Below are 72089 nucleotides of genomic sequence, written 5' to 3'. Positions count from 1 at the left end.
CGCTGCCTTTACTCAAAGGCAGCAAAACAGGGCTGGAAGACAACCAAAAATAGAGACGCCCAATTAGAACTGCTCCCAAAGCTTTGATGGAATTAGCAGTAAAAGGGGGCTTGCATAACCCACCCTCTCAGAAAACGACAAAATGTGCAGACAAAATGTGCAGACAGCATATGCAACGCTTGTCCTATTTTACTGGAAATGAGTCTTGGGTCAATGTTCTGGTGCCGTGAAAAACAAAAAAAATCCAAACATAAACAAGGTGTGCAGAAGGTAACTTTCTCTCTTTTTTCCCCAATTTTTGTAGCACAGCTTTTTGCCTAAAGTGGCATTAAATGTGGCCCTGTGAGAAATGGTCCAAAGGTTGGTGCGTAGCCTCCAGATATATGCATGCTGGCGTGTATCCTCCACATCAGCAGCAGCCGGCCTGCTTCCGGCTATACAGCCTCACTCTGCAGAAAGGGAAGCTTTGAATGTGTCTGCCAAACACTGGCATGCAATTGAATAAAAAAGGAACTGACCCTACTATGTCTTATTCCTCCATGCCATAAAAAAATAATAAAATACATAATGTTCCTTCATTATGATTAACATGGGCGCTGCAGCTTATTTGCAGTCCATTCCAAATACACCATCTGAATGTAAAAACTCTTTTTAAAATACTGCACTACGTGTGTGTTAATCCACGGTTAGAAGTCGTCCACAACAAATTAATTCAGACAGGTTTAATTGCAAGTCTTACAGAATCATCTGATAACACACATACATTACTTTTGATATTTTTATTTTTAATAAAAAAGACAATAAAAAAAAAGTGTTCAGACAAATTCCTTCAAGAGACTTTCGTATTTATTTATTAATTGTACCTATATTTAACCAGATATATCGGTCTTACCCCCTCAAGCTGTGATTGGCCACCGTGAGGTAAAGACTGGACAGGCCCAGCAGGCAAAGGCCTGAGCCAGAGACTGTAGCAGTTCATGGGTTAAGTCTCAGGAGCAACTCCCCTCCTGCTCCCTACCCAGCAGAGAGAGAGAGGCTTCCTCCTCCTCCTCCTCCTCCTCCTCCTCTCACTAAGTAAGGAGTCGGATAGGGGCGCAGAAGGTGGAGGGTGGAGGGGGTTGTGTGTGTGGTGTGGGGGGGGGCGAAGAGTGCCACCGAGCGTGCCTAATCGAACAGGGCAGTTCCCGCTTATTATAGAACCAAGCACGGATAATAAAATCTGAATCAAACTGCCAGCTGAGAGCCACGAGGGAACCTCCTCCTCTTCAATTTTTAAAGTTATGGAAGCGCTTGACACTGAGGTGGATCAAATATCACCCGTTTGCATGCAAATACTTACTTAGCGAGCCCGCGCGGCCCAAATCTGCCCAGGTGAGCTGCACTGCCCCCCCCCTCACACACACACACACACACACACACACACACACACACATACACACACACTCACACACACACACACCACTCCACTCCCACGCCCCACCAACTCACCAACTGTCATAATGACCCCCTCGAGTGGGCACAGTTCATTTCTTTCTATTAGTTTTCATGGGAGCACTGAGCGCAATGACAAATTCATGTTTTGGCTGCCAAGGAGTGGCAGCAATCAGGGAAACACTAAAACACCCAAACATACAGGAGAGAGAGAGAGAAGGGGGGGGGAGGCTGGCTTCTCAGAGTGCGCTGCAGGCCAACCTTTATCTCTCACAAATTACCCTCATATGCAGCTGATTTGCATTAGAAAAATGCATTTGGGGGAAAATAAAGTGCTGCCTGGATTAAGTTTTTTCTTCTGCATATCAGGCACAATGTTAATACTGAATATATCTGCCATATTGTCAGTGCCAACGTTTTTAGAAAAATTGTTTGTGCCAATTTAAGTAGGTTAAGGTGTTTTCAAGTTATGTTCAAGTTGGTTCAATAAAAGAAGTCAGTGCCATATTTCTACCAAATAGACCGGAGCACATGGTAGCACACGACTGCCAGTCAACATGGCCGCCACTTCATTGGTTTCCTTCAGTTTCTTGAAGTTAAATTGTTAGCCCATGGTCGTCAGTCTAGAAGGGCACGACTATAACCTGAATACACCCCCCGAAAAAAACTCTTTGCTGACTTGGAGTACTTTTATTTCTCACTTTGCTGCATTGATGTACAACATCTTTTTTTGGTGTGGCTAGAGGTGCAACAAAGAACCCTTCTGACGATCACTGATGCTTGTCAGAGGTGAGGCAGACTTCCAACCACAGCATGTGAGTTAACAATGCTTCTCCCTCTGGTGTTAAGTCACTCTGTATATGTATGCAGCATTCCTGTTATATTTCCTGTCAAATTGTCAGTGCATCATTTTGTATCCTTACACCACCAACTCAGGTCATGTACATGAACGTGACTTGAATGCAGCATTAGCACGTTAAATATATGATTATTTCCACCATTTCAGTTAAAATACGATCACTGGTCAATAAGTGTGTGAAGAAGGGAGTGTACATTAGTGCTTGCTAAATAATAAATAAAACTCAATTGATCTTTAGAAATGATTGTAGCCATTGGTTTATAATGGAAACAGGCAGTACTCTGAATCCCTGATATCTCTGAAATGTTCATGTTTTCAAAATGAATGCTCGAATCATTAATTTGTGTGCACAGAGCACTTTATCTAACAATGACATGGAGAGGCCTCCATAGGCTTCAAACACCCTGCATTTGACCGTGAACATGTTCATCTGTACCATATGTTTGGTCACCGCTCTGTTTCTTTGGTACTCATCTGTGCCCACTGACTTTACTGCTTGTCAACTGGTGTATGTCTGATGCCTGTAGAAAACCAGAAAGCATATAACCGTTATTTATTTTGAGTAATTCCACATTGAGCCAGACGCTCTGTTGTGGGGACTGGGCTGTTCACATTGACGGAGCACATGATTTAAGCAGAGGAGACGTTCCTACCTCAGTGACTTGTAGTCCAGGTACGTGAGGTCTTTCTGTCAATTTTATATTCAACAACACATAACTGAGTAATTCATCAGTATATTAATAAGTCTCTGGAGGACAGGAGCATCCAGAAATGACGTTCCCCGGAGGACAGGAACATTTTTATTGGTGAACACACTTTTGTATTTCATGTCATCGAGCATAAATTGTTTGATGGTTTCCCTGATAATCTTACAAAAAAACAGAACGCAAGGTTATCATTTGTTCATGGATGCAATCTTAAATCTGAGCGCTCAGAGGGTTTTAATTAAAGCTATGATATTAGTTCATTGTTTATTTGGATCCCCGGTAGTTGTCACCAACTGCTGAGTACCACAGATATTTTCTCAGTCACATGACCACCACTTTTCTGTGTTTGCTCTCATACTTCAAAAGCCGTTTGTCCACGGTCACATTGCTGTAAAGACCATAATGCAAGCCAGTTGTTATCATGTGCCCCTGTCCAAGCCCAGGGTTTTGTAGGATTCACATCCACACAGCTGTGCTGTGTTTTGAAAAGTTCCTCATCGGGAGGATAGGAGGAGCAAAGACTAACTGTATGGTGTCATTCGGTTTGTGATGTTTGTGATACTGATGCATTTAGAATGCACTCATCCCTTTGGGGACTCCTCCCTTTTATGGTTCCTTGCAAAGGTCCAGATCTGCTACTCCAGCAACTAGATGGATATGATGAAGGATATGGAGTGCTCATGAAAGAGATGATTATTCCTTAAAAATGTGTGTGTGTGTGTGTGTGTGTGTGACAGAGAGAGAGGGAGCGCCTGGCCATTTATATTGACTCATTCTCTGCATGTCCATTGACGTTAACATGTCTGTCTAACACTTCATTATGAAAGACTTGGACTCAAATTGCTTGCATTTCAATTTGAAATATTATCAAGCAAAACCATGAATCAAATTTTAAATATACAGAGAGAGAGAGAGCTGGTCCAAGTTCTGAAGAATTTTAATGAGATGAGTGTTTCAACGTTATTTAGTGGACGTTTTTAAAGGTCTGATTTAAAGTCTCCATATGAGGGAAAACGTGTCGATGAATACTGAATGAATAATTGATTTGTGAAAACATCCATCCAAAGCATTTTAAAGCAAGTTATATCAAAAATAAAAAATAAAATGGCAAGATGATAGAATGACACGGGATGAGATATTTAGCAAATGTTGTGAAGTGATTTGACAACTTGAGACAAAATAGAATCTGAAAAGAATATTTAAGTAATATAGTCGAGGAACCTAAAGATGTAAAAGATTCCATCTAAAGAGACGAGGTGAAATAAGGACAATGTTCTGCTATTGCTTTGCTTGAAATTTGTTTGGAGAATAAAACATGATGAAACAGCAACAAGATGACATTTTCTATTGAGATGGAGGCCTGGTCTTTGTTTCCCTCTGACAGTTTACAAATAAAATAGGATTTGAGGACAAGAGGGGTCAAAAAACAAATTCAAGTGAACAGAAAATGAGACAAGATGAGAGGATACAACTTGAGACCTGGTGGAGCAGCAAAAGGACGTGTTCACTTTCAGACTCTCACAGGTTCACCGACCCCTCTCGGTAAATGAGATGAGATCAGACAAACCAAAGAGACGAAATGAGAAATGACAAACAAATTAAACAAGATTACCTAAGGTGTGATAAAAAGAGGCAGATAACACAGCAAGAAGAAGACGCCGCGTGGAGACCGAGTCTTTTCGGTTTCCTAATAACCGAACAGAGCCTCCATGAAGCCCACAGATCCTTATCGGCACGCCGCGTCCTGTGCCCCTAATCACTGCAGATGTGATTACTGAATTATCCGTCTCCTCTGATCTTTCCATCTGATAGAAAAACTACACTTCCTCCTCTCCGGGGCACAATTCAACTGCAGTGAACTGCCACCATTTCCCAGCCTCGCATCTGCACCCCGGCTCTGATCATATCTGTGCAGTTCAGCAGGAGGAACAGGGGAGATCACACAGAGTCAATTGCCTGTCATGATATATCGGTGGAGAGCCGGCCTTGGAGAGCCGGCCTTGGAGAGCCGGCCTTGGAGACCGGCGATTGGAGTGTATGTCATGGCTCATAAGCGGCACACATTTGAATCGCAGCGTCGTCGGGCTAAGTGGTCAGAGGAGATCTAAGCAGGCGTAAACATTATTTGCAGGTCTTTAAAGATCATTCATGTAAGGTTAGTACTTGAATGAATGAAAATAACCACAAATAATGTATACACATTTAGCATTTAGTATGGCAAACAATCGGAGATTTCCAGGATGAGGGGAACAAATGTACAAGAAAAAATACAATACTTTGACCCACACAACTATCAGTCCTCATCTCACGATATTCAGAAATGTTCTCTCTTCGCTTGGTTGTTAGTTCTATTTCCTCCAAGCAACGCAAATATTCTATAGACTTATAGAACTACAGTAAACCTCTGAAGCTGATCTTTACAGCACCATGAAGAAGTGTACATCTATACAGCCTTTCAACACACTGAGACTTGCTGACCTGCTTTGAGGTCCAAAAGTTTGTTTTATTGAATGTTATTCAGCTCAGCTTGATAAAAAATGCCACTGTTGTGTTTCAGGAAAATTGATTATTGCCACATCGCCCTCTACCTTTCTCATTCTGTGCAAAAGAAAGATACAAAATGATAACGGATAGCCAGCTAATGAAGCCTGGATGATTAAAGAGCCCCGCAGGGAGAGATTGTCAAACACTGCAGACAGTAAACCTTTTCTTTATTTGTGTCATCCTCTGTTCCCTTTGAGCTGGGGGGCAGGAGACACGCAAAGAGAAGAAAAGAAAAGGAGAGAGATGTTGTGCCACGAGGGTGAACTTGAAGGAGACCAGAAAAATTAGCAAGCAATAAAGAAATAAGGAGAATAAGACACTGGATAAAAGAGAGGGTCATCTCACCGTGAAAGAGCAAAGTATGAGGTTTGGAGCAGAATTATTAATTGCACGGACATATTTAAAATACCCTGACAAGTGACCTGCTCTAATATGAAATCAGAATAGCATGAAAACCAAAACATTATAAACTTCTCAGTTTAATGCGGGCCATTAGACCGACACATTAAACCCCTACACTCACATAACCCCACCGCACACCTCAGACACTTACAGTGACTCAGCTTTGCAACCCTACAACTTTTCTTTTTAATTATGTCACTCCCTGCGACCCTCCATCTCTTCCTCCTTCCTTTGATCAGCAACCCTCAGTAAACAGAGGCAGCATTTACATCAGTGGAGGCGAGCTGCTGTCATCACTTTGCTGTGCCAAAGCTTTTTTTTTTTCATCAGGGCATTTCAGGCGCCCGACATGGAAGAGAATTACATCAGCTCTTAGGGCGCAGCGTTTCTGTCAGCGAAACTGTGACTGTGTCTCAGAGCTAGAAAATAATCCCTAAGTGCTCCTTATTTGACCTCAGATTGATTCGTTGGAAGTAAATCTCGTTGCTGTGTGCACGAAAAGGAAAGCGCTCTAATGAAAGTGTGAAAACACTCTGTTGTAGCTTAGTAATTTAGTTTGAGTCAACCAATCAAACATTAAGAAAACAATAAATCACTAAAACCTGCTTTGTTAATGGTGTTTAGAAATTAATGCAATCCCCCTGTGATATGGAGATTTTCAAATAGTAGCATTCTTTTCTCATGCTGTAGATCAAGCTGTTTTTACATTATTACATTATGTGGCTGTAATTTAAAGCCTCTTTAATTTCCTCACTATATATGATCTTATTCGCTTTGAAAAATCATCAAATATCCAGTTTACAGTCGTTTACAGCTTGTTTATCTGCTTTGGAAAAATGCTTCTCGTGTATTACTGAAGTGATTTCACCTTTTATCCGATTGCGTAAGGCTTAATACATAATAATAATAATGTGCAGACACACATTTACCCAGACAAAAATAAATGAATTCGAACACCACACACGTGCTATGGCTTGTGTTTGTAAAATTAAAGGGAAAGTTCACTGAGAGTTAGATGAGGAGGTTGAAAACACGCTAAAAAAATAAATAAAGCTACATACAGGCTCCTCCATCTCACTTAAAGCTCAGCTAGAAACAGAGTAAGCAGGTAGCCTGGATCTGTCCAAAGGTAACTAATCCTATCAGGATGTGCACAGTAAATAACAATTTGCTTCATTTAAGATGGCAAATTCAAATAAACAAGAGTCTGCCGAGAGGGTGGAAATGTGCAGGAATACTTACAGATTAAAAATATCTTCCGTTACAGTTTGTGTGTGAAAGTGACACTTTTCATTTCCAAACCGGTCCTTGTCACCCAATCAGCAAACACCTCCAGTATGTTATCTTGATCATATTTTTGGATTTTTGGCTACTCATCTGCGTTGCTAATCCAAGCGCCTCTAACACAGATGTGCCCCATTAATGTACAACGTTTAAACAGACTTTCACATAATGGGGGTCTCCTAATATAAATACTGTAAGTGAACTTCCAGTGCTATATAAAGAATGATCAGAATGTGTGCTAAGCAGAGCAGATGGTTGCAATTCTGCCAGCGCTAACTAGCACCGAGCGATTATGTGTGATGATAAATTGCTTCTCAGTTGAAAGCCTATCATTAGCGCTTTAATTAAAGCAGTAGCCAGAGCGGGTGATACTGCCACAGATTCCTTGTACCCATGGGGTTGGGGGGGGGTCATCTCACACTCATTCTCTTTCTGTCAGAGCCACGTGGCTCACATGTGTGTGCCACATGAATCTCTTGTTCCTTTCGTGTAAGTGGCTTGGTATACACAGATTCAGCAGCACGCACGCACATGGCCGCGTCTTAGACTCGGGCCAACCAGTGTCGCCTTGTGTGGTCGAGCGTCTAGACTCAGTGGATGCCCAATGGCATTTGGAAAGAGGATGGCAATGAAGAGTCTCATGAATTAAAGTGGCCTTTCCCTGTTGTTGGGACACAATAGCCTGTCAAACTTGCCCATTACTGTTCAAAACTGCAAGTGCATCGTCCTGTTGATAGAAATCACATTTTGTGCAGTCCATTCTCTGCTGCTCAGTGTCCCCCTGAGAGGCAGCTCTCATTACAAAAATGACATAAGCACTGCTCTGTGCATTTGACCCGAGTATAAAAACACAAAAAAACAAAAACAATAATGCCATCTGTACAAAGGACAAGTGGATAGTCTGTGACTGGCCTAGTTTTTTGAGGATGCAGATGAATTAATAAAACATGGCTGGGAATAGATGCTGTGCCCCAGACCCGCTTGGAGAGTCAGACGAGGACAAAGTCTCCTTTCAACACTTTTAATGTTTCGGCTCAAGAACCCACACCATCCAGTGTAAACACATATTGCTCTAGAGTGATTATCATCATTTAATAAAGTACTTCTTCAAATATCTAATCCATATTGTAGGTGTGCCAAGCACAGTATTATTCACATGAAAAAATAACTATTGCTGATGACCAAACTTAAGGCAAAAGGTCCCTGAACAAGCAACAAGTAGACCATGTGTTTCGAGGACATTATCAATTGCAAGTCAAGTCATCTATTTCAATTTGTTCTGATATGTATATAACACCATCAAAATAAAGCTGGCAGTAAGCACTTTAACCTTAAAGCCATTGTTTCATTACATATATAATGCCAGGGAGCTCAGGGCCAAATTATAAAATGTGTCTCAGTCCGATCAGAGCATCAAGCCAAGTGAAATAAAGACACTATCTTAAAATAATTGCCTTAGAGAAAGCACATCACTTAATTCTAACCTTCTCTGTGTGTCCCTCCCTTTCTCCGCATCCTACTGTCTCTTAAAGAGCACTTTGAAAGCCACAGGCATCTGGCAGCCCCCTTATTAAAAGAATATACAGTTAAATTGAATGCCATCAATATCACTGCAGAAGCTGTATAAAATGTCAATCAGCGTCCTTGAGAGGCCGGCCATCGACTGCTGCTGAAACAAGCTGCTTTGAATGCTCCTTCACTTTGTTAGTGTCTCAGAATTTATGGAGGCAGGAAGGACAGTGGACTTTATTTCAGACAAATTGAATTGAAAAAAATAGCAGTTCATCTCTTTTTCCAAAAAAGTGTCTATTTAAAAGTGTTCTTTTTATTAGAACATCCAGTGCAGATGGACGGTGGTGGTGCAGGTGATACTTTCGCTCAATACCCTCCAGCAGAATATGTTATTTGTGTCTGAGCTTGCTAATGCAGACTGCAAAATCACTCAAAACATTATAGATAATGTATTTACAGTTTATGTATACGCTGCTGTTCTATGAGTAATACTAAATCAAATATTTTGGTTTGTCAGTACATTTGTAAATAGTGTAAGCTTAAAATAAATGTATAGAAACCAATTTCCCTCATTTGCTGGTGTTGCTAAGGGTATTTGACTGATGCTTTTATGGTTTCTCTGGATATCTGGAGTCATTCCTGAAAAGCCTGTTTCCATATTGTGTATAGCTGAAAGAATGTGATCCCAGAGAGTTCAATTACGGTATGTGGCAACATAAAGTTAACCTGATCCTTTATTGAAACAAAGTTTGACTGATGGATGTCATTTCAGACCGTTTGGGTCTGTTTATAGGCCATTGCAGCAAGCTATCCAAACAGCTGTTTGAATGAATGCTGCACAGCACAGTAACCACCAGGAGAAAATGAAAATGGATCACACATCACCTCATGCAGCCTCAACCCATAATCCAGTGTCATCGCCTGAACTCAATACGAGCACAATCCCATTCAAGTCCATGTTAGAATTTAGGTTTGAATGTTTCAACATTCAATGCACATGTAAAGCTTTTTGTGCCCCAAAGCCAGAGGAAAGACTTTACTTCTTGACATCTCGGGGAAGTAAACAAAATATCTCATATGTTTTAAATCCAATTGCATGTAATGCGGTCATGATCATCATCTCTGCCATTACCGCTGCTGCCCCCGAAAATGAAATCCCAGAGTAATCTCATTCCCTATTAACTGGGCATTACATTACAGTTTAGGGAATGTCGAGGGCAACATGTGTAGACTCGTTATGCTCTCCTTCTCGACACGCAGAATTAATTCATGGCAATAGCTGCAAAGTTGCAATATCCTGTAATTTACCAGGAAGAGACATTCTGCTTAGGACTCTGTATGGAGAAGACAGCCTTTACCTGTTCTGCCTCTTTCATTAATTGTCCATATTTTCCTCTGTTACTTTCCCTGTGACCCTCACTAGAGGCAGTCCAAACAATTACTGGCTCAAGCCTGATGATATGAAGCCCAGAGAAGTTCCACTAACTGTGATCCTGTTCTCCAAATTGCTGCGATATTGCTGTGCTTTTTTTTTTTTTTTTTACAGCTTTTTTATGGACACCGTCTTTTCTGTTACAAACAGGAGACTTATAATCTATGTCTCTATAGCTGAATCTTCACATTTTCCCTTGTAGCTCCGCACACAAGGATTAAACTAAATAATTCATACGCTACATTTGTACTGAAGGTGTATCATCCCATGAAAAAGTTGGTTTGTTCTCTAAACTGGCTAAACTTGTGTTGTCAGCACAGCCACATTGGACCAAAAGTGCTTACGTCTGCTTACTGTATACGGCTTCACCCGACTGTGAGCCCCCCTCTTGCACACTCCCCCATGTGTCCGTTCATCATCACAAATACCTCTCCGTCACAGGAATGGGAAGCACTTCACGGGCATCTTGAGTTATGACCCCGTCTGTGAATACAGAGAAGAAGTGTGTGTCCGGCAATGGATATTCAGTGGATAGAAATAATAATAAGACGGAGGCTGTTTTGCTGACACATCTGCAGCGGGGAACTACGCTGCCAACTGGCAGCTATGACGATGATGACATATTGACAGAGACGCCACAGGGACACTCCCAACTCTGTGGCTTTACTGGGCTGGGGGCAAGAGATTTCTGCATTGGGGCTTCGTCTGGGGAAATCTAGATGGGGTTGATGACGCCTGCGGGCCTCTTGGATGAGGATGGATGAGGACATTGGCTGTCAGCAGTGAAGAGGCCTATCTGGCTCTGTCAGTAGCCCCCAAGGGAATGAGAAGACACTTGGGGCCTGGTCTCTGTAGCCTTCCCCACATGCATTCCTCATCATCCTCATATTTCATTGGCTTCGATTTGTGGTATTTTGTGTTTCTGTGTTGCTTTCTAATACCAGTAAGTCTTTATTTTCAGAGAAATTAATCTCTCTTCAGTCAGTGATTGGTTCAGTGCAGAAGGTGCTTGTGGTCCCTCCCTGAACTGTAGTGTCTTTAACGAATCATGTTATTATTTCCAGTGGAGGTGGGTGGAAGTAGGTGCCAAGGGAGCCACTTTAGATGATTTGGAAGAACGTACTAGAGCCCTGTGTGAGACAGTCATTGATTTTGCTGTCTTTTTCTGCCTGTCTGTGTTGTTCAGGGCCTTCGGGGCAGCAGTCTGGTATCCCACAACAAACACACAATGGGTGGGGAGCAATCCACAGCCCAATCCACAGGGTTCTTTATCAATCAATACGACCTTCTGCTCGAGCAGTGATTCTTCCATTCGTCTTTGCCTTCACCCTCCAGCCTCTGTAGCCCCACAGCCTACACTGCACTCTGGGTAACGTAGAGGCTTTCAGCACCCACAGAGCTGAGGCAATGTCATTATCTGGATATCCTTTAAAAAAAGATAGCAGTGGGTTAACATACTGATGTGAGGTACTTGTCATGGGATTCCACGCAGCCAGGAGTATAGGATATTTGCAGCCCACTGGTATTTGAATTGGTGAGTCACTCCTTGGTGGACCATTAAAATCAGTCCTAGAAAATCTCAGGAAGAGGGTGAAATAAGAAATGGATTAAATAAACGACCACGGACGTCTTGGGAATTTGAGTCCGGAATGTTTTCGTTTTCTCCGACTGAGGACTGGTTCACTAATTGGGTAACGTGGGCTCAGTGAGGAAGTTGTCAAGCTTCAGGGGGTTTTATTTGTGCCTGGCCGTCAAATCACAGCGCAGGGTTGTGACCCTCAGGCAATGCCCCCATGAGGCCCTTTAAGGTACAGCTGTCTGATGAGTCAGTCCAGAAGCCCCACTTTCCCAGAAAATCCCAGGTTCTGAGGTGATAGGGTGACAGAAGGCAAGAGGCCACACAGCTTTGTATTATGGGAGGGTTTTACTGCCCCTTAGGTCGGCTTAAAAGGCTGCTGAGTAGGAGTAGCAGCTTCACTCAGTACGTCTAAAGGACAAAAAAAAAAGAAGCTGCTGATAATACTGTGGATGATGCACTCTGTGGGCATCAGTGTGTCCAGAAACACACACACACCTACACCTGCATGCAGCCACATGTTTTGAAACTGTACTGTAATGTATTATCCTGGATCAAGTGCTTGTGGTCCTGTGATAAATATTGAAATTGCTTGATATTTTTGGCGACGCAGTCAGCTTCCTGTTGCTCATTAGGGACAGCTTTCCTCTCACCGGTATTGTCACTATGCTGCTGCACTTTAGCTGATTATGCTACATTTGCTGTGAGGAAAGTGTTTGCATTTGAGCTCGAACATTTTTACGAGAGAAAGGTAATAATATGGTGTGACATTGATTTTTCCTGGCAATTTTGAGCAAAGTTTGTAGCACTGCCATAATTACTAGGCCACCCTGCCGGCCCAGATGTTGGGAGTTTACCAGATGTGGTCCACCTGCTGGGTTGAGGACTATGACTTGTGACCAGCAGGTGAAAACAACTTTCTTCTTGTGCCCTGTCTCACACAGAGATCAGCCGACGGACGGCAGACACAGCTACTAATTGCAGACAGACAGGTGACCCAGAGGGTCTGCCTGCATCTGATCACAGGAAACTGGCAACATGAAACTAATGATATGTCAACATATATGTTCATATCTTGATTCTCTTGCACAGACTCCGACAAAGTGCACGTTTGACCAGAAAATCCCATTGTATGCTAATTATATAAGTTCTAATTAATGGTTAATAATCTAGTATTAATTGAAAATTATACATTAAAAAAGATTTAAGATGACGGATATGGAGTATATTTAAAACACTGCTCAATCAAACTTTCCCACCGACCCAAATTTTGAACCATAATTGCAGTATCACGTGGGTGTGCCAATTAAGGAGAACACGCTGAGATGAAGAAATCCTTTTTAAAGAATGTTTAATATTTCACACCATATGTGAAATGCACGGTTGTGTCCATACAAATATGCGTTTACGCCTGTCCATGCATATGTGCGGGAGTGTGTGTGCGTGTGTGTGTAAAGGCAGCTACGGTGGTGATGGCTTCCTGGGGAATTAAAATTAATGAGTGTAATCAGAAGCAAACAGCGAGCCAGGCAAGGGCAATTAATACAAGCAAGGCGAGCAGAGATGCTGGTTTGCTCGGCCGGGCATGGTTGCAGTGGAAGAGATGGAGGATTAAGATGCAACCACAGACAATCTGCACAGCTTTTCCACACAGAGCAGATGTCCACGGAGGGATGGCGCTGGGAGCCTGGCATCGACACGCATCCGCCAACCGGCCACTCGGTCAGACCGGCCCAATACAAGCTGACAACCTCCTGGCAGCATTCTGATAACACCATCTTCTCTGTTTAGCTCGAGAGCCAAGGGAAGGCCCTCGTCGGGGCTCCTGCACTGCATACGAAAGGGATTCAGTGCAACGCTAAACAGTGGAGCCACTATGTATGAGAGAGGACGAGAGACAGAGGAGCATAAAGAGATAAAAAGAGAGATGAAGGGGGTCCTTGTGTGCAGGCTCAACTCAAGTGCATCTCAATGTGAGGGACATGTTTGTTAGCCCTGTGTTCTCTTCATGTTTTTCTGATTGAAACATCCTTGGCCGCATGCATTGCTTCAAACATGCATATTTGCTTCAGTATAAATAAACACATTGGACCCAGCTGCCTTGAGAAAGGGCTCTGCTTGTTGTTTTCTTTAATTGACGCTAAACGAGAGTGTCACCGCCCAGGATCTTTTCACTCAGTCCCTCGCTTTGTTGCCTTGAATGGCGTTCGTTCCCCCGGCGGTCTCGCATTTCCACTGTTTACGTGAGATAATGATGCATGTGTAAGGATACACCGCCAGGCCAAGAGAGGGGCTGATATGAACTGTGACGGCCGCCTCGACGGTCCAAACCAATTTGTGTTGAAACGGAACAATGATGTCAGCTCAGACATCGGGGAGTGTAATGAAGAGTGATGCTCTGTGATGCACATAGAAAGTAAAGGCTCAGGCGCACTCCCAACAAGGGCTTAAAGGTCACGTAAGGTCAAACAAACATGAGGCCCAACCTGATTCTACGGATGCCACAATGTTGTCTCATTCGCTCTTTGTGTAATGTACTACTTTGCTTGCATCTGGAGTCTAAGTAGACCAATCCAGGAAATGACCACTACTTTGTGGAAGTGAAGCGACAACTTGTGATGTGTTTGTTGTGCGCAATGTCTTTCTCTTTGGGTATTCATATGATAGATATGGGCACACTTAAAACAGCAATACTGTTGTTAAGACAACATTCAAATGCAACAGGCCTCCATAACTCAAACAAAAAGTGAAATCGGAACCCTTCCTCAGCTAACAATATTAGGTGGGAGAATTATGGATTGTGACCTCATCCCCTCCTCCTAGAGTTATGCAAGTGTTTCTGTGAAGTTTTCGGGTACTGGTTTATGAAACACTGCTGGGTTGGAGGGCAAGTCCAACAAAATGACAAAACAACTCTGTCAAACTTTGATTGAATTTTCCTCCAACATGTTTTGTCAGCAGGAGAAATATTATCGCCTATTGATTGAGTCCCTTCCTATTCATAAATCATGTTCTTTATTGTCCAGAGAGAAAGCAGACTGCAAAGAGCATTGTGTTAAAATTGTCTCTAAAACCTTCACAGGTATCGATAAATTACTGACACTTCAATAACTTGTGAAATACTTGCTCTTGTGCCTATGAAAGGCAACAGTTTACCATGTCCCTCTTTTAGAAGCCCATTACTTTAATGGAGGACAATTCAAACTCAAAGAATTTACAGTTTCCCCCATGGCGGTGGCCAGCAAGAAATTGCCTGGTAACGTCAGCTCACTCAGATTGCTCTGAGGAATTAATGAGTTTCCTCACGTAATGGTGCTAAATGGATTTTTACCCCCCACTCTTCTCCTGGCCAGGGATCAAAGTATTTCTTCTCTCTGCTGTGGCTTGTCTGCCCTCTTCTGGCCTCAAGTTGTCATGAGGTCAAGTCATATTGCCGCAACATTGTATATGAATATGTGTCATTTCAAATCAAACAAACCCATATGGGGTTATTTATATAGTTTCAAGCTTGAAATATGTATAAATCTAGCCATTCTTGCAGTCTATTTGGGATCATTTCTATAAAATTAATAAATACTGTAAAGATGAGACTTATTACTCATTTTGCATAAAACCACTTCAAGGACTCCTTGAACTCCCCGAGAAAAGCCTGGGTGCCCCTGGGCCCCACTTTAAGAATTACTGCTGGAGACATAAAAAAGAAGAGAAAAAAAACACTCTAGCATTAATGGATCATTAAAGCCATCAGATTGTCAGAGAGAGAGATAAATGGCTGTAGCATGAAGTGTTTAATAAAGTAATCTTTGATAACTAATGAGGCTGTTTCTAAGATCAGTCCAAACATCCAATCAATCACAAAAAAAAAAAGTATAAAGTGGAAAAGAAATGAATTAACAATCAAGGCAGCAGACTCCATGGTTCACCACCCATAAGCTATTTCTAAGATCTGGATCTGAGTTTTAGCATGATCTTTATGACAAACATACTTCCCTATTAGAGGACAGAAAATAAAAAAAAGAGGAAAAGTAAAAAGCTCTCGGAGTTGAAACCATCACCAGACGCCACTGCAGCGGTATTTTTTAACCCGTGCCTAGGAGCTGCGCCCGTTGCTAAACCACTTATTAAAACTCAGCAAAGCCAAGTGCTATAAAGACAGAAGGCGAGCAGCTTGTTATTATTCTTTCTGAGAGGTGAACAGGCTGAGATCAATGGCTGCAGTGGTTTCCCCTCACCACAACTATGTCACAGTAAAGCACAAAGGGCCACGAGGCTCCAAACCATACAGTCACAGATATTAAATATTGCAGGGGCCTTTGAAAACAGCTGCCAAGAATAATTTCCCACATGTAACATTTCCCACCAAAGCCAAAGAGTCATAGTGGCCATATTCTGTGCCCCACCAAACCCTAAATGGGCTTCGACTACTATGACAGAGTATCAATGGAAAATCAGATCCAATTTATGAATAAGGAGTCCATTTGAAGCTTGTGAAACGTATTGCAGATTAGTCATTTAGTTTTGTACGACTAATGGGGCACGACCCATATAGCAAGTGAAATGCGGCTAAAAATACCAGTGAATGAGAAAGGAAAAGCTGCTATGGGGATAAACATCTGTTTTTGTTAAAGTGGGTGGAGTCTGTTGAGGCCCCCCCATCAGTTGTTGCTTATCTGTTTTATAGCACACTGAGGTACCGTGTTAATGATGAAGAGGCTGAATCCTCTCCAGCCTCCTCATCACCCCGATCTCTCTGATATGTGTACTGCTCTCCAAGCAGTGAGGAGGACCGACCAGTCCTGCTGTTGTTTCCACTTCAGACGGCTAAATGCAGAATTTTAGTGCCGGACAGATACAGCTGCATGTCAGATGGCATTTTAGCACAGTAAAGAATACAATGAAGGTTTATTTCCTGAGCACAGTTAGTGAAATGTTGTATCATTCACGTGCGGTGTGGGGAAGCTTTCAGTCGGTAATGACACCTGCAGTACACAATGTACACACACTTGCCCTCTGCTGAGTGGTGAAAGTCACAACGATTAAACATACGTGGGGACACAAAATGCATTCCAGTCATACATTCTCACTATGAACATTAAAGAAAAACGTGTCTCTTTTTATGAAAACACCAGGAAGAACATGGAGCGTCACATCTGTGAGAAAAGCAGGGATCTGTTCATCTTGAGAATACTTTGGTGAATGATGTGATTACACCAATTTTCTTGGCCATTCAATACAGCATCAGCTCTGAGCCACGGGACTGCACTGCATCTGGCCTCCTTATGATCAAGTGAAGTAATTCAATGCAATTCTCGTTCTGTTTTGGTTGAGGCCAAATGAGACTCACATCCATCACGCAAATTATGTGCAAAATGACTCTACGCCCCGGGATAAATAGAACACACAGGAAACAAATACGCACTTAACAACTGGGCTGTCATCCTCCCCCACAGCTGTGCTATCAAACTGTGAACTGTTATGATAATGATACTGAGCCAGCTATTCTACACTACATCTGTGAATCACGAATAACTCACATTTATGTCACAACATGTTGCCAACAATAATGGCAGTGCCACAACAAAAGTAATTCAGAAATGGCCATCATCAAGGAAGCGTCACAAAATTGTCAATTTACCTGAAAAGATGACAGAAATGGCAAATTAAACTGTAGAAACATGGCGGTGGACTCTGAAGAGGACCCGCTTCCCATGTAGCTATGAAGGGCCCATGTTAAGCGGACCAAAACAAAACGATTCTTAGTTTCAGCTGATTATACGCTAATGAAAAAATAGATGTGAATATCAAATTACATACTGTATCTGTCAATAGGTTGAAATGCTACACACTGGCTCTTTAAGCCCCGGTATTTAAATGTATGAGAACTACAGGTAGATTCTTGTATAAAATGTCAATGAGAGAAAGAACTCAAACTTAAAATGCTGATGTATAGAAAGTATATCACATGAGATATGCTTTAATATTATTTGTTGCACCTACAGCCAGGGTTGCAAAATTCCAGGAATATTCAAAGTTGGAAACTTTCCACGGGAATTAACGGGAATATACGGGAATTAACAGGAATACATTGTCAATGTTTGCATGCATGTCATAAGCAGACATGCATGCAAAGATTTATAAAACAACTTTTAAAAATGACATTTTTGACATTTTGTGAGTAGAACTTTATTCTTTCATCGAACAACAAAAACATGAACGTTGAATAAAAAAAGGTGTATTCCCTATGATCACCACCCCCAAACCCAGTGTGTTTTTCCCTGAATCCTTTCAGGTCTAAATGCTTTCTTCCTGGACCTCATCAACGTCCTCCTCACTGCTGTAAAAAGTTAGTCTACTGTATACAAATAAACTTGGTATTAAAATGAACATGGCTTCAGTTTACCAAGTAATCAATATGCTATATGACAAACAGTGTTGGGAAAGTTCACTTTCTACATGAACTAGTTCAGTTCATAGTTCACAATTCAAAATGTTGAACTAAGTTCACAACTAGTTCAGTTATTTTTTCAATATGTTGCGAGCTATAATTGAAATCTCTGTCTGCAATACCGCTCTTGGCCTCTACTCAACTCGGCGCTCTCACACTTGCCAGGCATAGGGCGGAAAGTTCAGACGCAACACTGATGACAAAGACGTTCAAAAACAACAGAACGTTTTATGTTTACGTTTATGTTTCTGGCAGACAATGTTCCCAACCAGCTGCATTCAGGGTCCAGCTGAGCTAGGCGTGCATAGTCTTGTTCTCAACTATATTTAAGTTCCCTGTTATATGCTTTTGCAAAAAAACTTAGGCAAATTTTTTTTTTTTTTCAAAATTCCCCAAATTCCAAAATACAACCCAGTACACATCACCACAAGGGTAGACCAGAGGTCTGAGGCCAACCAGGAGCTCCTCCATCTGTTCACTGCTCAGATATTTGACATTAAGATATACCGTCAACTTTGCATGCTCAGTTTGTGAGCTTGTGTGACGCAAAACTAATAGATCACATCCGTAAACATTATGGACCTCTACTCATCCCATGAAAGCACAATGTCATATGAAAACACACAATATTTATTGTTTGCTCGTGGGTGACCTTGTCATATCTGATCACAAGTGGACACACATTTAAATAATCTTTATATTTGATATTATACATATTTACAAAACCACATCTAAATCTGTATTTACATGTTATCTTATGTAATGCACAGGGTGCAAAAGCACAAATTTGCATCAAGGGACAGCACAGTTTGCAAAATGTTTCCACATCAAGAAGCAGTTGAGATTTCCATTTTCTGGAAAGTAGAAAACAATAAGGGAACCTTTTCTCAAGCGTTGTCGTTTCTTTATGTTACATCAGTGAAGTGCAAATAACTTTTAGATGTCCACCTACCTGTACACCTTGACACACTAAAAAAGGGAGGAGAGGGGTTTGTCCAGTACAAGTTGCCAGGTCCTGATCTCTGAAAACAACTCCCTGGATAAACATGTTTGGGCAATTTAGATGAGTAACTACAGAGCATACTCAGTTAAATATTATCTGGGTAAATAATATAAAAGAACAAGTGTTATCAATTGCATAGAAGCTGCAATTCAGTTGAGTTGTAACTCAAGGCAGGCGCTACCATCTCAGTCCCACCCAGAGCGTCCTGCCCTTTGATCTTCAGGTTGACAAACTTGATCTTCCAGCTGTTATTCTCCAGTGGGGAGCGGATGAGGCCAAAGATTTGCTCAAAAATTCCCAGACAGGCTTTGTCTCTGTGGATGGTCCCAGCTACAGCCACCAGTACCTGGCCGTGGGGGGAGGCCAGCGTCCTGAGGCCATGAGGCTGCAGATTGGGACTGAGGAGGAGGTGTTCTTCCCTGGTCAAGGCTAACAGACGGAGGCTAACCAGTTCAGCTCCAAGGAAATCCTCGATCTGTCCACTGCCAGCTCTGGGAAAGAGAGAACGGCTGTTATAGTTTATAACAAAATTATTATTAAATTATTTTAAAACAAAAAGGTCAATTTCAAGCCCACATGTGTAGAATGGTTATGCTCCTAGCCAATCTTTTAAATTAATCTGCATGCATTTTTGCTTGCAGAACAATTTGACAATTGGTGAAACCAAGTCCTGCCCCAGACAAGTCACTGATGCAAACACAGAGAAGCCAACAACCACACATCCCCAGCAGCCTGATCTCCATTCCTTTACTGTTAATGACATGACCTGGAGAGGAGGTGTAGCTTCACATCTGGCCAGAAGTGTTGCGGCCCCCAGTCCTGAGGCGGCTGGCCCAGCGAGGGGTTGTGACTGTTTAGGAGTTGGAAGAACCACTGGCAGAACTGCTGGCCAAGTACCAGTGGGTCAAAGGCCACCTCAGCCTTCACCTCTGTGGTCGGTCTCGGTCTAGTCTCATCCGTCTGCAATGAGAAATGAGACATTATTGGTTTACTCAAATACAGTGTCAACAAATTATGCCTTGACTACTTTTTAGTAGACGTGTTCCAATAACATATGCTTGCCGTTAGCAGCTGATCGACAACCTAATGAAGTACCACCATCTTACCTAAACGATACCTCCAAATATGCAACCACGTCAACACATAACGGATGGCTGAGCTGACCTGCTGTCCATACCTTCCCAGACGACCAAAGCTCCAGTGTCCTTTTCACCAGCTGGTGTTTCTCGCTGTTGGGGGGCATCACCACACCCTCTTTGGCCAGGTACTTGAATATGAGGTCGCGAAAAACCTTCTTCCTTTTCAGGAGCTCCTGGGCATTGCTAGTGAAGGTGAGGATGGTTTTCATGGCCTCTATATAAACAAATGAACATACTTATATCCATTGGGCAAAGCGGAAATTATGACACATTTAATAATGGAGTATAATTAACAACTGTTGATGTTAGTAGCGACAGATACAGTAGCTAACGTGTTTCTTGCTAACTTATTCAGATTGAAAGCATACGATACCTGTATAACTTTCCACAACTATCATCTTATTCGTGACTGTGTCACACAGCGATAGTAAGTGGTCATCCGACATTAACTTCAGGATCTTTGCACATCCAGAGCGCTCTGTTTCTGACAGGCCTGACATTTTCGACACCGCAAAACAAAACTTCCTCCATTCGTAACCAACTATAAATGTGTCCGTGTGGGAACATGTTATAGAAGAAAACCTTTCCGCATGAAACCTTGGCTATATCCGGCAAGATAGGAGGCTGCATTTAAGGCTGTAGGAATTAATGCCATCGGTGAATTAAATACACACGAACAACCCCCTTACCAATAAAATGCATTTTTAAATATTCGTGAAAGAATAAAAAGAAGAAGAAGAAAGATAGAAAGATAGAAAGATAGATAGATTTTGGGATAAACCGGTGAGGTGATAATTACAGTTATGTATTGCAATGGCAATATAACAATGGAACATTTCATCCAGGACAAAAAAGGCAAAAGGGGGGTTTATAGAGGAAATCATGAATGCAATAATAATATAGATGATGGATGTTATGATATATAAGTTGGTACATATACGAGGAGCACCTGAAGGCATCATGAGACAAGACAGCTAGCTTAACTGAGGCAGCTAATATGGGCTAGCATCGTTCTCATTGCACATACATGGATAGCTTGCGCAATGATGGTGTACTGTCGGTGTTGCTGGGTAATTCACCTGCAAGATAAGCGACCTTTCAGCCGGCGACGTACGAGACTTAACGTTATGTATTAACAGACATGTTTTAATTAACAGAACTAAGCGGAGCAGCTGTGCAATTTGAAATTGTAACGTTACAGCCGAATTAAGCACTTGGGAGTCGTTCGCTGAGAGGTAACGTCCTGTTTTCATTTGCTAATAATGTGTCCGCAGTAGCTCGTCAACTCCATTCCGTGACGTTATATCCAGCGTTAAGTAGTGCTTCTCACATGCCACTGAACGAGTTGTGTAAGTAACTGATAATACTCGTATGTGTACAATACAGTAGTATTCCTTTGCCGAACTCCATACAAAACTTTGGGAATTAAATACAACGTCCGCCTCTCTTGTTGGTAACGATTGACGTCCTAGCAATGAAACAACTTTCTTCTGAAACACTACGTGTCATTCTTCAATTCGGTATTCTCGCACAACCTTACAGTGGCCCACACATTCTTAATTAAAATAAATAGATCATTCCAGATTTACTGCTTGGTTTGTCTGCAGTCATCCACCATCAACATCTGAAAGACGTTAGTATGACTGTCATTTGACTTGGCAGGTGAATGTATTTGCAAAAGGAAAACAGTATCGTAGTGGGAAATTCTAAAATGTGTTTTACTCCATTGACGACAACATGTGTTGAGAAACCAGGACAACTTTGTACTTTGACCTATTATCACAAACATCAACATGCAGTGCGGTTTGATTCAGCCCATGATGCCTAGATTCATATTGACTGACTGCTGGCTTTAAACTGTGTCACAATGAATGAGGAACTGTCATTGGCTAACTTCAGACAAAAATCAGTTACACAAATTTCACATAGTTGAAATCCACACCACATTGGCCTGCTTTCAACACAAGAAGATGTGAAATGAGCTGAGAGGAATTTGAAACAGTAATTTCCAATGTCAGGGAAATATAGTTCCTTTCCTCTAAATAATCACTTCTATAAGTTATAATGGACTTTGATATTGCTGGTTCAATCTTGCATATATGCACATACACTTGCATGAATGAATACACAACACAGGATGCACTTGCACATCTAGACTAGACACATACACGCAAAGACCAAAGCTTAACATTTCTCTCTAAGATCAACATAATTTACAAGAAAAGTAGAAAAAGCTCAGCCAATTTCCTCTTGGCAGCAAAAGCATGAACCTCTTTCCCTCTTGTCTTCCCTTTTATTTCTGCAGATGGAGGAGTTCAAGAGCAGTACTCTGGGCCGGGTAACGGTCTACTCTATCCAGGGCTGCCCACACTGTGTGCAGGCTAAAGCCACCCTTGGACGTTTGGGAGTACCGGTATGTGACGTGGATCTGGGAAGGCATCCAGAGCTAAGAGCCAGGGTCAAGGAGCTGACAGGACGCAGCTCTGTCCCTCAGATCTTCTTCAACAATATTCATATTGGGGGCAACGATGACCTCCAGAAAATGGTGAGAAGGAGTGGAAAACACCTAAAGATATGACTTCCTCTTTTTGAACACTAGCAGACTTAGTGTAATGTTTTTTTGTTTTTTTTAAGGGTGTAAAGAAAACTCTAATTTCATGCACTATTATTCAAAATTGTGTTAAAACTCAAATTTCATATATATGGCGATTGGCATAATGTTGAAATATGTGATTGATCGGCTTCACCCCCCTCAGATTGCTGAGGAGCTTCAAAGGTTGGTGAATCTGGTCAAGAAAGAGCCTCTTCCAGCAGACGCTCCACCACTACCAGAGGAGGGTCAGGCGGAGGACATGGCTGGAGAGACTGATGAAGGTGAGGGGCTTCATTGAGCTGACACAAAGTACAGCGTTTTTGCTTTTTCCAGATCACTTAATTGCTTTCAAATGTTAAACAGAGAATTCTATAATCGGTGAATTCTTTAGTCTTGAATGGTTTATCCTTATCTTAATCTTAATGGACCGTTCTTGGTGTTTTTATAATTTACAGGGTTTTCCGCGTCATTTTTAGGTGTTTTGTTTGAAACGAGCAGTATCCGATTGGTTTAGTCTGCTTAAAAAATGGGTTGTCAACTTGTGAAATGAACCATACGGATGGGGAAACTTGTGAGGCATTGGATTTACTATATCTATAGTTTACAACTATTGTTGATATGGGCACCGTGGTATGTTTAGGTAACGGCATCATATGTGATTATAAAGCTCATAGCACATACTTAAGATGTTGCCATGTTGAACATCCCTTGAACATGTATGTTAAAATGGAGACTAAATTAAGGTTATTTTCCATTAATTTGTCCTTCTTGGTCCTTCCTGAAAAAAATAAAATAAGGAGTAGCTACAAGCTGTCTTAATTCAGGTGCTTCCTTTTCCCTCAATCTAATGTGTTTTTGCACAAATGTTGGACAGCACATATTCTTTCATACGTGCAAGTATGAACATGTGTATTTTTGTGTGTTTGTACATGTGTGGCTTGGCATATTCCTGCCCTCACAGAGTTTATGTGTGAGAAAGATGAGTTTGCAGACCTGGTAGAGGACCTCAAACATGGCAATGTGATTGGGACTCATAGGAGGGGACTGACATTGTACAAAAAGAGCTTCTCATGTGACCAACTGGTCGACTGGCTGCAGAGAGAGAAGGGCATGGGTAAGTAAGGCTGTAGACCTGCAGTGAAACAGGCTTTTAGTGTTGTGTACATTTTATTAGATCTGGAAACTCACTGAACTGTCTCAAAGTGATTCATACAAAGTACAGTTTAAATCCAGATCCGTCAACTCTTGACTGTGGCCATGTGTGTGCTAGCCAGGGCCGAGGCCTGTAGTACTGGCCAAGCATTGTTGCAGAAGAAGTACATGGTCAGTGTCCGTGGAGGTGGGCAGCAGGATGGCTGTTTTGGAGAAGGGAAAGATGCACTGTACAGGCTGCTGGAGGATGACCCTCATTCAGCCCTCAACGCAGGACAGACGGCAGCCTGCAGTCCCATCCAGGGTAGGTCAGGACTGGATCAGGCTCGGACATGCCGACTGGTGTCCTCCAATGCTCTCTAACTCCCGTCCTTTCTATGCTGCTGGCTTGGTATATGAGGACCCATTTGGGTTTGCTTTGGTTTGTGTATTATGTCAGTGAGCTTAGTGGTGGGAGGAACTGAAGTAGGGCTTTGTGATATATCTGTTATATGGCCTCTGATTTAAAAAAAGAAAGAACAACGTATATCATTCTACCAGTACCCTAAACTTCCTCTATAATGCAGTTTGAGCATAAAAGTCCATGCTTCACCTTGAACGTACACAAAAAAATAATGTTTGTGTGTTTTATAATATATTGCATAATAAATGTTTCGGTACATTTTAATTTAAATCAGAACCATGAAAACTCCTAAATTGATTCTTATAGAAACTGAAGAAATGCGGAAAAAAATGCCCTCAATATGAATATATCACTAAAGCCCTATTTCAACACCATGTTTTCTTTCTGCAGGTTTGGTGTCACCTTTTGACAGATGAATTGATTTCTTAAATGTTTCTTGTTCTGTGGTGGTGGTAAGACATATTGCCTGGCTCTGTATTGTATTTCTACCTGAATGTTGCACACCTCTGGAGGCGAACTAACAAGCTAATCCGTGTTGTACAACACAGAGGGGATTATAATCTCTGGTGTTATGCTTGGCGATTTCTCTTTCTCTCGGATTTATCAGCAATGCTCTCTTTCCTCATCGGTAATATGTTCTAATGATAATGTAACTTGTTCTACATCCAGGTTAACCTGATCTTTATTTCACAGCTACTTTAAATATGCACTTATGTTATAGAGCCCAATTTAAACCCCCAAATTGTGTTTTAGTTCATTGTAAGGTTTTAAAATCTGTCTATAAACTTTGTGTTTTTGTTTTTAAATCGATCCAATATTTGTCAACATTTTGGGGTTATGCTAACACAGTTGCTCTTATCATTCAGATATAGAAAATGCTCTTGGACTTGTCAAACATGAACCATCTTTCTCTCTCTTTCTCAGCTGCTGAACTCTCTTTGCTTGTACGGGAGTTGATTCTGAAATTGTTCTCTGAGCATCTCTCTGCTGATGGCAAGGTAACGTCCTCATTAACTCATAGCTTCTGACGCACAGTGTGCTCAATATTTGTTGTTGTTATTTTTTTACTACACGATCATCTGTACATTGGTATGACTAAACTAAATAACTAAATGGGTCTGTGTTGTACTCGTTCCCACAGTCTGTGGACTACAAGGCCATGTCGGTGAACCCCTCCTTTGAGCGCTACTGTGAGCTAGCCATTCAGCTACAGAGGGTAGAGCTGCTCTCACTGAGTCGGGAGGAGAAACTGGCCTTCTTCATCAACATCTACAATGCCTTGGTCATCCACGGGTACCTACGCCTGGGGGCCCCCACCAACATGTGGCAAAGATACAGAGTAGGCTGCACTAACCCCCATACCTGACCACGTTCCACAGAGTCCCAATAGAGTTTCCTGAACCCTTGTAGCCCATCGACTGCTTGGCCTCTTCCTTTATGGTCAGCAGTGGTGCATTATCAGAAAAGGTGTCTTTTAACAAAACCATTAAACTTGTTTGGAAATACTTGTGCTGCAAAAGTATGTAAAGAAAACAATAATGCTCAGATGATATTTCTATATTGAAGCCGAGTATGACCATTGTTGGTGCTGATTTACAGTATTTTACATCCAGATTCCAATGTAAAGATAAAGCATCTATACTAAGTGGCCTTATTTAACTTTGTGTTGTATCACATGTACTTAAGCAGCAACAGATGACATTGCATTGAAACCATTTTTGTTTCCTGTCCCGTTTAAAGTTCTTCAACTATGTGAGCTACCTGATTGGAGGAGAAGTGTTCACATTACAGGACATTGAGAATGGAGTTCTGAGAGGGAACAGAAAAGGTGTCGCACAGCTTCTAAGGCCCTTCTCCAAAACAGACCCGCGACTACAAGTATTCACACATGCTGTTAAATCCCAGCTGAACATGTAACTGATTCACAGATGACACTTTTATGCAAAATAAGTAATGTAATGTTGAATTCCAATTCCCTTGTTGTCCTCTAGGTGGCCCTTCCAGATGCTGAGCCCCTCATTCACTTTGCCTTGAACTGTGGCGCAAAGGGCTGCCCGCCAATTAAAACGTACACGCCACAGGTAAGGAGATTTTCTTTAAATGATTACGGGGTATATTGGGTATCGACAACCTATCTGGTAAATATTAGGAGATCAAATGGTCCCAAATCCCTTTTGATCTACTCAACCCTATCAGGACATTGACGGCCAGCTCCGCACAGCAGCTGAGGCCTTCTTGGAGAACGACGACGCCTGTTTGGTGGATTCTGGGAAAAGAGAAGTGCGACTCAGTCAGATATTCAAGTGGTACAAAGCTGACTTTGGAGGAACAGATGAAAAGGTAGTTTTGACCCCCAATCACTGTTGTGGTCTTATTCACAGACGTAATGTTGCAGCTGGTAAATGCGGGGTTGATTTTATTACTTAATATACAGCTTTAACGATAATACTCTATTATAATATATTTCTTGATTTAGATTTTGTATTGTGGAAAGTGATTAGCACCTGAAGTTATCAAATAAATGATTGGAGTAAAAGGTACAAAGTAGAAATGATCCAGAAATGGAAGAAAAAAAACTTTGAGATACTTTATTAGGACCAGTACTTGACTAAATCCACTTCATGTCACAATCCATGATTTACAAATGACTGTCGCACTGGTGGAAAGGGATGGTGGTATAAAAATACAAATATCTCCTTCAAATAACCGTCAACCCAACCTGGAACCTCACCGTGTGTTTTCTCCTCCACCTTTGCTCTCTTGTAGCTGCTGAAGTGGGTGGTGGAGCACATGGGGGACTCTCCGAAGAAGACCACCCTGGAGGGGGTCCTGTCTGCTGGGAAGACCAAAGTCAGCTTCCTCCCTTACGACTGGAGCACCAACAGTTCCCACTGAGCATGGACGCACACACACACACACACACACACACACACATGCATGCATCCACACACACACACACACACACACGTCCAGCTCCATGCTACGTCTCTTTGCATCGGTCTGCATTCTACGCTGCATCCACTAAAAACCAGGTTGATGATGTGCTTGTCAATCCTCTGGTCCTCAACCATGCAAATGTTTTTTATACAAAAGAAACCCTTTAAATCCAAGTGGTGAGGGGCACATTTGCACTGTACCATCAAAATATACTTCTCTTGTAGGCTTATCCAAGCTTTAAGGTCTTCCTGTTAGCACCTACCTATGTTTTGGAAGTTGTATACAAGTTGTACATGCAACTTTTACTAGTTTGAAGTAACAGCAGAGAGCCTTCAGAAATGAAATTGCACACTGAACTTGGTCCTGCAGCAGCATAACTAATGGGATGAGATGCACATTAAGCATGTTATTGACTTCCGTTATTAAAATCCCATGTAAAATGTCAAAGCCTGAACATTTCCCAAGTTATTGAAAAAAAAAAAAAAAATTTAAATAAAAATTAACACAGAGCTAACGGACGGCATTCTTTTTAATAATTTTAACAACAATCACCACCATGGCTTCCGTGATCTCCAGTCCTAATCTTCAACCACTATGTCAACAACTCAGGGGTCCTGGATTATCGCGATCTTCCTGGTCCAATCCAATGTTCGTTGGGCTGTTTTACGCGCAGCTTTTAAACAGCAGAACGTGCAAACGCTGCCTCGACGAGCCATTTCGAAACCCTTTGCACTTCCAAACGTGCTCATTCGTGTTTACGGGCTGCGGAAGCGAGTCCGTCATTCTAATCTGCGGATGTAAACAAGCAGATTTTGTTTTCTAGAGGGAAAGAAAGTAATAGCTGTTCCGTTTTAAAGCTTAATGGAAATGGCACATTAGTGTATCATCCAAAGACCTGGACGGTAAATACTCAAATTAAAACACAACTTTTCTTGTGGCTCTGAAAAGTCTAATTTTAAAAGATTGTTAAATAAATGTATGATTAAGTTCCTTCTCTGACCCAGGTGTCGAGCTATTTTCCATTGGACAGACACAATGCTGTTAGGTGCTGCTACTGTCACTCATCCTCCAAATCGATAGCCGCAGATTGGACTGGAACTGTATTGAGGTGCGGTGGCTCGTCTCAAACTCGTTCTTGTTTTGAACGCAGATTGTTTTGTTCGTTTTGATTCCTAACTTATTTCTTCCCTCCTTCGTGTGAACATACATGGTTGTTCACCCCTCTTTTGGATCCAGGTCTTCCATTTGAAATTGGAAAAGAGCTACTGATGTTTTTGTAAAAGATATAGGAAATATTTTTAATCATCAACAGTTTTTTGTATTTATTTAATTCTACATCCCTGATACTTTGCATGTTTATCACCAAATGTTAATGCTGTTGAGACATATTTGTGAAATGTTCACTGTTGGTCAGGAAACTGAAATCAATTCTGTCTGTCTTTTCTTCAGTAGTCATGAGTATATCAAATTGTGTTGATTAGTTTGCAGTTTTTTTGGGGTGTGTCGAGTTAAGACCTTTTTTTTCCGTCATTGAGATTCAACTAAATAATGTTTCCATATTACCTAGCCTTAAGTTTGTTAGACTTCCTTTTTAACACAAATCCTCCAGTGTGACGGCCACTGTATATGACTAAGGAGGGTGTGGCTCGGACGAACCCTTTCTTATGCCGCCTTGGTTTCCATAATTCAAGAATTTTCTTATCTCAGGTCCAAAGTAAATGAGAGTAGAAACAATACTGAGTGGCTTGATGTCATCAATGCACTGTATGATGCAGTCTGCACAGTCCATAATCTTTTAAAGACAGTCATGCACATTACTATAACTGTTGGTTTCTTTGTCCTTGAGCTGCACCCAATCACAAGGTGAGATAAGCACGTCTTAAAACTGGAAAGCATTTGCTGCACAAGATATGAGAAAAGTCTCCAATTTTAAATGGCGGCCTGTAGCAGTAGCCTCTAAGCTCAGCCAGAAGGAATACTTGGACCTCAACACTCATCCTCCCAATTAGACCATTAAGTGTCAGTTAGACCCTGATATCGGAATAAATGTGTGCAATAGATTTAAAACATCAACTCGACTAAAGACAGTAAAAGTGCACCGTTGGCTTCACTGCACTTTGAGTGGACGGAAAAAAAGGTTTTTGTTTACCTATATTGATAATCCATGTACTTCTTCAAAATTACCTCATGTATCAGGAACATGTGATGCAAAATGTTTTTTAAATTCTAATATAATCTATGTTCCTCATTCCTTGGGGTTAACAATAAAGCAATATGTTTATGAATGGTAAATATGCAATGCTGAACTAAAAAAATAAAATACATTTGTCTCACTTTGTCTCTTTTACTCCATCTTATTGCATGTAACAGAGGAAAAACTAAACTCTGGTTGATCCACATGAATAATATGCAACACATATTAACCAAAACCATAAGTATCATTGGTAAGGACAGACTTTGAGTTTAATTTGTTTATTCAAAACAATTCAATCACTTTCTTTAAGAAAAAATAGATAGGGAATCAATACCTTTACAAATCCAATATATTAACATTTGTACATATAAATAAGCAGGTTTAAGTGTGCAGTCCCGTAAAAACATTACATAAAAAAGTTATTAAACAGATCAACCATCTCAAGAGTATACACATAACCAATGTGAAATATTCTACATATCGACAGACATGGCTGTGGAGGTAAAAAGAAAACTTGGAGCAAACTGGCAATATCTGACAGATTTAATGTTTATCTTTACCTATAATCAACACTGATTTAGTTATGGCACAAATGCAATGGGGAATCATACTGAAGAGAATAGTGTTGCAGTATGAAAGCAGATGCATATGTTTTCAGACAATTTGGTGACGGCTTAAGTGATTCCTGTTGTCACACCAAGAGCAGACAACGAGTAAACAAAGCCAATCAGCAGCCCACATCTCACGGTTAGAAAACCTGCTGTATGAGATAACGGTTCAGAGGGTTTATTTAGAATAATACATTTTAACAATAGAGACGTGGAGAGAAGACTCCACCACGTAGCTACTGCTACTGTCATTTCAACTTTGTATACATCCTCTCAACAAAGACCAGAACTCAGGGCTGTGTATAATTCATTAGGAAGACGACAATATTTTAACAAACATGCTAAACAGAGAAGGCAACACACATTGAGCTCAGCTTTCAATCAATCAAAATGATTTCTCACAGTTTTTCATACAGTTGCAAGGACTTTTTTCGATACACTGAATGTAAACGACAAAATTGGAGCCATTTGGCATAATGTTGAACACCACAGGTGGGAACGCCAGATGTTCAAGAAGTCCTGATGGGACTACGATAGGACACCCTCTGCCACCAGATGTTTCCAGCAAAGCATGAGAGAAAAACTATTCAAAGCCAAAAAGAAAAGCCAACCCATTCTCCACCAAAATACATGATCAAGATGGTACAATAAATTGTTGCCCATGAAAGAAATTTGGGGAACTTTTGGTCTATAATCCTACAAATAAAAGGCTTCCAATAGATGCAACAAATATTTCACTCAAAACATATCAGTGTCAATAAGTCAAACTGAAAAATAAATACAAATATTTATTTCAGCCACATATAACATGGGTTACTATAACTTAACCGAGGTATGGTGACTCCAGCCAATGTTTGTGTCATTCAAAAAAAGTGTCCGTCTGTGGTCTAAAAAAGGAATACTGTGATGACAACTTATCTTAAGGTAACAGAGCATTTGTACACGGACAACGGTCTCCGGAGGTCGTCTTGGGCCATAAAAAACTAATGTGTTCCTTTATAACCAATATTGTTTGACAAGGCAAATAAGTACTGATTCATCACACATGAAGAGAATATATATTCATCACAGATTTGTATTTGTTTGGCCTTCAAAACAAAGCGTGCACTGATGATGTTTTGAGGAAAGTTTTAGTTTTATCCCCCAAAAAAAAGGTTTCCATTTAATTGGGAGAGAATTCAACTTTTTGGCACATATTTCCGCATTGTTTACAAACTGGTATTCAGTACGGTATTGTACTAGTTACGGTAGTGAGAATAAGGAACAGGTTCCAGTGTTGCTTTATCTAAAATGCTTGCCCTGTGCCGGGTGGCAGAGTACAGCTCCTCTCACCACTAACCTAAGAAAGGAAAGACAAAACAAATAGATTATCCAGTGGTAAAGTAGGTTAGAAATATCCATTAAAATAGTGGCTCGATACACTTTATAATCAGCGCATCGAGTAGACTCACTTTCATCATCTGAATCGAAGCCAAAGAGTGATGAGCAGGTGTTAAGGGCTTGGTGTTTCTGTAATTCTTCTATGCTGCTGAAAGAGGAAAGACATTTGTCACAGCGATGCCTGATCTTCTGCCCAGAGGTCACGTTATCCACCTGCCGCTGCTTGTCTGGAAGAAGCTCCTTATTTTTCTTATTACTCGAGTAAATATTTTTCCTCGGCGCATCCTCCTCATTGGACCTCCTCTTGCGCATCGAGAGCCGAGATTCATCCAGGTAGGTGGAGGGTGGCGGCCGGATGAAGGGAGCCTTGACAAACGTTGCATATGCGGGATCTTCAGGTTTGAAGGTTTTGTGCTCGGTTAAAGTGGACAAATCCACAAGTTCTCGGACATTCAAGGCGTCCCGCTCGATGGGCGTTCTTTTTTGAGAGCTCTTACTTGGAGTCTTTCCCTCTAACAATTTGTGTCCCGTCTCTTTCTGATGTCCATTGACGGCGGCTTTGCAGTCGTTTGTGGGCTCATGACCGACTGTGTTCTCTGAACAATTAGGAGGTTTAGACGGGTCTTGATTACTGTCTGGGACAATGCCTCTGCCGGGCTGGACTTCAGTTTTATTCATTTCTCTGAAACCCTCAAGATTAGAGGCCTCTGCGTGATAAAGGACCGGACTTTCCCTTGGCCCTTTTTTACTCTGAAGCCATGTGTCTTCAACCTTCACTCTCTGCTTCCACGGCGCTTCTTGACTTTGCATCTTCTGTCTGCCGGGTCCCAAATCTAGTTCCTCCCTTTGAGGTGCTGGGATGTAGTGTCTCCATTCATGGTCGTAGAGACCTTGAAAGCTTGAGAACAGCTTCTCACAGTCTGTGACTGAACATTGAGGTCTGAAGGGCTGGTGAGTGTTAATATGGTCCTTTAAATCCTGCAGTGTCGAGAAGCGCTGGTTGCACTCCAGATGGTAGCAGAAGTGCTGGAGAGAAGTATCGTGGAGCTTCATGTGGTCCTTATAATGCTGGAGAAACTGTATCTGCCTGTTGGAGGAAAGCACAGTCAGCCCAATAACAACCTTTCAAAAACATAGCTTGCAATAAAGATTATTTACACATGGCTGTGTTAGTCTTTAAAATTCTAGCACTACTTGTATCAAAGCTAGGAAGGTGCTTTAATCCCGACTGGTGCCTCATCATCCTCCATGTTTAACATTACCTTCACCACATGCACTTGCTCATGAGGAAAGCTATGCGTTATTAATTGATTCACAACATAAGTCTATTTCCACTATCCCTGGCACTAATTGTAGAGTTGGTAAACTCACAATTACATGGTCATCTTCACCAGACATGTATAAAATGGATGCTATAATGTACAAGCCTTCCAATCTCCCACCTGTCTACTTTAAACAATAAAGCAAATACATTAAACTCTGGATAAGGACGTGTGTGCTGCCTGACATAGTGAACTTCTTACCTGAGGCATAGGGTGCACTTGTGTTTGGTCCACACAAAAGTCTTCTCCAGCACCTTCTCTTCGTTGATATGGCATTTAATGGCGTGCTTTGTGAGTGTGGTGCTAATCCTCATGAATACTCTATCACAGGACTCAGAGGGGCACAAGTGATACGTGTCCACCCCGTAGCCATTTTCTCCTGCTGGCTTCTCCTTTTCCACCACAGATGGATCTCTTACAGTCACCGTGTCATCTTTAATGATTACCTGCTCATCTTTGAATTCGACCTGCTTGAATATTTTTGCATCGGGGTTCTTGCACTTTTTGTGAAGCACAGATGTCTTTTTGATGAGTGTGCGCAGGTTCCTGATGATTCGATCTTCCCTCTTGAGACTTGACATTTTGGTTTTGCCTACAGTTTTCTGTTCAGAGGGTTTCTCAACGGAAATGGAAGTCGGATTTTCATTCGGAGGCTGACTCGTATTTTTCACATTGTCTACTATTCCATTAGCAGCTGGAATGTCCTCAGTGCATGGCTGCTTATCAGGGGGTTTCTGCTTGGACATTTCATCAATGTGGTCCAGAATATGCTTTTTGGCAAAGGGGAGCTGTTTAAAGCGTTTTCCACAGAGTATACATTTTAGTTTCCTCCTCTTAAGGTGCGAGAGAGCATGCCTCATAACATTCAAGCCTTTATAGTCTTTGTGGCAGAAGTTGCAGTGGTGAGTCAAGTGGGCATATTGTTGAGTGCGGAGTATTTTGTCCTTCCACGTTCTCTTGGCTTTCATCTGGAGAAAAGACAACAAACCACTGAAATAAGTGCTACAAGTTCAACATAAAGAGTTAGCAGAATATCAAATACAATGCAAAAAAAGACTATAGAACCCTCCCATATCTTTATATTCCCTTTTTTATATGCAGTGTCAGTGCATGTCAAAGTATTGCTCCTGCATTTACACAAGGATTCCACTGCAGTAGTATTCAAAGCAAAATACATCCAGCAAGTAAGACAAGATAAAGATTCATTCATTTGGAAAACATGTGACAATTATGAACCTTCATTATCAAATTCCTGGGAGGTAATTACAGAAAAACCACTGACCTCTGTGTTTGGCATGTCTGGTTCCACTGTGGGTTGGGGCTCCTGTCGTGTGTCGCCATTCAACTCATCTTGTGCCGAGGATTCTGGAGGTTGCAGTTTATCCTGATCAGGCTTTTTGGATTTGAGAGAGTAGCTGTGTAGCTCTATTGGACAATCCAATAATGTCAAGAGTGGACCATCAAGCTCAGGATCAGCGTCAACAGAAGGAACAGCAGCTTGAGGCTCGTCAGGAAGACCTTCACAAAACTGTGCTGGAGATTCCCTTTGGGTTTGTTCATTGAGATTGCTACTAGAGATCAAGTCGGGATGTTTCTCAAGTTCATTTTCCCTCTCAAGGTTATCCATCTGCTCGAATTGATTCTCTTTCTGTTCACTCTTTTGTTCAAATTCATTCTCCAGGTGAGGCATATCCAACTCTCTGTCTTCTGTGTCAGTTATCTCCTCAAAACCAGACTCTTCCTCAGTGAGGGAGATCTGATTATCAGGGAAGGAGAGTTCCAGTTTCTGTGACGGCTTCCGTCCACGTTTTTCCCCTTTCCCTTTGACCTTCTTCTCGTGAACTTTGGCCTTCTTCTCTTGAACGGTCTGCACCTGCTCCAGCCTCGGAAGACCCTGCAAACATCCTTTATTCCGACCCTTCCTTTTCAAAATATGGCTCTTCACACACCTCGACAAGTATTCTCTCTTGCGGTTCAGGGGGGCTTTTACAATAGCAGAATTTTCAATGTTAGCGTGAATGCGTCTTAGTGAATACACCGGCTTATTGTCATAAGAGGTGGATTTGAGATTGTATTTGAACTCTGGATCATCCCCACGGTCAGCCTCATCGTCAGATTTAGATCGGGTTCTCCTTCGAAGGCGTTTCCGCCATTTCGTCCTCTTCCGAAGAGCATTATTTGGTGGGGCAACCCACTTTTCGGTCTCTCCATCCACAGTGCACTGGCAGGAATTGAAACCGTGAGAGCATGAGTCATTTACACACATATTTATTAACAGCTCTTCACTGGATTCCTTCTCTTCCTCCTCCTTAAGATCACTGAGAACAGCAGCCTTCATAACCTTGTCACTCATCAACTCCAAGCAGTGGGTCCTGAGGGTCAAGAGGTTCCAAAACTCGGGGTCAAAACACAGGCGCTCCTTGAGCATCTGGAAAACAAAGATATACAAATCTTAGGCATAAATCATAATGCTATTACATCCAATCTATAATTACATCAGATAACATATTTCCCTCTCCACCACCTCCGACCTGCAAAATATGGAAGCGAACGTTGGTCCGGACAGGGCTGTTTTGGGGATGCGGCTCCTGGTCAGGATGCATGTAAAGCAGGCAGACAGTTCGGTAAGCTTCCAGGGTGCGTTCCTGGCAGAAGACCAGCAGCGCACACGCTCGACAGATCTCCAGGTCGTGAGGTAGCAGGAAGGCGATGGTCTTGCAGACAAGGGACCGGGTTACGCTGTCCGCCTGCACTTCACCCAGCTGCAAGGCCCTGGCACAAAGCTCCACGCAGACCTGGACTCCTTCAACCCCCAGCTGTCCAAAAACAAAAAAGTGATTAAAACAAGGTCAAATGGTAGATGGGAGAATCATATTAGAGGTTCAAGATGAAAAAAAATGGAAGCTGTGTATTTCCAGCAGTGTAAAGGGTGTTTTCCTCTGATCTTCCTTGCCACTTTCTTCACAGATTTCAGACGCAAGCTTCAAACTTTGTGCTAAATACATAATTTATTCTGAGAAACACAACATGAAAAAAGGAGATGCTGTGACGTCGGTCGCACCTCTGTGGTGACCAGTTTGATGAAGGGGAAGATGGCTCTGACGTTCGTTGCAGAAGAAGCCAACTGCAAGCACTCGGCCCGGAAACCATGTCTGGAGGGATGGGCCCTGAGATGCAACCTGCTCCAGATGAACACCAGGTCCCTGCAAGAGGCCGCGGAAAACAAGCTAAAGACGTCAGTTATATGTTTTGACTAAACAACAATGTTCTTATTCCTAAGTTAACAGAGGGGGTACGAAACTAAATAAAAAATATAAAACTGCATATCTTGACAACAGCTCCCCTTACTACACAATTTATCACACACATATTGTGCGAACACTGGGTGAATTACGTAACCTGAAAGTACCATCAGCTATGAACACTGAGGGGGACAATCCAATGTAGTATCAGTGTGACGTACATGTTTGAAGGTCATTCTTACCAGATGTAGTACATGTCTCCATTGTGTAGCTGCTGGGTAAGGAAAGCTTTACACAGCGACAACAAAAGCTCATCTTTTTCAACGCTCTCTGTGTTGCAGATGATCTCCACTGCATCACGGCCATCTATCTCTGCCATCTGTGGAGGAAGATATGAAGAGGCACATGCATACATGCATAAACAAATACACCAAATATTAAATAAACCAAAATGCATTAGAATCAACAAGTAGGAATAAAAGAATCATCTGTTCAATTGGGTGCTCATTATATCTTCCATTCACCTAAAATCATACAGCAGATCAATTGCAGTTGTATTTAAATACAGCATCTTAATAATGAGTCATGTTTTAATGGTTAATAATTAGAATAATTTGATGATTAGTACTGTGACATCGTTAGGGGAAAACATATTTATCTACAAAAAGCCCCATAATGCCTCACATCCTTTGCCACCGTGTGTCTCTTACCTCCTTGTGAAGGTGTTCATGCAGTGAGGCCTTGTAGAGGCAGGTCAGGTAGGCCTGATGGAAGTACAGATGCTTTCCAGCCTCGCGATTCTCCAGGCAGCTTTTAGCCAGGGCCATTGCCTCTTGCATTCGTTCACAGGCTTGCAGATAGCGAATCCGCAGCTCAAAGAATACTGGCAACTCTGAGCTTAAGTAGTCCTCAACTGCATGGGAGGGAATTACATAAGTTAACATATATATGATATACAGGTTTTTACATACAGGTGTTGGCTAGGGTAATGACAAATAACACCACCAATATTGAGGTCATTACAATTATTTACTGGCCCTTCAGTTTTGTTATTCTATGATATGATGGTGAAGGGTTTGATCAGCTACTAGTTTTGATGAAATATTTTGAAATTACAATACATTTTTAGGAGGAATTGGACATTGCATTAAAGGTGACTGTAGATTTGACCAAATACTGTTAATGACGCATGCCTTTTGGCCATGGTCGCCTAGACAGCCTGCAGGACAAATTCTGTTGAACAAGTCCATAAAAAACAGCAGCAGCTGAACTCCCTTAGTGTGTGGATTGACGGTATGAGAGTGATAAGTGATAGACAGGAAGGCAAGTCTATGATACAATTTGTCATCAATCAGTACTGCTGCTCCAAAAAGCTATGTGTACTCACCTCTCCTCTTCTCCCTTTCTGTTAAACTGATTACGTTGGTTGTTGACACAACTTCATCGTCTTATTAATAGCAAGTCTAGTCATAAGAGTGGGGTGAACCAATTGACAATGAAGTATGGCCATGAGCATACCTTCTTTTAATGGCAAGTCCCCCTCTTTCAGGATTCCTTGCAGCACTAGATTCTCCCATGGGCCTCCTGCTTTGATAATCAGCTTCACATGTTGAAGGTAGATGTTCCGGTGCCTCAGGAGCTGAGAGTGGCACTCCTGCAAAGAGCAGTAAAAAAACGGGTTAACGTACATTTTTTTCTCTCTTGAAGAACAATCAACTTTTTTTCGTAAGATGACCAATCACAACATCGACTTTTAAAGATATGTTGGTTCAGAATTAAATACTAAATCACTCAATTATATATGAATATAGTAGCAGTAGAAAACACACAAGCAGTTGTTATTTTGATAAAACATTGGGGTCACACTGGCTGGTAACTTTTAGGAAAACACTCACTCATTTACTAATATGGCAGCTGGGTGTAATGAAAGTGTGAATAAGAAAATTGGGGATTGAAACGGTGTGTCAGTTTTTGTCACCTGAAAGGAATCAAGAATGTCTTTTAAAGGCTCTTCCACAAATTCTTCTTTGCTGAAAAACAGCATCAGTTCAAAGAAACTCCTGCAAGACAATAAAGGAACATTCGTTTGACAAAAAAACATTTCACAGTGAGACAATATCTTAATCCAAAAAATCAGCTCATCAAACCCTTCGAAATCCTCTTCTATACAAGTGCTACTGTCAAAGAGTAATAATGAGCTATACTTAGAAGCTAATCCATGCAAAACGTTTTTTAACTGTAGCTCTACTAACATCAGTTGGGGACAATGCTGTGGCACAATGTACTGTACCTACAATGGTTGCCCCTCTAAACATTAACAAACAATGTCTACAAAAGAACAAGCTATTATGTTACACTTTTAACCATTCATTCGTTTTCTGCTAACAGTTACTGAAAGACTAATAGGTTCAGTATGCCTGTTCATTAAAATGTGCAAAATTGGAAATTCAGAGCATTGACAATACTAATCCCGATATTAAAAAATATAGTTGATTGATGGCATCCTGAGAAGAGAATGAAGTCTGCGTTTATGTGTTGTCAGTGTACATTTTCTGTGCTTTGTTTACATGTGTGCTTGTTAGTAAATGCGAGTCACTGCACTCAATCAAAACCCACTTTGTCAGTGTGGAAGCGTAAAGCTCCCCCCCAGGTTAGAACTGTATGCATTGTGAGGATGGTTAGCTGCTAGCCGCCGGTTTAACATATAGAACATAAATATTAGTTGACAAGGCACAAACTACTTACAAGGCCATACTGCTGAGAACATAATGGATGTGCTGACAGTCATCAGGGAAGGCAGCAGTGGCTTTGGTGAAACTGCAGAGTGCAGTCCGCAGCACCTTCAGCTGAGGGAGAGGAACTTGCCATTGCCCTGTGTACTCCTCAACCAACTGTGCAGAAGGAACACAGAAATGTAGAAAGATGAAATACATTTAAATTGATCACGACAGTTATTATTTTTTAACTAATCAGTTAAATATTCAGCACATTCAGTCATAGTTTGTTTCAATGTACTTGAAAATATCACATCCGGATGTTAACGTTACTACAGAGGGGAAGGGGTTTTCAGTGTAGGCAAATTGTGTGTTGACAATAATGGTCATGTCAGTCGAATGTGTAATATCATGTCATGGCATACAACTTTAAAGTATTTTCGGCACATTTGTATGCAGCGTGCATAAACTGAACCTACCTAAAAACAATAGAAATCTATAAAATGTTAACTTTACTGGATGAATCGTGGTGTTAAAAGACAATAGTTCAATACTGTCTCCTTATCGAGGCAGTACAGGTAGCCTATTAAAAAACATGACACAAACTACCATTTACAAAACACTGTCTGAAACAAATACGTAAAGAGTGCTAGGTTAAACTGCATATCTGTGATATATTTTAATGTTTTACAGTTCAGTTCCCATGCTTTAACTCCCACATCTCGAGGAAAGGTGGGACAAACATTGATCGTGGATAGTGTGGTAAGTTAAATGGAATACTGGCTTAAGTTATACCTTATAAACAAGGCTGATATCACACTGATGCAAGACTTTAACAGCAGCACGTACAATGAGTTTAGAGTCGTGTAGCTGACAATAAGTTCGCCTTGTAATCAACGCTGGCTAACTTAACTAGTTATGTGTGTTAAACAAACCTGCTGATAACGTTACGTGATTGTTGGTAATTAAGTTTCCCATTGGGGATTTTGTAACGCGAATTAGATTGTTTTGGTATTTCACGTTAGCTCCTACGTTAACTAGCTAACGTTAGCTCTTACTGTGGCGACTGCTCTGTCTGTGCGAGACTATTAATTATATTATTTAGCGTTAAGTTGCCTGAGCTGGATGGAACAGTGTTTTCCTTAAAAGTTAAAACAAAGTTGTAACCAGTATTTTTGGCCGAATACAGCTTGTTAGTAGACCTATGATGACTTCATGCCGTTAATACGCTTAACTTTACTGCCTTAAGTTAACGTTAGCTACAAAGCTAACAAGCCAAGCTAAATCACATATCGGATAGGCCTGTTTCGAGGAATTAAGGTGGCCTTCTACATCAAGTTACCTCGCCAGAAGTACAGTGTATATCTCTCTTCGTTGTATTAACCATGCATGGTGTGTCTACGCCGGGGCTATACCACAGTCTTAGCTTCACAATGACGCCAAACATAACGCGACCTAGTCTGGGGACTGACGTTAGCTAGCAAAGCTAGCAGCGTTAGCAACAAACAGATACCGACCGTGGAGACCATTTGACCAAATAGAGACGCGCATTACCTCACAGAACTCAGAGCAGTATCCTTTGCTTTTCAGAGACGACGCGTGGCTGCAGTGTCTGTCGCACAACGTGTCCAGGGCCAATTCAAGTCCGTCTGTTTCCAAATCACTTTCGCTGTCCGCCATACTGTCTACTGTATGCAGCGCATACTCAAAGTTGCCAGGTTTGAAAGGTAGCGTCCTCGTATCCCCCGCGAGGAAATACAACCAACCTGGCAACCCCATTATTACAGTAATAATATTTACGGTTTAGGTTTATTAACAATAGACAGGAAACAAACAGCCATTTTCAATGTTTATTAAAGATTAAAAAACTGATTAAAGTAATAGTTTTTTTTATTTTTTTTTTACAAATGAGCCAATGACAGAATTACATAAAGATTTAAGCCTGACATGTAATCTTGAGCGAAAACTGTGAATTATATTTGGACTTTTGTGGCACAACAAACAGTCTTAGAAACCAGACCAGGGGTCGGCAACAGGCGGCTCTGGAGACGCATGTGCCTCTTCAGTCCTGGCTGAAAATCCAATTTCTTTTCACTGTTAATTGTTAAGAATAAATTACCCTACGTTTAACATCTGGACATTGCATCGTTAATCGCAAACTTGAGTTCATTTTTATTCATGTGATGACACATGTTTGACATCTAATTCTTATACATTTTATCTGTGAAAGTACTTTTACAGTAATCAGATTAGGATCAGATTTTTTTTTATTTCATTACTTCCATTTGTTTGATTGATGAGGCCAATTGAACAATTCAATATTCCCAGGTTCATGATCTCTGTGTCGAAGCCATAGGTTAAATCTGTGAAAGACAGCGATGCAGTGCATCACAGCCAACTGGAAAGACCGCAGCTTATTTGACAGCCACAAGGGGGCGCAATCATATCAGAATATGGAAAATATCTTCAAATATGTAACAGTCGGCAGACTGAAATGTGGTATTGCAGTTCATCCTATCAACATTCATTTACAAGTAAAGCTTATTCAGTGAGTTGTCAATTATGTTATTCCTGCTATCATTCTCTCCATACACACACTCTACTCACAGTACTCACGTACCACATCTTTACTTAGAAAATGATGATAAATGATAACTCAGAGAAGAAAAGGGGAACATCATTCATATGTGGGCTGTTTATTATTGATTATTGAAACAGGGAGAGATAAAGACAGAAACAGTATACAAATACTGGTCATACTGTCAAATGTACAGTATGTCCATGTATGACAGACTTGATCTCTCTGGCATACAGTACACCCTCACGCATGACTCATCCACAATATTTCCATCAACATATCGTGTACCCTGTTTTAGGCAGTAAATAAATAGCAGTTATAGTCCATGTACTTGAGTGGGATTCATGTAATGAGGATTTCTGCACTGGTGGTTCTCAAATTCATTGACCTAGTGATGGCTATGGCGTGGGAGTCAGGTGGGGTGGAGTGTTTAATGGCTCCAGGACATATGACTGAATACCCCAAGAAATAACTTAAAGTAAACATAAAGGTTCTGTAAAACATCAATTACAGTCGTAGTGTCTTATAGAACATGTAATACCTTAAGGCCTCTCCAAAACTTAACCTTTTATACTGAAAGTTGACACAGGCTCCATTTTTATATGTTGTCCTATGATTCAGAATGTGTTATTAGTGATATGATTTGGTCTTAGATCATACAATTTGTTATTCACATCAAAGCAATTCTTAGCTGTTAATACTAAACATTTAAAACATGATAAGTTAAGTTCATCACTGTGGAATTTATGAAAGGCAGTCAATAACGTTGCACTTTCTGATTTGGATTACGCCAGTATCATTGCCATTACCTGACAGAAAGCTTTAACAATCTACAGATATATAATTCATATTCGTTGGAGGGTTTTGCTGAACACTTGTCACATTCAACAACAATTTCTGTTAACAATCAGTCAGTCAGATAAAAGTCACCGTCGACAATGCCATGGCCGAAGGAAATCACAACTTGGTATGATGTGGTATTTTACACATGTTAGCCAGCAACTTGGAATAGATAGAAGGGAGGTCATTAGATGGAAAAGCCTTAATGGTCAGTTGTTTCAAGGCCCTTTAATGGGGCTAAGTTATGTTCTGAACCCAGGCCTTAAAAAGGTCAGCAATGGACCATTTTCTAAAAATTAACATGTCAGTGTCCTTTCAAACGCACCAATTAACATCAAGGGAATCTCAGGCTGTTATATTAATAGCAGGACTTGGGTTTCAATGTGGAACTTTGCTGTGCCTGGTGGAGCAGCTGGAAATGGTTGTCGATCATTATTGTCTCTCAGAGACATTGAATCAGCATTCAGTCGGTGCCTTTAGTTTGTCCCCTCCTGGTTACATGTGCACATGTGGTGGCTTACGGGTATGAATTGAACCATCAGAGGTAATGACTGCACCTAACGAGTCTTTGGAAAGCTTTTTTGAAGTCTTCATTAAAGATGGTGTAGATGAGGGGGTTGATTAGCGAGTTGAGGTACCCCAACCATGTCAGAAAGTCAGCCATCTCCATCGAGGTACTGCAAGAACTGCAGGTGTTGACAATCACTTCCTTGACAAAAAATGGCAACCAACAGATGACAAAGGCCCCTATTATTAACCCCAACATTGATGCCGCTTTGCGCTCCCGTGAGCCCGAGATCCGTGGTCCTTGGTAAAACTGACTCTTGCGTGACTCACTACGGGACTCACTACGGGACTCACTGCGTGACTCATTCCGGCGCGGCTTGCACTTGAATGCCTTTGCCGATACACGCACCCGTTCACGTGGAGGTTCCTCAGTTGAGGGTTCAGAGAAAGACTTTTCTTGTGGACTTATGGGCGGGGGACTTTGAGGTCCACCATCGTCGGCACCTTCTCCAGCAGGGTAGGATGACGGGATCATGCTCCCATTGGTCATACATGAGTGACGGCTGGCCCGGCTGGCTTCCCTGCGCATATACAGGGTCTGAGCAGCCCGGTAGATTTTGTAGTAGAGGATGAGGATGAGCATCAGGGGGATGTAGAACGCTCCGAGGGTGGAGTACAGGGTGAAGGCCATGTGATGATGCATCATGATGCACTGGTCTTCCTGCTCTGAATCCCCACTAAAGTGGCGCCAGATTAGAGGAGGAAGTGAGATGAGGATGGACAAGAACCATACCACCGCCACCATCGCCCCAGCCCTGGCCCCCGTGCGTTTGCGAGAGTACTCCACCGCATCAGTAATGGCTCTGTACCGGTCGATGGCGATTGCAGCAAGGTGCAGGATGGAGCAAGTACAACAGGTGATATCGACACTTAACCAGATGGTACACACCACCTGACCCATGAGCCAGGTCTCTTTCTGGATGTACATAATACTGAAGGGCATGACCAGCACAGCCACCAGCAGGTCAGTCGCTGCTAATGAGCAGATGAGGTAGTTGGCCGGGTGGTGCAACTTGCGCGTGACTGCGATAGCTGTAATCACCAGGCAGTTGAAGAATGTAGTGAGGATAGCCAGCACAGACAGGGTCATTGTAAGCAGGATCTTACTGGGAGGGAGTTTAGTGGTCTCCAGTGAGTCATTACCACTCCCGTTTGTGGCAAACACCCCTTCAGTGCAATTGGGGAAATCCATTCTGCAAGCAGAATAGACAGGGAGTTGTGCATTAGACATAACAGGAGATTAGGGACATTTTCAATTATTTTCAGAAGACGACAAATCATTATCAGTTCATTCTTTTTTTTTTGACTGCTGTGTATTTGTTTTTGTTGGTCATCTTACTATTCAGAATCTGGAATGGAATTTAATCAGTCAGTCAGCATTTTAGCGCATTAAAATGATTGCAAGAATTGTATTATTATTCCGTCATCTTCTTCTTTCAAACAGTCATAGCCATACATACAGTAAAACATGGCGGGATGAATAAAATTAAAGTTTTTATTCAAAATATGCTTGAAAGATAATGGACTTTAAAGACTGTGTCCAAGGTCTTGAAAGCTTAAACGGTTGTATAAAGGCTTTGAGAATTTTTTCTTTTCTTTTCTTTTCAGACTTTCCAAAACTCTAAAAGTAAAAATCTAGCAATCCCCTCCTACCTGTTCTAGGCTCTAACGTGTTGCATCCAGTTGGTTCAGTGTGCAGCAGACCGTCTGCTCGCTTCTGTCCTGCCTGCTGGTTCTGCCATCACATCACCTCTGTCACTCATCAACACCTGCGAGAGAGAAGGAATAAAAGAGAGCTCTTGAAGATGGCTTAAGAAACAGCCAAGGACGCGTACACCTCCACAGCAGATGCAGTGAATGGTTTCTTAGAAACTAATGTTTGCACGTCGGTTCCAATTAATATTAACTTGACTCTTGAGAACCAATGCTCTTTCAATTCAGGTCAGTCTAACATAACTCATTGGCTTGCTTATTCATATGAGTATCCTGAGTTTAAGGATAACAATTAATGTTGTTTCAGAGGCCTTTCAAATTCAAAAGGATTCACATTTTGTGGATAACATTACTTGGAATTATTGGCATACTGACAAATAAAGGCATATATATATATATATATATATATATATATATATATATATATATATATATATTTGTTGACCGTTGATTTATCCTCAGAGATTGCAGCTCTCCATCACTCTCCGCATTGCACGGTACCCCGAAGACATGAGTGGGAACTGTTGCTATAGAAACAACAAGTACTACAGTACTTTTACTTTGTGTGGTGATGGAGCAAAGGCAGCCACACTCTGACTCCCAGTTCTCTGCGGAGACTGCTTGATTCCCAGAGTGGGTTTACCAGGGGGTGGGTGGGTGAGCGGTGGGGCAAAGGTACATGAGAAGTGAATGAGATAAGAGATTTCAGTTCACTTAACCTTAACAGATGGCAAAGTGCCAGCTAAAATAATTCACCATGAAAACTTTCAACGCCCTTTCTTGTCAAAAGGGGTTTTCTATAGAGCCAAATATATCTGGTTTACAGTTGGACCATTATAGATAAACCATACTTGTACAATATATTACCATTTTTCAAAAGATGCAGATGCAGGTGAAATTGTGGCATCATTAAAATATTGAATGTGAAGAGGCATGCAGAGGCATATGATGAGTATTGTTTCTCTACTGTATTCAAGGCACTGCCATCCCATAGCCAGCCTGAGTCACCTTGGTGCTCTTTGCTTAGTGTGGTGGTTTTAATGTATTATAAAAGACAGACTATAACGCATACAGACACAAATAACCCTTAGATTATGTTTGTTGTTTAAGTTATGTTTAATTAGTATGCATCCTGCACGGACAATTTCTTTGCTTTTCCAGCTAACCCTTAACAGGCTAGAGATAGTTTTTAAAACAGAAGCTCTGGTTTGTTAGCAAATGTTTTCAAATAGATTCTCAGGGTCGGGGCAAGAAAATTCCTTTCAGAAGTGCACTTTCACCAAACTCTTTAACAAAGCTCTTTGCTGAGAAGAGTCAGTCACAGTTCATTGCTCTATGTTGGCTGCAAAATAAAAACAAATATAGATGGTTTCACAGCTATTCTAAAGCGAATTGCTTGGCTGTGGCAAATTAGTTTCTTTACACCTGTGATTTGAGTCTTTAAAAAAAAGAAAATGGTCTTCTTCTGTGTTATGATGCAATTATACTCTCCTTCAAAATTGACGCTTAAAGGAATTTGGAAGAAAACCAAACCGATTACTTTGCTCAGGTCGATGATAATTACTGCAGCATTTCTGTTATGCGCTGATATATTCTCAGCTGTGTATCTGAAAATAGTTTGTGCACAAACATATATTTAGATATGCAGTAGGGTTATAGTGGGTGTGTTCTTAAGAGTGTGTGTCTGAGCATGCACTCATGTGAGATGATTGACAGCATGCGTTAACAATGTCAGCCTGTCATTATGCGCACAAAGAAAATCATCTGCTTTTGTCTCGAAATGTTCAAAAACACAGGCTTTCTGTTCAAGGCCATCTGAAGATAAGCTCCAGTAAGCCAGAGTGAATCTGCTCTCTGCTTTATTCAGAACAAAATCCAGTGCCCTTGCATGAATTCAGCCATACAGGCAACACAGCTTAATTCACTGACTGGCCACATTGTATTACAATTATAGAGTCATTTCAAATTTGTGTTTTTCAGGAGTTGCTACAGTACATTATTTTCTCCATTAATTATCTCCATTATGGTGAGGGTGATAAGAGATAAGAACCAGCACACCCTGATACTGTTCAGTAACATTTAGCTCCGTGATCTGCGATTTCAGCAGATTTATCGAATAACTGTCCGCACGTTTACAAATCTTTAAAAAAAAAGAGTTGTTCCTTATGTAGCCGTGGCACTAAGCTACGCACATATAATATGAGGATGCTTCTGCAGTCTGCAAGTCACAGATTCAGGTTGTGCAGATAACAAGGACGCTGACAAAGCAGAAGCATGATGAAAATGTTCCCTCCACATTCAGAGATGGAGATATCGAGATTAGTTCTCAACCACTTTCTCTCCCTCCCAGCTCAAACACATATAAAAGCACCCTGAAGACATCCTGTAAACAAACATGGATACAAACACACTGTGTGCACACGCACACACACAAACACGTTTGCAGTCACCAAAACGAACGTCAACCCTCTGACATTGAGCTGGGAAGCTGCATCCGTCACGTGGAGTGAAATCTCTGGACCACAAACTGTTTGGCCCAGGAAGGACATCAATATGCCAAATGTTGTTGGGAAGGAGAGTTGTGAACAGCTGACTGACAGCTCTGGAAAGATGCAAATAGATGACTAACTGCAGCACCCATTTATTTGCCGGTCTGTCTCATCATCTTTTTTTCATCTGCTTTTTCTATATATTTTGATGGTGGAGGTAAATGACAACGTTGGCAAGAAGTATTACTGTTAGGAAATCCCTCTGAGTTTAAATACAGTGTTAGTTTTCTTTTAAAATTAAAGTGGAAACGAAATGTCATACATCAGTGAAGGTAAAGGTGAAAATAGTGAACACTATTTGAGATTATAATGACAAATGACTAAAAGACAATAAACTGCGTATGCGCTAATTGTGCACAAAAGGGTCAATGTCATTCATTCCAAATACCCTGAATGGGTCAAACTGCTGCCATGTCCACTTTGCAGCATGAGGTCCCATGTTCTCACTCATTGAACTGTGTTCTCGTTTTAAGCCTGAATGGATCCCCCCATGCACGTCACAGCTGGTGTGTCACTGCACAGGCTGATACCTCCATGCTGATAAAAGTAGTTTAATTTAATGGAACTGGTTTAAGTGCTCACCAGATCCAAAGGGGACAGAGATGGTTTGTTGATGATTGATTGTTTTTATCATGCTCAACTACATGTATTGTAATGTTATGGACAGTTTATACTCATGGAGGTGATAATAGGTCCAATAAAGAGGACGCGTTAACCAGCTTTAATTGCTATCGATGGTATGCACACTGCACATATTACCTATTTACCCTCGCTTTCAGTGAAATCTTTAATGATAGAGTTTTAAGACAACATTAGTGCATCAAATCAAATCCTAGTTTTAACGGAACCATTTTGTGTATTTTATGTTTAACTGTAAATATTCCTAAAACCATAAGCATCATCAGTGTATGTGCACTGGAGGCTTCTACTTACATATTGGACTATGATTGGCCAAACTAGATGTGAGGTCACACAATCTTACATTCATATTAAAGTGTCTTCTAGTGTCAAAGTCTGCACATACATAATTCTGCACGGTGAAACATCGAAATGAGGGAACAATAAGCAAAACATATTTTTGAGAGAGGGAAAGGATCTATTGGTTCTTGTTGTCTAACATCTGTGAGTGTTGTACATCTGTTCTCTACTCAATCTTGGAGATAATTGACCTTTTAAGATGGAAACTCCCAGGAATTGAATGCACTTGAACATCACTAATGTGTACTTGTGGGCTGAGGTTGATTGACATTAGCTTGAACTGTCTCCTTTAAAGCCACATAACAAAGCAGCCATTACAAATATCTACACCATGAATGAATGACAGGCCTGCATTATGCATCTGGGAAGTTGATGACGTATAATACAGCTTATGTACAGTCATGTCTCAGTGCTTTGCTGCTGTCAGTTCACGTGTACTTATGTATGGAGGGAAATTACATTTATAGAGGCGCTTGAATGCTGGAAAGTGGAGAGATGTGCAATTAATTATTATTGTGAGCGTATGTCTCATTAATTTCTCCTTTGAAGTTGAAACACTGTCAAAGCAACTTCCATGTCGACACAAAGCATGATGGCAGAATTGAGCCTTGTCTTGTATGTCTCAATCACTACACTACTCAGTACCAGTAACACAATGAGCACTGAAAAGGCTTGTATCACACTGCAATGCTAACTGAGATGGATGTTTCTAATTGAGTAATGATGTCAGGAATCTCTTTAAATCTTTATAGTAATACCTTTACAAAGTAACTTACCCAACACAGCTTATCATTTTAGTGAAATCACTGGCAGGCACACAGACTTTTAGCATGTTTGAGGCCCACAGCAATTAGATTGTGTGAACAAAAACATTCTGATTAGTTATTCTCTGTAATTATAGGAAGAAATAATCCGCTAAAGGCTTTTTCTAGTGAGCAGTGAACAGACATTCTACAACTAGTACACATCTATGGATCCACATTAACAAAACAGGTTTAGTTCGACTAGCAATATGTGCAAAAAACAATCTGTGTATTGAGTTTAAAATCAATGGCAAATTGTTACTGGTGTCCGTCATCAACTGTTTCTTTTAGAGGCATTCCCTTTCAGCCGATTGAGTCTCTTTGAAGTCAGCATGGCTGGTGGTATGTTTGATCTGTGCCCTTTAATTGTAAAGCCCACAGCTATGAAAGCATTTGCCTTGATTAAAGCCCCTAAAGTATTTTTGAACATGTTTGACTTTGTATCAAACAGCAATATATTCTGTATAATGGTCAAGTACTGACTCTCTATTTTGCTGAGTTTCTACATTGCTGCATTGCAGTGGTGGGTGGTGGGGGGGTTATTGTGGCACTTGACACACATTGCAACGTTGCATGTAAGTTACTGTCCTCTCTACATCACTGGACATCTTGAAAACCCAACCGGTCATTCCCACCATCAATCAACTCTCTGTGACCTCATTCAGGTTGCCAGGCTGCTGTGTGTCATCATGTCCTCCTCGCAGAGAGACTTCTTCTGCCATCCACGTATAATGGAGACCCATTGGGCCTACTTCAAAGTTGTTGTGATTGTGCCAATTAAATTGTGTAGACTGTCAATGGTTAAGCTTTTGCAATGAAACACTCAAAGGTTTCTGTAATGAAATGAAAATAAACTCCAATACAACAATGACATATATGACATATTTTTATATATTAATAGTTGGTATTAAAATTAATTGTAAAATAATTTTTATTATCATATTGGCTTATTTATAATTAATTTACTCTACCCATGCATACAGCATGGAGTATGATATGCTATCTATTTAATTGCACTCCAACAAGGAGTGTTTATTTTTGTGCATCCTGTGTTGAAGCATGAATATAACTATTACTAGAAGGTATGCAGCTTGGAGCGAACCCAGAAGAGTGTGATATGGACAGGTTTGCATTCATCACATAATGAAAATTAAGATGATTTCTCTGAAAACTTCCTTTCCTATCCTATGACGTGAGTCTTTACACAGTTTACAACACAGCCATTTCACCAAAGGACACAAATCTGCATCAAATATGGTAAATCAGGTGGGCATTATAGAATACATTTTACTGGAAATAATAATATAATGTGTTATTATCAACAGCCTGTAAATAGTATAACATTTGGAGAAACAGTATGGGATGTCAGAAGGCTGAAACTGAAGTCACACATCTATGCTATTTACTTCAAAGCAATCTGTTTAGTAGCTGCCAACAAGTTGTTATCTCTCACCAGATAAGAGGTAAAGAGTCACATGATATTTTTAGTATTTATTGTAGTTATAGTTATGCAATTGATGGCTTGATCCCCAAACATTAGAGCTGTTAGGGTCACTAATCATGTATGTATATTTAAAATTCCCCAGGAGAAGCAGAATTAGAAAACTAAGCCCCCCTTTCTTTGAATCCTAGAAACACCCCTGGTCTTTCCCAAACACACAACAACAGGTGGGACGCAGGACACAAATCATCTCCCATTTGAAAGTCTTGTGCTTTACCAGTCAGCCTCCTCAACTTCTTCCCCATTATGTTTGTGTCACATTTCCTGGAATGTAAAAAAGGAAGCAATTGTGTTTCGTCAAAAATGCTAATGTCCGTATCACTATCTATGTATGTCGCAGACATACCTGTATACACATCTGTATTGGCATGTATCGTATCATGGCTCATAGAGAAAGAAAATCTGCAAAATAATATAGTATTATAATCTTTTAACTGTCAATGTAACTTATTCATAATGGAATAATAAAAAATGTCAAATTTAAAATGTAAAATTTTTTTTCCACACTGCGCACATGGGCACATCTGCATCACCGAAAGCACTGTACAGAAAATGAGAGAGAGAGAGAGAGAGAGAGAAGAAGAAGAGAGACTAAGACATTTGATTAATCAATTCAACCTTTGTTTGAATCTCAAGGAATCATGAAATAATTAAATGTCCATGAAATCAATAGTACAATTAGAACAGAATAAATACAAATAAGAAAAAAGATCAACAAGAAAACAACCAGAAAACAACAGAACTCAGTTAAAACTTACTTAGTAATCATGGTTTTAAACTTTGTCCCACCCTTCTCTGGTCCTGGCACACCTCAAAACCCTCACCGATCCAATACTGGACCCCCTGCAGTTCGCCTACAGAGACAACAGGTCTGTTGACGACACCATCAACATGGCCCTCCACTACATCCTCCAGCATCTGGACTCCCCAGGAACCTACGCCAGGATCCTGTTTGTGGACTTCAGCTCTGCCTTCAATACTTTCATCCCGTCTCTGCTGCATGAAAAGCTCTCTCAGCTGCACGTGCCCGACTCCACCTGCAAGTGGATCTCAGACTTCCTGTCTGACAGGAAGCAACACGTGAGGCTGGGAAAGCACATCTCATCCACTCGGTCCATCAGCACCGGATCCCCCCCAAGCCTGCGTTCTTTCCCCTCTGCTCTTCTCCCTGTATACCAACAGCTGCACCTCCAGTCACCAGTCCGTCAAGCTCCTGAAGTTCGCGGACGACACCACCCTCATTGGACTCATCTCTGGTGGGGATGAGTCCGCCTACAGGTGGTAGACTGACCATCTGGTGACGTGGTGCAGCCAGAACAACCTGGTGCTCAACGCACTAAAGGCGGTAGAGATGGTTGTGGACTTCAGGAAGAACGCAGCACCACCCGCCCCCCTCACCCTGTGTGACTCCCCCGTCAACTTGGTGGAGTCCTTCCGCTTCCTGGGCTCCACCATATCCCAGGACCTCAAGTCGGAGCTGAACATCAGCTCCATCACCAAAAAGGCGCAGCAGAGGCGCAACTGAGGCAGCTGAAGAAATTCAACCAGCCAAAGACAATGATGGCACACTTTTACACGGCCATCATTGAGTCCATCCTCTGCTCCTCCATCACCGTCTGGTATGCTGCAGCCACTGCCAAGGACAAGGCCAGGCTGCAGCGCACCATTCGCTATGCAGAGAAGGTGATTGGCTGCAATCTGCCGTCCCTCCTGGACCCGTTCGCCTCAAGGTCCCTGAAGCAGGCAGCTGACCCCTCTCACCCTGCACACAAGCTGTTTGAGTCCCTTCCGTCTGGAAGGAGGCTGCGGTCTACCAAGTCAAGACCGCACGCCACTCAAACAGCTTCTTCCCGTCAGCAGTCAGGCTCATCAACGGAGCCCGGATCCCCCACTGACGGTCTCTTCCCTACCCTGGTCTTTTTACCACCCCCTGGACTATTTGTTTACTACCCCTGGACCATTTTCCATCGGTCGCTCCTCTGCACATACCAGCACACTTAAATAATACACATGTCACTTTAACTTAAACATTACATACACTTTAGAATTGCACTTTATCTTACACTATACATTTCACATTTTATTCTATGTCTCGTTTGCACTTTGTTGATTGTTTATTTGTTGTCTACTGTTGTTGCTTGTTGTTGTTTGTTATGTCTGATGTCCTATGTTGCACCACCCACCACGCTAAGTTCCTTGTAGGTGTAAACCTACTTGGCTATTAAAAGTTTCTGATTCTGATTCTGATTCTGAAATTGACGAACAGGTACAATTGTGTTTTTAATGTGTGTTGTAAAATGTTTCAAGTGTGTGCAGCACAAACACTAACAGCAGTTAAGAGCTTTATAAATAAGTAGAGATGCCCACCTAACCTTGTCATGCCAGTTGCAATAGTAGTAATAGAAGTCACCAGTGTTAAATCAATGTTAATATACTCATTAAAGCAGCTAGTTAATCAATCAAAATGTTTATTAATGTATTATTTTTCAAAAATAAACAGTTCTCAATTTTTGTACAGCAAACGTGCTGTCAGTCACATGAATATGTATGTTAACTCAATCATGTGTGAGGATTCTTAAAGATGTGTCACATAATTATATGCACATGCTAAGCATTTTGCTTAAAAATGTGCTATGCATTATGTGAAAATAATGAACCTAAATACTGAGATAATCAGTGCACCTCATGCATAGTTCCTCAAACCAGCAGGGACTAATATCCTCTGCCAATATTCACTCGTTTCCACAAGAGTTTTCTTGTAATAAGGGCACCTCAGTGTAAAGGGACTGGGTGGAGGCAATGAAGCAAATGGCTACACTGATGGGAGTTACATGTAAAAAAGAAACATAATTCATGCGGAAATGCAATTGTAATGTCTTTTAATTGCATGTCCTCTTTTATCTCACGACTGCCAGGCTTCATAGCAACATCAACCACCATCAAGACGATAAGGAGGGGAGTGGGACTTTGTTTCTTTGATTGATCAAAATTAGTGTTCAGCAGCAAACTATGATGTCTGAGAAGCAAGGTTGTCCTCGAATGCATAAACTGCATTGCATGAACTACATTACTTTGTTGTATTAATATGGCCGGTGTTTCCTGTACTGCGTCAGAGTTTGCTCGGAAACAGACCCATGTATTTAGTAAGTCTCCTTACAGTTCTTTGGTGCAGATCAAGGTTGTACAGTTCTGGCACACTCTCATTCTGGTAATAAATGTTTCAATTAGAGTGATGTTGGGAAATGTACTAATGTAGGTAGAGATTAATAAACAAGCAGCTGCTTGGCACTCTGTATGTTATTGTTCAAGGTGGATATAAGTCGTAAGGAGAACTTGGTGTGCTGGTATTTTCGCTACGTCACTGTATTAGTAACGTGTTAATACATTATAAAAGCTTCTGAAAAGGTAAACGACGTGACTGCATTTTCTCCTGATATGCTGCTGACTTGAGCTGTGTGCGTTCCATTGTTGGAAACTGACGCGTGATTAAAACCTGCAAGGTGAGAGAAAAGGCTTTGAGTGCAGCAGCAGCATGCAGCTTTATCATTTAAATGTTCTTGAGTAACATAGCTGCAGGGGTTGAATATATTACAAATTACCAATTGAATTATGTTATCAAGTGTTAAGGGTTTTCAAAATGAATGTTTTTCAGCACGTTCCATTAGCCTTTATTCAGCTCACCACTTTCAGCTGATAATATACTTTGAAAATGCTGTGAACATAAATGAAAAGCTATTGTCTGGCATGGGGTCACATTCATTACGCCACATTACACACATGCGGATTCATGATATACGTATGTGTCTATAATTCTTGAAAACTAGCAGTGCGTATTGACAACTGACTGCAGTTTTCACAAAAGCAAAGACAAGCAACATCTTTTAAAGAAAAGCAATTAAAACCTTCTTTTTTATTGCTAAAAGTTGAAATATTGTGTCAGATAACTGCATAAGTAATAAGCGTTTAACAGTAAACGACATAATAGCAGAGATGTAGGAATCATGGAAAGCTTGTTATATTGTATTTCGCTGTCATTTATTGACCTCACTCTGTTGTTTATATGGATAACAGTTGTTTGTGGGCTTCAATATTTGAAACCTTGCTGAAATGTGAGAACTTGGGAAGTTTACAACACAACTATACTCTACACACTCAACAGTCCTAATGTAAACCAATTACAGATTAATCTGACATGATTGTGGCAGTGATATTAGATTAGTCTGATTGTAAAAAAGACAAACATGAAGTCAGTTATTGAACGATTCTTGTAAACGCGGACGACCGCACCTTTTGTGGTCAGAAATGAAATGTCCTAATCATTAAATGATGTCAGGCAGCAAGCTCGCAAACCTTTATACACTAACTTTAAACTTTAGAGATATATAAATGCTTCCCAAATCTAATGCTAGTGTATCCACTGACTTAAACTAAACTGTTATTAGTTTACCAAAATCTCGATCAAGAAGTGAGAGCAGCACCTTGGAATTTCTGTTGGCGACATTTGGGTTCAAGTAGATTTATACAATCATACCTCCTGGAGCAACATCAAATGATTTGATCTGCAGCCAGATGACTTCTGAGGATGTACTACACAAGTGTGAGTCATTTCAAGTGTAGATTCATTTGAAATAATTAAAATAATTAACTATACAATCATATTGGGATTTGTATTCATATTGGCAGTAAATCATTTACAAGTAATAAGAGAGTGATGTGGTTACATTGTAAGATAATTAAGACAGTTAACACAATCACATAAACACCAGACACACAAATACTCTTACACACATTATTCTGCCTGCAATTACAACCCTCTCACACACAAAGTTTTATAAGTAACTGGAACCAGTCATCATGGGATGAGTAATGTTCAAGGGCTGCAATTGGTTCAATGACGGCTGCAATTGGTTCAATTGGTTCAATTGCAGCCGTACACGTTGAAATCAGTGCATGCACTAAAACTGGGAGCATCGCTTTTGCCACATGAGATCAAGTACTGCAGATTTATAAAGTATTCAGAATGAATTCAATGCTTTTACCCTCCATGATCGATGAGGAACTGGTGAATTGATAACTTGAGTGCCAGCCCCCAGCTGAAACTAAGCTGAAATGGGACCACAAGCAGAGGAAGTCAATAATTTGAAGTCATTCATAACCCAAACTGCAGAGATCCACTGGGAAATTTGCATTCAAGCCTGTTGGCCCATATGTGCTGTCTGGATCCCAAATTCACCAAGCAATACCAAAAGATATTAACTTATCTTTGGCTTATCCCACAGATTCAGACTATACGCATCCAATGTGTTGTAGTCTTGGAAATGACACTGCTTGCTCAAAGATCAGCACAAACATAAAAGTAATCAAAGTCACACAAAGAAGGAGAAATCTACCTTTTCATCAAACATCACACATCAGCTATGATCTGAGAGGGGGAAATGAGCACATGCAGAGTTGTGTTTAATAATGAATACAAATGGGTGGGATTTCAACCAACATCTTTCACAGATGTCAAGTTTGTGTTAATATCAAACACTGTCAGATGAGTTCTTTGTGTGGATCCTATTTTAAAACTATTTTACGTAAATGGATGTGAAGTCAAAACAATAGATTTACAGTCTACTTTAACAAATTCAGTAATTGCCATAGCAGCTTTCAGGATGGTGAAGCTGGTTGGTCACTATGCATGTCCTTCAAATACCACAGGAAGATGCATCCACAAGCCACTTTCTGCTTTGTATTTGGTTGCTGTGGTGATCTATTTTTCATAAATATATCCAAACATGACGGATGAGAAAGCAATTGCAGGATACAAATATGTAAGACATATACGCCACTGTTTTTTCTTGCCAGCATCTTTGACATGTTGTTAATCGCAGGGTGTAACATTGAAAATCAATGGATTAAGACATGAGCCTAGTCTGTGGATACAATACACAAACAATCATGATTATCTGTATCTGCACAGGCCTGACCAGATCCCAAGCAAAAAAAAGCAAACATCCCAACGCTAGCTGACCAGCGGACATAATACACGGCTTTCAACAAGCACCGTAACCCTCGTTGAGCCGGAGAGGAGGGGCCAACTTTGAATGTTTGGTTTACAAACCGCAACTGACAAATCCATACTCATTCTACCTTTAATGTCACAGGATTTGTTAAATAATATTTCAAGGACTTGTCTTGTAAGAGAAAAATCCTAATGAGCTCCCAACAAGAAAGACATCATCGGTCATGTCAGCAAGTGCTAGCACGTCTATCAATATGCAGTGGTCCTAAACTGGATAAGCAAGTATAGACGGGATGGCTGGATGGATATAAATAAACAAATGGTCTTCCCTCTTTTCCACCCTCAACACAAATGTTGTATCTCTAGCCACGCAACTGGTGAGGCTGTAAGGCAAATAGTATGTTTCCCATTCCATCCAACATTATTGTTTTGTGAAATTGAATGGATTGCTACTGGGCCTTTAAGGCTTTTAGTCTCGTTCCATTAGGAGTCAATTTACAGGCCACAGTAGAGACCATCTCTCAGACAGGAGCCACTCTATTAGATGTAGCCCCTCCAGGTCTGTCCAAGTTAGGTGGTTGTTCACCTTTACAAAGTCAGTTACTGTATAAACCCAGAATTAATTTCTGCTTACAGGGCAACAGCAGGCAAAAAGGTGCTGTCTCCATCTGTCTCTCATTCTGTTGCTGTACGTGCTTCCTCAGGAACACACAGTTACGCAAACAAGAATTCCTATGATAGTGTTGGTATGTTTGCTCTGTCTCGGGTTTGAAGACAAATACCTTCAATCATCCACGAAGAGAGCTGTCTAGCATTAGCATACTGCTGGCAACTAACTTGCATGAGAACCTTTAATTTGAAATCTCATTTGTCATGGATTGGTGACAAATAATTAAACCTTGATTCCTGAAGGCTTGGGCCTTTAAATGTAGCTGAGAAGCATTTAGGCAGTGACTTTCAGAATCGGCAGTGCTAGCATTAGGGAAAAAGAGAGCTCTATTTTCATCGTCTGACATGAATAGGTAAGAGGTGGCCAGACAGACTTTAAATTGAGGCTCTCACCTCTGTGACATGACAGTGAAAAGCTGTACATCAGATATCTTCTCTGGGCTTTGTTAGCACAGACACCAAGAGCTTACTTAAAAGCTCCACAAGGCAAGAACAAGAAACACGTCATTGTCTCATCAATCTAATTTAGGTGACAGGACCATCAGTGCATTTCAGCCACACAAGCTGATTTTGTCCTAATTAAATTATGTTATGAGGTAAAGACAGCTCTGTCACAGGAAAGAACCCATTTCAATGTAAGATTGAACGCCAGCAAACAAACACTCATCCAGAACATAAGACCCTCTACTTTGAGCTTGGTTGCATTTTTTGATATAATCAATAGTGCAAAATTAATAAAAAATATGGAGCTGAATAGGTTGTCCAAGTAGTCTACCAGCCATGCATGTAAACTACAGATATTATAAACCTTTTAGTGTTATTACATATCAATTGACTTTCAGTTCAGCACTCAGATCCACCGGGCTATAAACAAAAGAAAATGTACCAAAGTGCACCACAAAATAAATAGAGGGGAAACACTTATTTAATATCATTAAAGCATCTTTCTTCTCTCCACTTTCAAATTGGCTCGCTACAGTATTGTGTTTGCAGGTTAGTTGTAAGAGGTTATAATGGTCAAAGTTTGTGAAATATTCATAGTACGATGCCACAACACCCAGTTAACAGGAGCTTCAGTATAGGCAAAGGGTTTTTTGTTGTTGTCGCTCTCTTGTCTCCTGAGCATTTCTTTTAAAAAAAAATCACCTCAAGAATTTCTCAAATTTGCATTTTTCATTTCTCATTTGTGGATTCAATGATGTGCAAATTCTTATATCATATTCAGATTTAAATACAGTTCAGAGAAATCTTTGTCTTTGCTCACCTGGACGACTGCAATGCACTCTGGGAGACCCGACAGGAGTTTCGGTTTCTACTATTGCAACCTTACTTTTTCATTTTCTTTTTCTGAACTGTTTCATTCTCCTTGTGTTTCTTTTCATTATTGTTGTTATTATGTCTCCTTGCTTTTGCCAAATCTTTGTTATGAATATGTAAATAGGTATCGTTATAATTATTTTCATTATTATTAAAGGTGCTACATTCTTGCAGAAGCAAGTAAGTGCACAAACAAGGAAAATTGATTACAAAAAAGGCAAATAAGGTGCATTTATCATAATAGTTACCGGGACACTCTTGTATACATGTACATGTTGATGTGGCCATCAATACAATCTCAGAATGAGCTGAATCCTTGCTCCTCCGTGGCCTTATATCATCAGGAGCCACAATGCGTCCTTGGTTTGCCTCGGCTACCCACCACTAGTGTCCATTATTTTCATTCCAAGATAACTCCCCCAATGTAATTAGGTATAATAAGTAAATGTGTCTCCTTGGCCCAAAAGGGCATAGTGTGCCATCTTCAATATGTAAAGTCATTAAATGAAAGGGTGTTGGCTTGATTGTAGATACATTTGTAGTTTGCACATGCGAGGGCCGGCCCAGTATCCTGGTAGTTATGTTCATCATTACATCCATGCAGGATGGTGCTTCCTTTCTGTTGTGAGGTATAACTGTTTCCATGGTGCAGGGGTGTGTGACGTTATAAAAAACAGTTTGCGTCCTGTCACAGACCTGCAATTCCTTCTGTTATGGCAATGTGCATGGAAAAGTCTGCAAGTCACTCACTCCTGTGATCCACTCACAGTTTTTTCCTCACACCAACCCAGTCCGACTATCTTTCACAAACGCTGCAACACACGCACACCCTTGCAAGACCTCCCTACTCTCCACGTATCGGTTTATCTCTATGGAATAAACATCCTTCTTAATTAAACGTCTCATAATGTTATGGGTTTGATCTTCCATGGTCGGTCCACGAGAGCCTCCCAAGTGGACCTGCTGCTGGTCAAATAACCATTTAGTTGCAGCAAAAGAGATTCCCAGGTAGATTCCAGCAGATCATATGTTTGATTTCTTTTAATAAAGTGAAAGTTGAAGTTCATTTTAAGCAGATCCAGTGAACTGGACATACACAAACACACATTCAGCCACTGCACTAAGCCTTTGCTTTTAGTCCAAGCCAAGAGGAATCTCCCAATGGTTAGTTACTCCCTCATAGTGAGCCAGGTCTGGTAAAAATCCTGGCAATACCAAATATACAAGTATGCAAATATACAAATCAGTCTATACAACAGATACAACAGATGTTCTCATTTCTCACCTCTGATTATCGTGCATAGCAGCCTAATCAAGCAAATCAGTGATCAGGTTGGACACGTTGATACATTTCCTATAAAGATACAGATACATCGATGCATTTTATTAAAGTGCGGGATCATGCAGCCCTGACTTTATTGAATTACATGCATTAAAATAGTTATGCTCAGCACAAAGGTGGAGGCAAAGTGGGTGCTGTGTTTAGGTTCCTAAATGACAACGTTTATGAATGCAATATTTAAAAGCCAAAGATGACTACTGTATGTCATATCAATTACACCTGATGTGCAAATGATCACATGAAGCACATGTCTAGAAAACTACTTCTCAATTTCGGTCCATGGATTCAGAAACTGCATGACATCCTGTGGAGCACTACATGTGCAACCTGCAACATATGAACTTACCCGGCTTGCGTTGCAGAGATTAAATGGCTGAAGAAACCAGGGAGTGGGCGAACAACATTACATTCCCTGTTAATGTCCATTCACAGCTCCGCGACGTTCACGCCGACACCCGTCTAATGTGTCGACTGAGAGGAGCGCGCGCAGACGGGAGCGCGCTACTTGGCAATAACCAGAGCTTAGGGAGGTGCGTCGGCGAGGAGGAGGAGGTGGGAAGACAAGATAAGAGTAATAACAGCCCTCCAGCAACAAAGGCTAATAAGGAGACAAACGTTTTCTCGAGGAAGTCAATATGACATGTTGAATCTTACTTCATAAGATATACCAACATCTCAGTGTCAGTGGTTCATTGTGACCCTTTCATGTAGCCCAATATGGGATCCAGGTGGACATTGGCTAAAAAATATATGTCCATAAAGAGGATATTTAGTACAGTTTAATATATGTTGTCACACACACATTACTGTAAACTAATGCCTCTTTGTTATAAATGTACTGAGTATTTACATATGACAATTATAAGTCATGAGTGTAGAATTTGCTATAGGTTGTAAGCATACAGTGTCTTTTGTATGAGGGTTATTATAACTATACATCAGGATCATCCTGAAACATTTCTGAGTATAATTCAAGCCATTTCTCTTAAATGTGTTACCACGGAAAGAGGAATTACACCCTCCAAACCTCTACCAAGTGTTCAAGATCTATTGACAACCCCCTGAATGTCCTCGTTTGATGCAAATGTGTAGTGGGTCAGGTGGAATGTAGGTTGGGTTCATTTTTGTGTTGAACATAAAAGAGGGTATGAAATGCACTATCGAAGAGGCTGTGTGCATTTATAGCAAAAGTACACAATGTCTTAAATGTGCACCTTGCTCACTTTAACAAGTTAGTTCACAGTATTACAGCAACACATTCCCTTATTTCACAGAGAGAGAGAGAGAGAGAGAGAGAGTGTGAAATCTGTGCAGGTTTCATGCAGAGGCAACGGAAAGGTTGATTAAAAAAATTGAAACAAGTATGGAGGCACTAAAAAATGCTTCAATGTAAAAAGAGCAGGCTGATGCAATTTGGGTTGTAATAGGGGTTTGGATGATGGTCGTAATTAGGGATTGGTTATAAAATGCGCTGTCTCTAGTTTTCGAGATGGAGGTGTTGAGTTGCATTTTCCATCAATCTCTCAACTCACCTCCCTCTCGTGCCGCAGCTCTCTGCAGTTTAATTTAGCCGTGTATTATGTAAATCTGCAGTCACTTTGTTTCATGTAAGAAATCACTGATTGATGTCCAAAATTGACTGACTGCTAGGATGTGATGTAAATTGTTTTGAGCGGGCTGTGGAGTTATAAAATATAGAAAGTTGGGTGTGATGTGAGGCTGATGTGCATTTAGAGTTGACATTAGAGAGGCCAAAACTAATCCAGCAGACCATAACTGAGTCATAGTGTGTTAAAGGGATGGCAAACCTTCGTTTAGCCTCGGTGAAATACGTAATTTTCTTTGAAACGTGAAATGGGAACCTTAATGGGAAATGTTTTCTCATCTTGGGAGAATTTGCCCTGTTAAATCTGTTTTAAAAAGTATCATCTTAAGGCTGAAAAATAAAATATATTGTATATTAAGCCCCACACGTTCTGCACTGCAGTCACTTATCTTGGCTCCAGTGATGAAGCAGTATGAGGACTGCTGCCTACAATAACACTTCAGCGAAGCTCTTAGTCACGAAGAACAAAATATTGGTTGCCAAATGATAAAAGAAAAACTTAATTTAATTAAGTAATATCACACATATTATAAGGGTTGACTCTTGGACAAATGTTACATTTCCTGACAGATATTCCTAATATGAATCTGTAAAGTGTGGAATGTTTGTACAACATTCGAGACAAAGTTAGAGAAGTCCGAAAGTCAACTTCAAGACAAGGTCTGCCTCTCCAAACAAATGCCTGCAGCAACTCCAAACATTACAGCAGTACACCAGCTTCCAACAAAAAAATAAATCATGGAGTCTTCCTTCCTAAAATAAATCTACAATTGCTCTCGGGCCTGTCATCTAGTGAGCGGTAAGAACCCTTATGTTCCCTTAGAGGATTGTGCTTGAGTAACTCTGGGAAGTCACAACACAAGCATGAGTGAAATGCCCTTTTTTGCTATCTAATGATGACAGTCCCAAAAGTACATTATATCAACTATTGTTGCAGACAATGGAACCCAAATGATCCTGTGGGAAAAGCCATGTGTGAGATTTTTTTTTTTCTTCTTTTATGTAGCAGCAAATACTTTGTTCTATCCCTCAAAACACATACAGTAGTAATTAAATAGAAGGTGTAATAATGACACTCCATTGTGTGTGAAATACAATGTTAGTATACAATGAACACATTATCTGTAAACACATACAAATAAAATAGTCTTCTCATATGTGGTACTGTGTTCATGAAGCACAGAGAAGATTAAAAGTGGACTGAACTATTTTTAACCATTAAGATAACTGCAATTAATAATAATATATAATAACAATATAATAGTAAAAAAATATTCAGCTTTATCTTTTTGTTTAGATGCCGGGCAGATATTATAGGAACATTGTGTTTCTATAAAAAAATGTTCATTATGATAATGCAATGTAGACAAATTGAAAGAAGCCTTAAAATGTACATATTTTTGTCCAGTATATAAACTGACAAACACACATATTCGTCTGTAGGAAAAAGTGCAGTAAAAGACAGTATGAAAGATTTGTGCACCGTCAGGATTTCTGGATACAACTTCTCCACAAAGATGTCTCTCCCTGCTGGTTGATACGATTCCAAGAAATAAGACGGTAAATCAAGCTGTTTAATAAATGTCTTAATAACTAATAAAACGCAAACAAATAATTGTAACAAAATGTGATGTACAATGTAACGAGCTTGTGTCTGCACCCTCTCATCTAAGGTCTCCAACGTTGTCAAAAGTAAACGTTAATATCATGCTTCATGAGCTCATGAAATGGAAAGAGAGACGTTTTGGACAGTTAGTGCTGGAGAGGGGTTTGAACTCCCAATGATCCATCATCGTATTCATAACAAATCTTACTGATTTTCCTGACACCTTAAAAACTCTAGTTTCGTCCTTCACTGCAGGGTACCAAAAGTCTTCCCCTAATATGAAATCATGATGGTATGACATGCTGAAGCTTCGTACTCACACCGGGGTTTCGCTTTGTCATAGAAAGAGAACGACTGTCACCCTCTTTGTTGCTAATTAGCAAAGATTGTTTTGTTCTTATCTTGTCACTTTTGAAGATGAAACAGCCAAATTAATGAATGAACTATGATCACAGCTTAGTCATGCATGTGTGCTTGCCACTGCCTTGAACTCCATAATGAACCAGTGTAATGCTGTCTTACTTATTAACAATTACACATTGCATGTAAATCATTAGCCCATTTCAGTATTCATGTGGTTCCTTGAACTATTGTGATGTGGTAGAAAGCCGCGGATACAAGGCTTCCAATTACTTCAAGCTTGCACCAGCTAAATAAAAATACTGGATTGATTGCTTGTCTACTCCTACTACAGCAAATCCTATTTTACTCACTCCTCTATGCCATCACGCAAGTTATGTAACAAGACTCTGCAGGTTTTCTGAAAATCCATAGTGTTTTGTCTGCTGTTCATTTTGCTAAGATACAATTTAGTTGGCTCAGAATAACAGGGGAAGGGGGGTGGGGGTTACATCAGTGTGGCCTTCTCACTGAGAATCAGATGTTTTATTCAATGCGTTTTTTGTGGCCGCACAATGGGTTTGTCTTGTTGCAAATATTTAAAACAGAGAAATTGTCTCAAAATAAAAAGCTATTTAGCGTAATATAGATTATTTGGAAAAATATTTTGTTTATTTTGCTGAAATCACAAAATACCCGCTTTTACAAGAGATAACAAAAATCCCCAATTGCAAGCCTTCCCCTTATGTGAGTGAAACACATTTTTATCTACTAAACAGACAGTGTGATGGCAGTGGAGAGAGTGTGTGATGAGTGTACTGAAGAAACCCATCAAAGCATGCAATGCTCTCATGCAGCACATGCAGTGTCTGTTCCTTAAGATGCTAAATTATAGGATCCATGGAACTAATGCAAGACTGACCCTTACTCACAGGGCTTGCATATCTTTGGACAACAGGACAACTTGCTTGCACAGAGAGCAGTGTGTTGTACTCATACTTGTCCCTGTGAGTTATAACCACTAATTCACAATGTCAGACTTCTCACAGATGCAGATTTTACACAACCTCTAAGAAACGAAACGCTGAGCGCACAAAGTGAAGACCCTCTGTATTTGTTTGATATCACTATCAGCAAAGTGTTGATTTATCTTTCGTTCCTCTGGGTTTGTAGGTATGTGATGCACAGTTGGAGTCGGTTGGATGCATCGTATCAGGTCATGTAGAAGATTATTTAGTCGTGATGACACCCCTGCAGAGATATTGGCCTCTCGTGTGTCACAACACAGCGCTGGTGGTGATTAGGGCGTATTTGAATTATCAGTGAGTGTGTCAGTGTGCCTCTTGTCAAATATGATCCACATGCTGATTTAAAAAGAAAGAAGAGTCTGAGGGACACCCATTCTCTGAACTTAGAGTTGTTTCAATTCTTCCTGTCTGTTTGTAGTCGCACTCTTAAACTCCCACTGCGTGGCTTCAATGAATTTGACTGCCATTCCTCAAGAGCAATAAATGGAGGTTTGAGGATGAAAGCTCACTCTTAACTGCGGTCCATTATTCCCATAAGAAAATCAGCTATTTCACCACCTACACAATTATAAATCAAGAGCAACACAAATCATTTCAACCAAATGTTCCATCCAAAGAGTGGGAACAGGAGTGAAGGACAACCTCGGGTCACACTTGAGAGTACTGCGTTCTCCATTGTCAGCTATTAGTCATAAAGAGAGAGCAGCCAGCTCTCACTCACCACTTATCAAATACCGATGCCTGGTCAGTGCCGCTCAGCGCCCGATACCGATGCATGCAGGAACCTTTCACGCCCAATGTAAACCCATCCATGTCAGTATTGGACGGTCAGAGCAGCTGATGTACTATAAAGAGTGAGAAAGTGTGCAGGTGAGACGGGCTGTTGCAAGAGTAAGTTTAATCTCAACCTTTTCCTAACCCTAACTAATTAGTTTTGTATGCATGTGATGAACGTTTATGACACGCTGTCCCTGATAAACCAACGCCAGAGGGGTACCCAGAGAGTCTCAGTTTGAAGCTTAGGGCTCAGCATTTGACAAGTTGGGAGTGAGAATGTGTAAGAGAGACAGAAGGGTGGCACGGCTTCTTAATGCCATGATGACATAACCATTACCTCATGATGTCCAGCCCTCTGTTGTGGTAAACAGGCCTCGTTAGAGTTGTCTAAGGCAACAGCACCCAACACATGTCTGAAGACTGAGCAACAAGAGATGCAATGCTATCTTTCTTTTGTTGAAGCTTTCAATGCAGAACGACCGGGACTGTACACAGAAAAGCACAGAAAAGTCAGAAAATTATTTTTTAAACATTTTTAATGAAGCCACCATATTTCTTTGATGGACATGGCAGGTAAGAAGGAGAGGCAGAGCCACACATTAATACATCACCATTTTGTCAATAAAAAAGAACTTGTTTTGACCACTGTTGAACATTTTCAAATTGAATTCACACATTTTATTGTAACGCTTACTATGAATGTTCTCGTTCTAACAGCCTTTATTTTCAGGAACGTCTGACACAACACCACCACAAACTACAGCTTAGACAAATTACCAAGAAGCTGAATAACCGCCCCTCCGGCTCAGTCTCAACACAAATTGAACATGAAATACTTTAAAGTGGAGGGCAATTGCATTTCGATCACACTATAGCTTACGGTGCAGATTTTCTACAGTATTGTAGCTGGATGAAGAAATAGTAGATTTTATTTTGATTTGGGTAAAAGAGCCTCTTATGTTCAGACTTGTAATTTGCTTAGTTGTCAGTCATATACGTGAGAGCGTGGATGTTCTTATTGCTGAGACATAAAAGATGAACAGTCAAGTAATCCTTAAATGCCCACATTTTAAATGCCTGTGCCTTCCTTTAAACATTGTAACAAGACCAAGACTCAGCAGTATGTACAATGGTGCACGCTAACATGCCAACAAGGGCTGACACAATATCAGATTATCACGACACAAATGGAAGTAATATCAATATGATTCCAATAGTCATATCAATCAAATTCATCTTTGATTTTTTGAACAGGCGTTTTGTCTCCTTTTTTGGCTAATGAATAGCACTCCAAATACAAAGTGTAGAGAGGTGGAGTGAAACTGTGGCTATCAAATGATGTCAGGAGCACTGGACTGTGTTATATATTATCATAATGATGTTGAATATCGGGGTTACCCCTCATGCTAATGTTAAGCTGGTATAATTGTTTAGGCTGTAGTCATGCTAATGCACTAAATACAAAGTATAGCTGAGGCTGTATGTAATGCAATCAGTTAAGGAGTTATTTAGTCATTGCATTATCAAAGTTAACCCTGAAAGGACCTTAACTGCCTGGTCCAAATGCCATGTCAATCTATCCAATAGATGTTGCTTGAGACTCTTTTTATATAATACTGTGCTGGGAAAAGCTCCAAGCTGAGCCAACATCACACTGTCGGGGGAAGGTAAGAAAGCCTTTTGTTCATGCCAAGAATCACTTTTGCATTCATCACACATGTAAATAGGTCCAGTCTTTCTCTGAACAGATATTGTACATGCAGTTCCTTAAGTGCAGCCTAACTATGTCAAATATCCTGTAAATAACAGTTTTTTATTTTGTTTTCACTAACTCCTAACTGTGTGGGAGGCTTTAATGAAGCCTGTGTCACTCTGCCTTATGGTGCTGCAGAACCCATGTATGTGTCTGCCTTCATTAGTCTGGCTTTCACTGGCATGTTTATGTGTCCTTTGATGGTCCAAAAGCTGTTTAATGCATCCTTGTGTTTCAGGGAGTTTTGGAATATAACTAGTCAGTACATGTGTGTCAGCACAACATCAACCAAAGAATTGACATGCGTATCAGGCCTCTAAAAAGCACTTAGTACCAGTCAGACCCTAAAGGTCCATGCCAGTCGACACATTAGCGCAGATTGCAGTGGCTCTGGCTTCCACTCAGTGCTCCCTCAGTCCAGTCAAACAACGCAAAGGCAGCGACGGAAAGTGCCACATCTGACTGGTGGGTTCACAAATAGGATAATAGAGTCTGCCGCTGCCACACAACAAGACCACATAAACACACAAGCACATGCGCACAAAAGGCCGCTCGTACACAACAAAAAATACGCGTCTAGTTCAGTTGAGAGGAGATGAGTCACTCTTTGAATAGCAGTCACTCTCACATGTGTGCTTAAAGCAGAGGCAAACACAGATAATGCCAGTCTGATCTGATGTACGGCAGTGATACACTCACATACTCGCTGAATGGAGAAACAAGGCCATCTTCCATCATTCATGTTGTAAAATGGACACAGTAACACACAGCACCGCATTGATTGGAGACGATAGTTCTTGGGAGAGGTGGGAGGGTTTATTTTCTGCAGGAGAAATAATTATTTGTCAAGCTTTAAGCACCAGCTGGCATTCTTTGTTTCTAAATGTGGCCATTGGCTCGAGTGGTTTGTATTCCCACCAGCGCCACGTCCTTGAGGTCTTAGCCAAACTGCAATTGGCTTTTCGGCAAAGTCTCTCTCTCTGTAGATGATAGATCAAGTTGTTCATTGGAGCTTGTCATTGAATTAGGAAGAGTTCATCTTTTTATTCTAACTCAATACACTGACAATTTACTGTAATGGCAATGACTTTTGCTCACAGGTTTATCTTACCTGAACATTCCTTTTAGCTCCACTCACTCTCTTCAGTGAAATGTTACCTCAGGTCAAACTTTAATTAACACAAGAAAGGGGTTTAATATTTGAAGTAGTGGCTGCATTTGAAATATGTGTTACTTAAAAGACAATATGCATACCAAGGCTGAACAATGAATGAAAGAGGGAGAAAGACAGAGAGAGAGAGTAAGAGAGAGAAAGAAAGAGGGGAGAGGGAGAGAAAGAGAGATGGAGAGTGTGAGAGAGAGTGAGAGAGTGAGAGTGTGAGAGTAAGAGAGAGAGAGAGTGAGAGAGGGAGAGAGTTTTTTAACCTATAGCCCTGAGTTCTGTAGAAAGATATTAATCTGCTCACCAGCACTTCTAAAAAGCTCACAAATTAAAAAATATGTGTACTCCGTACAAAAAACTAAAACTAAAGTTAAAAACAACAACTTGTAGTTTTACATGGAGGTATGTGGCGGATCATCTCTTGGTCGGGTGTCTTCCAGGAGTTTTTTCGCCGTGAGGTTGCCAGGCAACTCCATCCAAGTTTTGCTATGGAGAGCAAAGAGGTGTATTCCCCAAACTACTCCTTTAAAGTTGGATGATCACATTAATGCTTCACGAAAATCTAAATGAGGTTTGTGCCTCACATATCTGACAGTCTTGTGTCCCTCATGTTTACAAATGGGATCAAAAGGACTCATCCCAGAAGGGTTTTGATGCTCTAAAGAGGTATCTGCTTATCTTGTGCCTTGGCCTGTCTGCAATGATCTGTAAACAGAGGCTGGGCAATGGCAACATTGCACCAAAATCATTTTTTACTCTCCACCTTCATTTAGATCATATGCTATCAAATAATGGAGGCACAGATAATGCCTGGTAAGAAGCAGACCCAGGGGCTGGCAGGTAATTTGTTTGCTTTGTTCATTTGAAACTCCATCTCTGACGCACACTCTTAACTGAAGTAGTGCTTTGCACTTTAGCAGAATTCTTTATGCCATAAAGCATTTTAATAACACAGTACTGTGTCATTGACCACATATATGTTTTATTTATAGGATTTATTGGAGTCAAATCTGTCTAAAAGATCACGTCTATTGTCAAGGTCATCTTTATTATAGCTTTATTATAGTTTAAGCACAGGATTATTTAATGTACAATTTTGATCAGAAGAGAACAGAGCACTTTTAGCAGCCGGGGTTGGCTTTTTATAATTGTAGTCAATGAAATAGAAATGTTTTGCTCCTTGCTTTTGCAAATCGCGTTTTCCGCTTTGTGTTCGAAAAGATAAAAAGATAAAAAGGGAAAAAGCGCCCGACATCCAGAGGTTTTTTTCATTGTCCAATTGGATGGATTGAGAGGTGGGCCTTTTGTGGTGTTGCTCGATACTCTTCTCTGTATATTATGCCAGCAATTAAATAAATATAAAGCAATTCATGAAGAAATATTGTATTGCTTCCACAAAAAAAAAAATGGTATGCTCTGGTCGTGTAAAGAGTTCAGAACTGCTTCTATAAAAATGATCTGCTAAGAAGAAATAACAGACTGTAGAAGGCTGTAAATGACTAATCAGAACTGGTCTAGCTTCCCTCTCAGTGGAGAAATGATGGGGAACGCGATAACACTGATGATGATTCTCTTCTTAACTGAATCCATTTATTCATCTCATGGGTGCATCACGGTTGGCGCACATCACATCATGGATGGTGCATCACATCATGGGTGGTGAACATCACATCATGAATGGGATGTCGACAGCACCTCTGACAAGTCACACCTTCCCTGGAGACCGTGTCACTTAGTATTCTGTAGGCAGCCAATTTTAATCTAGGTCCCTCTTGACACCTGTCAACTGATCGTCCTGGGGGGGTTTATGGAGTTATTGAAGTCAGATATAGGTCAGTGCTGGTAGAAAATAACCTATGTTATAAATCGTTGTGATTGCACGATTATTGCAGACATCTGCTGTTAATCTTTCTTGCCAGTTCAAATCATCTTGCTGATATTGTTCTTTTAAGGAACGGTATCTGCTGGAGTTTCGAGTGAGCAGCTGGAGATGAAGGAAGTGTCTTGCCAAGTGAGTCAGAAGCTCCTGTTGAAACAGCCGGGGGTGTGAAAGAATACCTGAAGATGTGACTAAAATGGCCCACGTTGTCCCAATGAAAATGCCACCATGTGACTGCATGTGAAATCAGAATCAGAATTGTTTATTGGCCAAGTATGTTGCACATACAAGGAATTTGAATAGGACATAGGATAGACATAGGATAAAAATTTTAAAAAAGTACATTTTAATAAGAAAGGAAAAGATGTGCAAGGGTGTTGGAGGAAATTGGTCCGCTGTGGATAAAGTTGTCCTTTCAGGTCGTGGACAAGATGTTAATAAGAGAAAATATATAATGTTTCAGATTGAGGTCCATTGAAAATGCTTTGTCCTCTTTTAGTCAATTAGTATTCATTTTATTATAATATCTCTATTTTTTCAGTCAGAAGATCATCGCCAAGGACTCTTTTGTTGGGGTGTTTCCACTACACTTTCATGCATCATGACATCTCTGTCTACTCATGTATGACGATTATCACTGCTCAAGCTATCGGAAGTGCAGAGCTTTCAAAGTATACTGAATGGAGGGGTGCTTGAGTCTGTCACGATTTATGGTCATGTGGCATCTTGCCACAGTGAGAGAGGATTATTTTACTGTCACTCAATGCCACACTGTTTCCTTTGTGTGAGAACTACATGTTTCCAGATTAACCTCCTCAAAAGAAAAAGACATGAGTCTTCCTCTTTGTGGGAGAGAAGGCAAAGGTGTCTTTGCCAAAAAGCAACATGTACGCACAGGTGAATACTGTTTGATACATTTGCTACATTGAATATTGCCATGAAAACCTTTTTCATTGTTGGAGGTTTAGGAATCCAGATAGGGACAGGAGATACAAATGCTGATCACTCCTCCACTGTAAGATGTCTGGGGATGTACTCAGCTGTAATTATCTCTGTGTGCCCGTACTGAGAGTGAGAGTGTATTTCTTCATTCACGCCGCTGCAGGATTATCTCTGCCTGAGTGACTTCCTGCTCCAGTCTCACCTCAATAGGATCTGTATTCATTTCCACAGTGCCTATTACCCAGAAAGGGAATGAAACAACTCGCAATTACAGAATAGAAACTTCAAAGCCCACAGTGGTTACTTTCTCTGAGAAATGTATTATTTCTTTAACTTTGAATTTATCCAGGGAAATTCAACAGAGCATCATGGCTGAATAGCTCTTCTTTTTTTACCAGATCAGTTCTTCAACAAAAAAAGCAGAAACACGTCTGCTGTTGGTCTAAATGTCAAGTGAGAGGTGCATATGTAGGGTGGTATTTCACGATGGAGGGTGATACTGACAGAACGAAGGTGCAGCAACACATTTCCACCATTGAAACATTAATTCAGCTTTTTACAGCTGGCGTCACAATCAACATACTCATTTTAAAACGTTCAGAATTTGTTTCAAATCATTATTGCACCATAATAGGGATGGTAAAAGTGTGTGTCTGTGTGTATGTGTGTTATGTGTCTGTTGTCTCAGAGGCAACAGAAGCCAAAAACCCAGAATGCTTTTTTTCATTTTTACCCCGAAAACAGTTTCTCTAATTGTCCAAACACGCTCAGTGTTTGCAACAGCGAGCATGAGCAATAGCCGTGGCAACACGTTGTTAGCTTCAACACGCCGCTGAGCTCATTAAAGCTAAAAAATAAAAAAACAAATACCAACTGTTGCCTCACAGCTGAATATTTTCAAGTGTCAAGCTCAGTCTCCCAAAAGTTGTATTTGATCAAAATATTTTGATAGATTAAACAATATTAACTTAAAGAATGATTTCCTGAACTCAATCTGCAGCTTCCCTTGGCTTTCTGGAGTGCCTGCTCATTGTTAGCCTGACAGCGACTTCACTATTCTGTTTTAGTACCCCCCCCCCTTCCCCATAATGTGGCACTACTTGAGCAAATTTCAATTTCAAAAAAATCTCTGAAAATCCACTGTACACTATACCTGTCCAGCATCATATCCGTTGAGCTACTATAGGCCTGACATTGAACTCCCCTCCTTTTTAATTATAAGGACAATTATTAAGAGGTGCAATTTGTAAGATG

The 72089-nt window shown here is 40.8% G+C and overlaps 4 protein-coding genes across 9 annotated transcripts; 1 reads left to right on the top strand and 3 right to left on the bottom strand.

The window, feature by feature from the left end:
- Positions 1–18806: 18806 nt before the first annotated feature.
- Positions 18807–20929, bottom strand: c21h3orf38 (chromosome 21 C3orf38 homolog). The gene is made up of 4 exons (XM_034561486.1): positions 20708–20929; positions 20373–20548; positions 19962–20155; positions 18807–19686 (listed from the first exon to the last, which is right to left on the bottom strand). The coding sequence occupies exons 1-4, from the start codon at positions 20832–20834 to the stop codon at positions 19323–19325; spliced, it is 861 nt and encodes a 286-aa protein (XP_034417377.1). The 5' UTR covers positions 20835–20929; the 3' UTR covers positions 18807–19322.
- A 359-nt stretch (positions 20930–21288) lies between these two features.
- Positions 21289–29752, top strand: zgc:152951 (uncharacterized protein LOC569013 homolog). Of its 4 annotated transcripts, XM_034561542.1 has the most exons (12): positions 21289–21404; positions 21492–21569; positions 22640–22879; positions 23091–23208; positions 23889–24041; positions 24198–24383; positions 25407–25480; positions 25624–25821; positions 26223–26360; positions 26474–26563; positions 26679–26822; positions 27249–29752. In XM_034561542.1, exons 3-12 carry the CDS (start codon positions 22640–22642, stop codon positions 27375–27377), a joined length of 1470 nt encoding a protein of 489 aa, XP_034417433.1. In that variant the 5' UTR covers positions 21289–21404; positions 21492–21569; the 3' UTR covers positions 27378–29752. The 4 variants fall into 4 exon arrangements, with proteins under 4 accessions (XP_034417433.1, XP_034417435.1, XP_034417432.1 ...); XM_034561541.1 differs by having other exon boundaries at positions 21307–21569; XM_034561543.1 differs by lacking the exons at positions 21289–21404; positions 21492–21569 and adding an exon at positions 21570–21683.
- Positions 29753–29855: 103 nt separating this feature from the next.
- LOC117750332 (zinc finger protein 292-like) lies at positions 29856–40584 on the bottom strand. Of its 3 annotated transcripts, XR_004611797.1 has the most exons (13): positions 40434–40584; positions 38911–39056; positions 38144–38225; positions 37684–37819; positions 36876–37078; positions 36408–36544; positions 35985–36126; positions 35455–35739; positions 34206–35351; positions 33125–33891; positions 31859–32688; positions 31673–31749; positions 29856–31560 (listed from the first exon to the last, which is right to left on the bottom strand). XR_004611797.1 is itself a non-coding variant. In XM_034561491.1 (12 exons), exons 1-12 carry the CDS (start codon positions 40557–40559, stop codon positions 31556–31558), a joined length of 4191 nt encoding a protein of 1396 aa, XP_034417382.1. In that variant the 5' UTR covers positions 40560–40584; the 3' UTR covers positions 29856–31555. The 3 variants fall into 3 exon arrangements, 2 of the variants coding, with proteins under 2 accessions (XP_034417382.1, XP_034417383.1); XM_034561491.1 differs by having other exon boundaries at positions 31673–32688; XM_034561492.1 differs by lacking the exon at positions 40434–40584 and adding an exon at positions 40222–40366 and having other exon boundaries at positions 31673–32688.
- A 2251-nt stretch (positions 40585–42835) lies between these two features.
- On the bottom strand, positions 42836–44056 carry htr1fa (5-hydroxytryptamine (serotonin) receptor 1Fa). The gene has a single exon (XM_034561988.1). The coding sequence runs from the start codon at positions 44054–44056 to the stop codon at positions 42836–42838; it is 1221 nt and encodes a 406-aa protein (XP_034417879.1).
- Between the last annotated feature and the right edge of the window lie 28033 nt (positions 44057–72089).

This window comes from Cyclopterus lumpus, chromosome 21, assembly GCF_009769545.1.
Source record: "Cyclopterus lumpus isolate fCycLum1 chromosome 21, fCycLum1.pri, whole genome shotgun sequence".
Classification (NCBI taxonomy): Eukaryota; Metazoa; Chordata; class Actinopteri; order Perciformes; family Cyclopteridae; genus Cyclopterus; species Cyclopterus lumpus.
This window is presented reverse-complemented; position numbering and strand designations above follow the sequence as displayed.

Excerpts from the sequence above, each read along its gene's own strand:
- c21h3orf38 (XM_034561486.1), bottom strand. The coding sequence starts at position 20,834 with ATGTCAGGCCTGTCAGAAACAGAGCGCTCTGGATGTGCAAAGATCCTG. Across the intron at positions 20,549-20,707 it reads AGTTGTGGAAAGTTATACAG|AGGCCATGAAAACCATCCTC; the intron begins GTATCGTATGCT and ends TTGTTTATATAG. Across the intron at positions 19,687-19,961 it reads AAGCTACACCTCCTCTCCAG|AGCTGGCAGTGGACAGATCG; the intron begins GTCATGTCATTA and ends TCTCTTTCCCAG.
- LOC117750332 (XM_034561491.1), bottom strand. The coding sequence starts at position 40,559 with ATGGCGGACAGCGAAAGTGATTTGGAAACAGACGGACTTGAATTGGCC. Across the intron at positions 38,226-38,910 it reads GTTCTCAGCAGTATGGCCTT|GAGTTTCTTTGAACTGATGC; the intron begins GTAAGTAGTTTG and ends ATTGTCTTGCAG. Across the intron at positions 37,079-37,683 it reads GGACTTGCCATTAAAAGAAG|TTGAGGACTACTTAAGCTCA; the intron begins GTATGCTCATGG and ends CCTCCCATGCAG.
- zgc:152951 (XM_034561542.1), top strand. The coding sequence starts at position 22,640 with ATGGAGGAGTTCAAGAGCAGTACTCTGGGCCGGGTAACGGTCTACTCT. Across the intron at positions 23,209-23,888 it reads GGCTGGAGAGACTGATGAAG|AGTTTATGTGTGAGAAAGAT; the intron begins GTGAGGGGCTTC and ends CTGCCCTCACAG. Across the intron at positions 24,042-24,197 it reads GCAGAGAGAGAAGGGCATGG|CCAGGGCCGAGGCCTGTAGT; the intron begins GTAAGTAAGGCT and ends TGTGTGTGCTAG.
- htr1fa (XM_034561988.1), bottom strand. The coding sequence starts at position 44,056 with ATGGATTTCCCCAATTGCACTGAAGGGGTGTTTGCCACAAACGGGAGT.